The sequence below is a fragment of the Prionailurus bengalensis genome, chromosome A1, assembly GCF_016509475.1.
Source record: "Prionailurus bengalensis isolate Pbe53 chromosome A1, Fcat_Pben_1.1_paternal_pri, whole genome shotgun sequence".
Lineage (NCBI taxonomy): Eukaryota > Metazoa > Chordata > Mammalia > Carnivora > Felidae > Prionailurus > Prionailurus bengalensis.
In genome coordinates, this window is record NC_057343.1 from 234,351,861 (window position 1) to 234,423,949 (window position 72,089).

At 44.4% G+C, this 72,089-nt stretch overlaps 2 long non-coding RNA genes across 2 annotated transcripts; one reads left to right on the plus strand and one right to left on the minus strand.

Annotated features, from left to right (window-relative positions):
* Positions 1-47,632: 47,632 nt before the first annotated feature.
* On the minus strand, positions 47,633-49,355 carry LOC122479966. Its single transcript, XR_006296494.1, has 4 exons — positions 49,017-49,355; positions 48,276-48,403; positions 48,078-48,209; positions 47,633-47,963 (listed from the first exon to the last, which is right to left on the minus strand). It is a non-coding gene; the product is annotated as an uncharacterized LOC122479966 (long non-coding RNA).
* A 919-nt stretch (positions 49,356-50,274) lies between these two features.
* On the plus strand, positions 50,275-50,723 carry LOC122479971. Its single transcript, XR_006296496.1, has 2 exons — positions 50,275-50,379; positions 50,617-50,723. It is a non-coding gene; the product is annotated as an uncharacterized LOC122479971 (long non-coding RNA).
* The last annotated feature ends 21,366 nt before the right edge of the window (positions 50,724-72,089 follow it).

Sequence of the window (72,089 nt, forward strand, 5' to 3'; positions counted from 1 at the left end):
GCCTGGCAACCACTAATCTTTTGTTAAATTTTTTTGTAATGTTTATTTATTTGAGAGAGAGAGAGAGGAGAGAAAGCACATGCACAAGCAGGGGGAGGGGCAGAGAAAGGGGGAGAGAGAGAATCCCAAGCAGGCTCTGTGATGTCAGCACAGAGCCTGACGCGGGGCTTGAACTCACAAACTGTGAGATCATGATCTGAGACCAAATAAAGAGTCCAGATGCATAACCGACTGAGCCACCCAGGCATCCATCCACTAACCTTTTTAATGTCTCTATAGTTTTACCTTTTCTATGCTTTTTAATTAATTTTATTATCCAAGTATAATTGAATACAATATATATAACAATATATAATAACATATGTATGTAATATATAACAATATATAACAGTATAACAATAATATAACACACAGTGTTATATTAGCTTCGGGTATACAATATAATGATTCAATCATTCTATACATTTCCTGGAGCTCATTGAGATAAGTGTGCTCTTAATCCCCCTTTATGTATTTTGCCCCTCCCCCCCACCTCCCCTCTGGCAACCACCATTTTGTCCTTTGTATTGAAGAGTCTGGTTTTTGGTCTCTTTTTCTCCTTTGTTTATTTGTTTTGTTTCTTAAATTCCCCCTTTAAGTGAAATCATATGGTATTTGTCTTTCTCTGACTGATATTTCGTTTAGCCTTATTCCTTCTAGGTCCATCCAGGCTGCAAATGGCAATACAGTTTTGCATTTTCAAGGATGTCATATAGTTGGAATCCTCCGTAAGCAGCCTTCTCAGAGTGCTTTCTTTCACCGAGTCATATGCATTTAAGTTTCCTTTGTGTCTTTTCATGGCTTGGTGGCTCATTTCCTTTTGTGCTGGATAATATTCCATTGCGTGGGCATACCACAATTTATCTGTTCACCTACTAAAGGACATCTCGTTTGCTTCCTAGGTGTGGAAATTAGGAATAAATCTGCTTAAACATTTGTGGGCAGGCTTTTGTGTGGACGTACATTTGCAGTTCGTTTGGGGAAATACTAAGGAATGTGATTGCTGGATCACAGGTACGAGGATGTTTAGGCTTGTAAGAAATCGCCAAACCACGAAAGACATTGCCACGTGACTGTACCATTTTGTATTCCCAAGAGCAATGAATTCCCTGTGGCACTACGTCCTTGCCAGAATTTGGTGCTGTTAATGTTTTGGATTTTAACCATTCTCATAAATCTGTAGCAGTAGCTCCTTATTATAATTTCAATTCCTTAATGACATGTGATCGATCACGTAATATGCTTCTTTGCCATCTGTTCGTCTCCTTTGGCGAAGTGTCTTTCATTCAGGTTTTTTCCCCATTTTTAAACATTGGATTGTTTGTTTTCTCATTGTTGAGATGTAAGAGCTCTTCATACATTTTAGATAAAAGTCCTCTGTCAGCTGTCTTTTGCAAATACTTTTCTCTTTTTCTCATCTTTATTGATGTATCACTGACAAATAAAATCACATATATTTAATGTGTACAACTGGATATGTTTCTATGTGTATACTCTGAATAATTGCCACAACCAGCAAAGGAGTTCGTTCGTATATTCTTATCTCCATCAAACAGGGTTCCATCATATGATTTCTCTACTTCGGAGATCCTTAAATCAGTAACTGCCCACCAGGGGGCTGAGGTTCATGATCAATAATTAATTTAATAAGTTCTGGCCCCTCCAGAAAGATTTTGTGTTTACGGTACAGGAAATTTCACATGATGACCGTGATTATGACTCAGATGATTGAAACCCTTAGGGGAACCCTCATAAGCTCTGGCTTCTGGAGTATGGGGACGAGTGAATGCCGCGGATGGTATCTGCATCATAACAAAAACAGGGGCGTCAATTAATTATAATGACTAGATTTCAGGAAGTGTTCTTGGATGGGTTGTTTCAAGTGCCCTCTCTTCTTTCGGCTGCTTGTACCTTACCATTTTTTCCCCAAAAGACATCATGGTTAACTTTACATCAGACTCAATCATTTTGAAAACATATCTTTCAGGAAAACTGGAGTGTTATAACTACCTATTAATATTTTAACTAAAAATTATTTGGTTAACATTACTGGTATTACATATAAGCTAATAAAATTTATAATTAAAAGCAAATTCGGAAGTGAAAAACTATCATTTGCATTTTATTTTTTTAATTTATTTTTAAATTCAAATGTAATCAGCATAAGGTATTATATTAGTTTCAAGGTGTACAATATAATGATTCAACAATTCAATGATTCAAACACTATTCAATGAATTTTAGACTAAGTATATAATAGATAAATAACTAGCAATTTTTAGTATGTTAAAAGCAAGTCGTTGCTTAAAATATTATTTATTAACATGCTTTACACATAACAGCATGTAATATGAATTACTGGGTATGTTCAGCAAGATATACAGGTATTTTTGAGTTAATAGATGTTTGTTGGTTGGTTATATACCCTTATTTAAAATTGCCTACTTGTTTTTCTTGTTGTTGCAAAGACTGGAACACCTAGATTACTGTTCAAAATTAAATATTTTAAATAAATTATTAATTTTTTAACGGTTTGAAAAAATAAATAAATAAAATAAAATTGCCTCCTTGTAATTATAGTTAAACCATGTATCATGCATTAGAGTCATTCATTAATATTCTAATGTCTTCACTGCCTTTTATTGTGGCAAGCCCAATACATCATATACACTACAGGCAATGTTTACCTTCTTTTTCAAAATGTTCACTTATTTATTTTGACAGAGACAGAGAGAGAGAGAGAGAGGGAGGGAGGGAGAGAATGCCAGGCGGGCTCTATGCTCAGCACGGAGCCCAACTTGGGGCATCATCTCACAACCACGAGATCATGACCCGAGCGGATATCAAGATCCAGACGGTTAAATGACTGATCCACCCAGGCACCCCAATGTTTTTCTTCTTGAGATCCTCTACCCCAACATTTTCCCCCTATCGGACCTCTTTATACCTCCATGTACTGGAGAGGTCCTTCACACAGCTAAACTATCACCTTCATTCAAAAGCCAGCTGAGACCTTCCATTTTCCTGGGACCCTTTCCTATACTCTCTCCTCTGAGCTCCCCTCACCTCCTGCGCAGCTACAGGCTGGGCTTCTCACTTCACACTTAGCCCTTGCCATGCTGTACCATGTAGGAATATTCGTGAATGTGTTCTTACTCCGTCACTAGGCAGCAGGTGCTTTTGTATTCTTCTTTGTGTCTTCAACAGGTGCGATGGGGCCTCAGACATACGGATGGTCAAACAAGAAACATGAGACAGGCAAATTGATAGATTCAGATATGCAACTGAATTGCTTTGCACCACTTAATGGAAAACATCGTGACACCTCACATGCTTTGTCAGATAATGAACCTTTTTGCACATTTACGATTTTCACACTGGCCCATTTAGCATTTTTTGTATAAAATATTTACAAACACGCCTGAAGCGACATAATATGTAGCAATTTTCAATTATGTTGGGGCATAAATCAGAATAGCCATATGCATCCCATCTTTAAAAAAAACTTTGTTCTCGTTTAATTCATAAATATTTAAGCCTCAAAACAGCTCTGTGGGTTGGGAATTACTGTTCCAGTTACAGAAGAGGAAACTGAAGAAAATAAATTCTCCAATTGGATGTGCAAACTTAAATACTTGTGAATAACTTGGGATATGTTCCTCTGCCATAGTGTTGATCTACTGTCTTGAGGCTTTGGATATTGGTTCTAGTAAAACAATGTCAGCAACATCGCTCTTAACTAATTGGAAATGTGTCTTTTGCACAGTATTTGGGAAGCACTTGGAAGTTCGCAAGCATTACTCCTTCGACATGTCTGCAACTTCCAGATCCAGTGCTCTGGTTCTGTTCCCATGGCAATCACCGTAGAGGGAAGAGTACAATTCGGTGGTAATAATAATCACATTTATTCAATAGGTTCACAGCGGGAAAGTGTATCATCACCGTCTCAACGAAACGAAATTGAAGAGTTTTTTTCAATTTTTTTTTTCCCTTGGATGCCTTTGACATTTAAGCTTGCTTTATTTTTTTTTTAATATACGAAATCTTTAAGTATAGTTAAGATAAAATTACATTAGTGAGAAAGTAACATTAAAACAGAAAATCAATTTCTACATGAAGCCAAAAAAATTTTTTTTTAATATTTAAGTACAAAGAAGTTCAAGGAGGAATATAAACAAAAGATGAAGTAAATAGATAAGGATAGAATATATTTAGGGGATGATAAGTTTTTTTTTATTTTTCTTTTTTAAATTTAAAAAAAATTATTTTTTTTTCATTTAAATCCAAGTTAGCTAACATATAGTGTAATAATGACTTAAGGAATAGAATTTAGTGATTCATCACTTACGTATAACACCCAGTGTTCATCCCAACAAGTGCCCTCCTTAATGCCCATCCCTCATCTAGCCCATCCCCCCCACCCACCTCCCCTCTAACAACCCTCAGTTTGTTCTCTGTATTTAAGAGCCTCCTACGGTTTGTCCCTCTCCCTGTTTTTATATTATTGTTGCTTCCCTTACCTTATGTTCATCTGTTTTGTCTCTTAAAGTCTTCATAGGAGCGGTCATATGATTTTTGTCTTTCTCTGACTAATTTCACTTAGCCTAATACCCTCTAGTTCCATCCATGCTGAAAATGGCAAGATTTCATTCTTTTGATCACCAAGTAATATTCCATTGCATATATAAACCACATCTTCTTTATCCATTCACCAGTCGATGGACATCTGGGCTCTCTCCATAATTTGGCTATTGTTGATAGTGCTGCTATAAACATGGGGGAGCATGTGCCCCTTTGAAACAGCACACCTGTATCCTTTGGATAAACACCTAGTAGTGTCATTGTTGGTGGGTAGGGTAGTTCTATTTTCAATTTTTTGATGAACCTTCAAACTATTTTCCATGGTGGCTGCACCAGTTTGCGTTCCAACCAGCAGTGAAGCTTGCTTTAAAATAAAAATTTTTATTATGTTTACACTGGTTGATTTAGCTGGTGCTCAAGTTCTTTCCCATGCGGATGGGCTAATTCGCTTTCCCCCTTGGGTGTAGAAATTGGCATTTCATCCAGACACAGTATGGTAGATAGTACTGGTCCATGACGGGGGGGGGGGGGGTGGACATATAATCTTAATAAAGATGTGTGACCATAGATCATAAGAGCCATAAAGAAGCTTAACATTTAAACTGACTTTGGGAATTTTTCCTAAGAAAATGACTCAATTGAATCAAATGACCCTTTGCATGAAAGTACATATTATTTCGTCTAGGACATGAAATAAGTGAAGATACCTACAGTATCCAAAAGGATGGAAATGCTTAGCAAATTATGTAACCAAATGTAATGATGGGAAACATGAAGAGAAAGATGGAGTTTTTGCATAAACATTTGAAATATGTGTGTGGTTTTTTTTAATGTTTATTTAGTTTTGAGAGAGAGAGAATACAAGCAGGGGAGGGGGAGAGAGAGAGGGACTGAGTATCTGAAGTGGGGTCTGTGCTGACGGCAGAGAGCCTGATGCAGGGCTTGAACTCACGAACCATGAGATCATGACCTGAGCCGAAGTCGGACGCTTAACCGACGGAGCCACCCAGGAGCCCCAGATAAATAAAGTTTAAAAAATTCTTTTAAATAAATAAAACTTTCCGCTCTGTGAGAGACACTGTCAATAAAATGAAAAGATAAGACACACATCGAGAGACACTATTTGCAGAAGACACGTCTGATAACAGACTGTTGCTCACAATATACAAAGAACTCTTAACAATAAGAAAACACACAGCTTGATAAAAGTGAGTTGGTGTTTAATCACCGTGACTGCATTAATTCCTGTAGGGATGCACATCTACCTGTGGGACAGCTATGTTCTGACCTCTGCACATCTGCAATATCACCCAAGGCATTTTCTAGGTGGGCAATATTCTCATCTGTGTTGCATCGTGCTGTTTTTCTGGGGGTGTTTGTTGTTTTTGTTTTCAAGCAGGGTCCATGCCCAGCACAGAGCCCAGAGCGAGGCCTGAACTCATGACCCTGAGATAAAGACCTGAACTGAGACCAAGAGTTGGACGCTTAACAAACTGAGCCACCCAGGAACCCCTGAATCATGCGTTTTTTTAACTTGTTTCCCTTGTGCTGGTTTAACTAATGTGTCTTTTGTGTATCACGTTTATTCTTAGAATGCCCAAACACGGATTCAATACATGTTAGTTTTGTCATACAGCCCAAAGGCCGTATTTTCCAAAAAATCTGGGCCTTTGTAAATGAAAGGTACAGTCAGCATCTTCAGCATTATTTTATAATGACTGTGTTTTCTCACCAAGGGCACTGTTGACATTTGGGTCAGGCAATTCTCAGCTCTGGAGGCTGTGCTGTGTTTGCAAAACGTTTAGCAACAACCCTGGGATCCACCCATGAATTACCAGCCATGTAGAATTAACCCAATAAAAGTCAGTTTGCACTTAGAGAATCTGATAGTTAAGAGGACCATAAAATTCCCAAGGATGCAGTGAAAAATTGTTGTTGTTGTTTTTCAAATTTAAACATTTATTTCTTCATTTTGAGAGACAGCACGAGCAGGGAAAGGGCAGAGAGAGAGAGGGAGAGAGAGAATCCCAAGCAGGCTGTGTGCCGTCAGCACAGAGCCCGACGTGGGGCTCAATCTCACGCACCATGAGATCATGACCTGAGCTGAAACCAAGAGTCAGATGCTCAACCGACTGAGCCACCCAGGTGCCCCAAATGTCGCTTTTTTAAAATTGATATCACCATTTTCTCCGCCATTCAAGTTGATAAAGTATAACTAGATATTTTCAAATAAGAATGAATATTACTGTTTTGTTTATAACACACACACACACACACACACACACACACAGGAGAGGAGAAACGTATCCAAACAAAAAAAACTGTGGCCCTTGACTTCATGAGCCTTATTGTCACAGAATGTCTGTGAATTCCCATAGGTTACTCTAAGGAAGCCATCCTCCCAAAATAACACTTTTTGTTGGGGTATGAAGTAACTGACCACTCTTTCTTAATGTAATTTAGAATAAAGGTTAAAGCAATCAAAGTTTTGCCCACAGCATAAAATATTCTGCACAAGGAAAAAAAATACATATTATATTCTTCTATAGAATTGGATTTTGTCTCTGGATAGAAAAAAAAATACACAGACTTAAAGTTTTGAGCAGAATTTTAAGAACATAAACCACCTTTGACGTTATCCGGAGAAAGAAATATTATTATTGCAGGCAGCTTTTTATTTGAAACAGCTTCAACTTTTTTCATGGAATATCATGCTGTTTTTTAGGGCTGCAGACAACTTTCCAAGAGGAAACCTGGCAAAAATCCAGGGAATTCTGTGTTATACATCTATTGGAGAGGGCAAACTTTAAAAAATAAGCCCACATTACGCATTAGTGAAGGTGTCAGTAAGCACAGCCACATTGTTGATTGGTACAAAATTAATAATAATACCTTGTATTCGTCAGCATTCTTGAGATAAAAGAACTAATAAAAAATATATATATATGATCATATAAATATATATGTATTTATATGTATACATATATGAGCTTATATAAATATATAAAAATATATAAGCTCATATAAATATAAATACAAATATAAATATAAATATAAATATAAATATAAATATAAAAGCTCATGCTTATGGAGGCCAAGAGGTCCCGCAAAGTCTTAACAAGCTGGAGACTCAGGAAAGCTGATGCTGGGACCAAGCTTGAGAACCCTGGTTGCTGATGGATGTACATTCCAGTCCAGATCTGAAGGCCTGAGCATCTAGGAGTGCTGAGGGCAGACGAATATTAGTGCCCGAGCTCAAACAATCTTCCTGCTCTCTCTAGTCCTAAGTAGATTGAATGATGCTCACCCACGCTGGGTCGGCAGCGGGTGGGGTGGGCACGGGGATTTGCACTCTACCAAGTCAAATGCTAATTTCATCTGGAAACACCCTCAGGGACACACTCAAAACTAATGGTTAGCCAAACATCTGGGCGGCCATGATCCTGTCAAGTTGACACATAAAATCAACCATCACAAAATTCTAACGGTCAGCTAAGAATTCCACTTGTCTTACAGTAACTTTTACGAAAACGATGTTCATCGCAACCTGTTTGTAACAAACAAACAAACAAACAAAATGAAAATAGCCTAAATTTCCTTCAACAGGAAATCATCTACATGAACTTAGGCTTATTCTTGTAATGGCATACTCTGCAGCTTTTTTTTTTTAATTTTTTTTTAATGTTTATTTATTTTTGAAAGAGAAAGAAACAGAGCCTGCGCGGGGGAGGGGCAGAGAGTCAGACACAGAATCCGAAACAGGCTCCAGGCTCTGAGCTGTCAGTACAGAGCCTGATGTGGGGCTCAAACTCACTAACCGTGAGATCACGACCTGAGCCGAGGTCGGCGCTTAACTGACTGAGCCACCCAGGAGCCTCCGAAGCTTTTATTCATTTATTTTTTTAATGTTTATTTATTTTTGAGAGAGACAGAGACAATGCAAGTGGGTTAGGGGCAGAGAGAGGGAGACACAGAATCGAAAGCAGGCTCCAGGCTCCGAGCTGGCAGCACAGAGCCCCACACGGGGCTCAAACTCATGAAATGTGAGATCGTGACCCGAGCCGAAGTCGGATGCTCAACCGACTGAGCCACCCAGGAGCCTTCTGGAGCCCCTGAAGTTTTTGTAAAAAGGGAAACAGATTCTTTACTGACTGACATGAAAATGTGTTAACAAGTAAAAAAGGCAGAAGTGAAGCAGTTTGTATAATCCTTGAGCCGCTCCGATGTTATTTCTCAGTTGTGATGAATGTGTTTTGGTTATGATAGATGTCAACATTGGGGGAAGGCAGGGTGAAGCGGATACAGGACTCCTGTGCTCTCTGCAACTCTTCCATAAATCTAAAATTATTCTAGAATAAAAATTCAAGTATACATCCCACAGTACATTTCTACTCTACTGCGAATAATATACTATATAATTAATTATCAACATGGAACTGGTTTATCAAAATAAAAGACAAATATGGGAGGAAACTATGCAGAGGAACTAACAAGCGTCCTATACTACGTCATGTGAGGCTGGTGTGAAGACAGATATTAATTATCTCCTAATCCCTTAGCTCACACAAGAGACCTTTGGAGAAGACGCAAGAGGAAGGTCTGGAAAACAGGGAGAGGTTGAAAGTTGCAAATCTCAAGTGGCGGGGTCTTTAATACTTAATACTTAAAGATCTTTAAATACTTAAAAGATTTGGGTAAGCAGTTAGGGGTCTGGATTATTCTGTCGTCCCAGACTCCGGTCTTTAGGGGAGCACTGAGGTCTCCGTGGGAAATTTATGGAGCGAGCAGGAGTTGTATTTTCACCTGACCAGACAGGGAGGTGACAGAAGCTATGGAAACTGATCTTTGGGGGGGAAATTCCTTTTCTAGGTTCACCCACACCGCAGCGCATCAACTTTGAATGCTTCCAGCCGAAGGTGGAATGCCATTCCCCCCCCTTCTGCCACAGCTTCTTGCAGAAAGAGCCAAGCACAATAGGGAGTTGCCAGCTTCACCCGCCTTGGTGGGTAACAACATGAGAGTACCCATGAGAAAGGAGGAAGGACAGATGCATCCCTGCCGCGGCTGAACCCGGGATGGACCAACCAGCCATGCCAGAAAAAGTGTAGATGTTTAAAGTCTCTGTCTTTCCTGTTGTTTTGGGAGAAATGGAGCAGAACAAGATTTGCCTGTATTTTCATAAACAAAATGGTGTCCACCTCACTTTGGAATGGTGGAGTACAGGTATACTCTGAACCCCAGAAGGAAGAACATGCTTCATCCGTGGAGCTCTCAGGCGAATGCCGAGTCATTTCAAATGTGATGAATGAATAGTTGAGGGCGGGAATCTTAGGCCCAGCGGATGGGGAGGCAGCAGGCACTGGATGGCAGAGGGAAAGCATCCATTACTTTTACGCATGTCTTCATTTGTCAACGGTGAGGGAAATGGCAAAAAGCCAACGGCCCTCTGCTCCTTTCCCCGGGGCCAGCACGCATCACACCGCCAAGGTGAAAGGGCCATCGCAGAGCCAATCAGAGCCACCAAGACGAAATCATTGGGTGTTACCCCCGAATACACCGATGAGAGTGATGCGTACCATCGTTCTAAGCTGTCTTCTATTATTTCTTTAATTAGATGTTTTCTACTGACACCTGCTAGAGACTTGATGCGCTGCTATGTATTATTATTTGAAGACCACAAAAGTGAATCGTACATTCATGTGCCTCATTTGATGGAGGAAAGGGCCATCAAGTGTAGCACTGGGACTTATTCTGTTTCTTGTTTTAGTTGAAATTCCTTTCTCTAACAAAGAGTGTTATACAAGTTAGAATTTTAAGATGAAAAATGAACGTGGCAAACCAGTTGCAGGAATACTTAGGAAACTTCAGTGAAGTATTTCGGACTGGATTTATTATAGAAATTATCCATTTGCTGATGTCTATTGAAACTGTATTATTTCTCTATTATTTCATAGACACAGGCAAACCTATGTCTGCCTCAAAGGAACATCTACAAGTATGTAAACCTAGGGATACGTGAGAAACCCTTCCATTTAAAACTGTGTACATAGATGGGGCGCATGGCTGGCTCAGTCCCTGGAGTGTGCAACTCTCGATCTCAGGATGGTGAGATCGAGCCCCACGTGGGGTATAGAGCTTAAAAAAAATAAAATAGGGGCACCTGGGTGGCTCAGTCGGTTGAGCGTCCGACTTCAGCTCAGGTTATGATCTCACAGCTCATGGGTTCGAGCCCAGCATCGGGCTCTGTGCTGATGGCTCGGAGCCTGGAGCCTGCTTTGGATTCTGTGTCTCCCTCTCTCTCTGCCCCTAATCCACTCGCATTCTGTCTCTGTCTCTCTCAAAAATAAATAAACATTTTAAAAAATCATAAAAGTAAATAAATAAATAAAATCTTTAAAAAAAACTGTGTGCAGAAATTTCCTTGTATATTGTATCTTACTTGTTTTTTATATATAAATAACATATAACCTATAGGACATATATGATAGTGCATATACATGATAACATATAACAATATATGATAGTATATCACATACAAAACATAAATATTTTGTAAACCTACCTCTCTCTATGCTTGTCGCATATATAATAAACAAAATATTTTGTGATTTGGCATGTTGTTAAAAATGTTAAGTGAGGGGCACCTGGGTGGCGCAGTCGGTTAAGCGTCCGACTTCAGCCAGGTCACGATCTCGCGGTCCGTGAGTTCGAGCCCCGTGTCAGGCTCTGGGCTGATGGCTCAGACTGGAGCCTGTTTCCGATTCTGTGTCTCCCTCTCTCTCTGCCCCTCCCCCGTTCATGCTCTGTCTCTCTCTGTCCCAAAAATGAATAAACGTTGAAAAAAAAAAATGTTAAGTGAATTAAATACTCCACACTTGTTTGGAATTTTGGTGGAAAATTTGCAGTGTCCTGTCACATTAGGATCTTGGTCATATGTAGAGATTTCAAAATAAATAAATAAAATCATTTATTTATGTCGGAAACGTTTTGTTCTGTTTTTTGCGTTTTTTTTTTAAATTTTTTTTTCAACGTTTTTTATTTATTTTTGGGACAGAGAGAGACAGAGCATGAACGGGGGAGGGGCAGAGAGAGAGGGAGACACAGAATCGGAAACAGGCTCCAGGCTCTGAGCCATCAGCCCAGAGCCTGACGCGGGGCTCGAACTCACGGACCACGAGATCGTGACCTGGCTGAAGTCGGACGCTAAACCGACTGCGCCACCCAGGCGCCCCTGTTTTTTTGCGTTTTAATGAATGAACTGGATAGCTTTAAAATGGTAACAGCTAGCAGAGCAGAAGAAGCTAGCTAATTAACTTGGTGGGAAATTTGGAATTATCCAGATACATTTTGTGATTATTAGTGTAAATTAGGTGGTAACTGCACTTTATCACGTTATCACGTACAAAATAATTACAATATTTTGTCATAGCTAACTTCCAGAAAAGAAAGTGAATAAATGATATACATACTTAGAAATGTCTGGGAAAAAATTTCGCATGAAATTCTTTTAGTAATTGCATATTTAATTTATTGTTTACATTAGGAGTTTTAACTGTGCAGGTAGAGATTTGCATATATCTGAAAGACTATGTAAACGTAAAAATGGAAATTAATGTCAGTTGATTTATTGTATCAACAAAGATCTGAATCCTGTAAAGGAAGGTGACAGGTAATTATAGAAATGCATATATGATTCATAGGTAGAAGAATAATTTCTGCATGCATTAAGTGGACTGCAGAAAGGTTTGGACTCTTTATAGAACAGATGTTTCAGTGCCTAAAATCCTTAAAATGATCCATATGTTTTTTAATATAAGGATAAGCAGATTTTAATAAAGCATTTCAACTAAAAAAAAGATTTTAAGTCCTAAAATAATCTAATATAAATACTGAAAACAAGAAATACAGTATCAACCAAATTTCAATAGCTGTCACTAACTACTTTATATCAGTATATATTATATATTTTATAAGATCAGTTATATTATGATGTCTATGTATATATCTATATATCCAATTTGAATTCCTTAATTCTATTCTTTGAGTTGTCATGGTTCATTGTTGGTTTCAAATGAAGTCATTTCAGTTTAAATGTCCCTGCATTTTAAAGTTTTATTTAGTCTTTAGGGTTACAACACTGTCTACACAAAAGTGTTCAAGAGAATTGCTGATTTGCACTGACGTTATGGATTTTAGGATTATGATTATATCTACATTTGGATAATTTTTTTTGTTCAAATGTGATTTCGTCTCACATTATAAAAAGTGTGTGCAATTAAGGCAGCATCAGTACAATTTCTGGTGTTTGGGGGAGATTATCTCTAAATATATTTTAATTAAAACAATGTGATTTGCATCTTCAACATATTTTCATGATTCAACTTTCTTAATGGTTTCTAGTGTATTCTTTTGAATTATTAATGATGCATTTTAAAATGTCTTGCTCAATTTTCCATCTTGACTCTAAAATTTGTTTTAATGTTTATTTATTTTTGAGAGACAGAGTGTGAGCAGGGGAGGGGCAGAGAGAGACAGGAAGACACAGGATCTGAAGCAGGCTCCAGGCTCCGAGCTGTGAGCCCAGAGCCCGATGGGGTGGGGCTTGAACTCACTAATGGTGAGATCAAGACCTGAGCTAAGTCTGAGGCTTATCCTGAGCCTAAGTCCTACTCTAACTGACTGAGCCACCCAGGCGCCCCCTATCTTGACTCTGAAACCAACTACTTCAAATAACCACTCAGGAACTGAGATGATGTGGCCTGTTACCATCCAACATTCAGGAACATATGAACTTGGGGTGAGTGCAGAGAGGGGACAGACTGGGAGTCAGTCTGACTGTGCGATCCCATTGTTTCCCCCTCCCGTAGGAAAGGAGGCTCCCCCCCACCAGATCTTGTGATCTTCCTGCTGTCCCACCTGTGGGATGGGTTTTCAGATGCGCCAGGTGGGGGGGGGGGGGAAGAACCCCCAGGAAAGGTACTCAACCTCTCTGCTACAGGCACCGCCGTCCTCAGAGTGGATTGGTTTGCCTGCAGTCAGAGGTTGGGAGCTGGCTTAGCTCACCAGCAGCATCCTTTTGTGTTACAGTGAGTGGCCTTCTCCCTTTCCTGCCACCCCCCTCTCCTAACCTCGAGTGGACAGCCCTTCTGAGCCACAGTGGTGCCTTCTGCTTGCTGGTCTGAGCTCGTCTTCATCGGCCACCTCTGTTCCAGGGCCTCCGTCTCGGGGCCCCCGGGGCATTCCCACGGTGAGTCTGCTGGAAAGCCGAGTGTCCCCCTTAGAATTCAACCCATCGCTCTGAGTAGGACCCAGTGAAGACCAAAGTTTATGATACTGTCAGACGAATAAAGCAACGTGAAATAAGCAAGCACACCACATCTGGGATCATTTTCAGGGTTTTTGGTTCTATTTTATAACCACCTATCACGATCGCTGAAAACACTCTCAGTGCAGCTGCGGTCTAAACGGTTCCGGGAGATTCTTTTCCATGTGTTTCCAGGCTCACCATGACGACATTTCAGCTCGGTCCTGGATTCAACGGTGAGTTGTTTTGCATGGATTTAGGGATCGGCTTCAACCTCACAAAGTTGTGGGTTTGATCTTTCATTCTCTCATGTGCCTTTAAAGTACATTCTAGCTTACAGTTATTATTAATCAATGTAGGTAAATTTCACATCGTTTTTAAAATCCTCGGGGCGCCTGGGTGGCGCAGTCGGTGGAGCGTCCGACTTCAGCCAGGTCACGATCTCGCGGTCCGGGAGTTCGAGCCCCGCGTCAGGCTCTGGGCTGATGGCTCAGAGCCCGGAGCCTGTTTCCGATTCTGTGTCTCCCTCTCTCTCTGCCCCTCCCCCGTTCATGCTCTGTCTCTCTCTGTCCCAAAAATAAATAAACGTTGAAAAAAAAAATTAAAAAAAAAAAAAAAGAATAACATGAGGCCACTCTCTCTCGGGAGCAGAAGTCGTTTGGGGTGGAAGGAAGGCGGTCCGAGAGGACCCCACCATTACAGGGAATCCAGGGTTCAGGGCCGGCAAGGGTCTCGCCTCTCAGCAATCACTCGTAGGTTGGATTCCTGAACGGAAGGCACAGAGCTAATCTAGCCATTTCTATTTTCCTTCTGACCTCCTTGTCAGGATCCTGCAGTTGCGGAGGGTGGCGTTTTAACAGCTCTGTCTGTGGCTTGTCGTGGAGGACTACTGTGGCTCGATGGGTTCCAGGGGGAAAGTCTTAAAGGAGAAAGGTCAAAAAAAAAAAAAAAGAGAGAGAGAGAGAGAAAGAGAAAAAGGAAGACAAGTTTCTGGTAGCAGATGTGGTAAAACTGTTTGAAAACCCCACACTAGCTGTACCTTTCAGTTACTCTGCAGTTTTTGTTTTGTTTCATTTTGTCTTTCTGTTTTCGGCTGTAACACCATGCCTAGTGTTTCAGAGGCATCTTACTGTGGGCGGTAAGAAGGCACCTGAGCACTGTGGTTTGTGTCTGTGGGGAAAATGAGAGCTCAGCTGCCCTATTTTTATTAATAGTCAAGGCTTTGCTGAGAATTGTAAGGAAAGAGCCCCCCCCCCCTTCTTTTATTAAAGCTGAAATTAATGTCATGGCGCCTGGGCATGCAGCATCTTTTAAATGGCAGTAAGTCAAGTGTTTTCCGTTTCCTGTTGGACAGTGAGAGGAGTTACCCAGGGATGTTTGGAATTAAACGCTGAGAGTTCTGATGCTAAATGGCTTTTCTTTTTTTCAAACAGATTTTCAGAATAAATCCCAGTTTCCTCCTGGAATTTCTCCATGCACCAACACATATGTTAATGTTTCCTGACTAGTTGGTGGGTTTCGCTTTTCCTGATTCTGCAGGCATATTTGTCTATGCTTCCTAAGATCACCTTCTTTCGATCGATTGTCTCTTCAATTTTATTTTCCCTCGTTTAAATTTTTGTAATGTTTATTTTTGAGAGAGACAGAGACAGAATGCGAGTCGGTTAGGGACAGAGACAGAGGGAGAGACACAGAATCCGAAGTGGGTTCCAGGCTCCCAGCTGACTGTCCACACAGATCTGACACGGGGCTCAAAGTCACGAGCTGCGAGATCAGGACCTGAGCTGAAGTCAGACACTTAACGAACTGAGCCCCCCAGACACCCCTATTTACCCTCTTTTATAGCTTGGCTTCAAGATACCCAGAAACTACTGTCTCTTAGAAGACCACCCTCTTTCCCTGGTACACAAGGATATATGGGAAAACAAGAATGTCTAAGGTCTGAAGCTTGGAGAGTTGGGGCCATGGGAAACACGTGGGATCTTGAGACAGAAGTCTAAGATTCCTCTTTTACCTTAAAAATAAAAGATAAAGGAACAGAAAGAATAGCTAGGCAGTATACATAGGTTATGCCTTCAAGTGCCCAGAGAAATGTACTCCCATTATGAAATGACTATTTGCCTGATTGATTTCCTGGTTCTCTCGATCCTCAATCATGAGATATTCAACAGTCTTTCTCTGAAAACTAGAAGCGACTCCCTCCTTCAAGATGAGATCTTGGTTTTTGACACCATTGCTGTTTGTGGGTTCGTTTTGCTCGGTGTATTCGCGCACAAGTGACAAATCTTTTTTCTGGTTTTATCAAGCCCCACATACATGCTCTACCTCTCTTTCAAATGGCCACCATCGCATTTTTTTGAATTATTACTTATTTTTTTTTAATTTGCATCCAAGTTAGTTAGCATGCAGTGCGATAATGACTTCAGAAGTAGATTCCAGTGATTCATCCCCTATATATAGCACCCAGCGCTCATCCCAAGTCTCTTCCTTAACGCCCATCACCCATTTAGCCCACCCCCCCACAACCCCTCTAGCCACCCTCAGTTTGTTCTCTATATTTAAGAGGCTCTGATGTTTTATCCCCCTCCTTGTTTGTATATTATTTTTGCTTCCCTTCCCTTATGTTCATCTGTGTTGTATCTTAAATTCCACATATGAGTGAGGTCATATGACATTTGTCTTTCTCTGACTGACTAATTTCGCTTAGCATGATACCCTCCAGTTCCACCCACGTTGTTGCAAATGGCAAGATTCCATTCTTTCTGAGTGCCAAGTAATATTCCATTGTGATTGTTTGTGTATATATATACACATATATCACAGCATGGCCAGCACCACATCTGCCCCCTTTTATCGTGCGACCACTCCACACACAGAAACCCCCCCCCGCCCCACGCGGAGGATGCCCATGTGTCCGACCCCCCGGTGCAGGGACGGACAGCGGAGAGACCTGTGGCTTCAGGTTGCCCTGAACGGTTTCCTTCTCCTCTTGGTTTCCCCCCCACAGATACTGCAATGAGCATCTTCTGTGCCCCCCACACATGTTCTGGACAGGCTGGGGTTCTTGGGAACAGTGCACAGCACGGTGCGGGGGCGGCATTCAAGCTCACCGCAGGACCTGCGAGAACAGACCTGACTGCGCAGGCTGCAATGTGGTGACTTCAGTCTCCCTCATTCGAGCCCCTGACGAAGCGCTGGGAGTCCAGAGCCAGCACCTGCTAGGTGCTCTGCACACACTCGAAGCGCTGCAAACATTAGGTGTTCTGCAAACTACACGCTCTGTACGTGCTTTTACACCAGATGCCGTGACTCATCCAGGTTTCTCTGGTTGATAAGAATGACCAGAGGAAATACTGCAAGGTCAGAGTAGCTTATAGGTTTCCTGAAGTTAAATATTAGCATATGAATGATCTATCTCAGAAATATTTCCGTTCTGATTTCTGTGTGATGACCAAAACTTTAGGCTGCTTAGTTCTGGTCAGTGTATTTGGTTGGGGGAAATGGAGGGAGCTCTCCGTACGAGGCCACACTAAGCTATAGAATGCACAGTGAACTTGACACACTGAGGATAAGAAAACTCTGTGAAGTCAGAGCAAGTTGGTGCCAATTCAGAGGGAATAAATCACAACTTATGGCCTTGTTTTTCTCTGCCTTAGCAAGTCATATTTCTTTTAACACTTTAAACCCTTGAATTTTATTTGTGCCAGCACCTTTCCAAAGGTCCATACTCGCCATTCCTGCACCATCTGCCATCTGTAAGAATGACTGAGTGCTCGGGGCCGCTGGCTTCCTGGGCTTCAGCATCATTCGCACCCCCGCCCCCTCCTGGCTGGTGCTGAAACCACAGAGCTCAAGCGGTGGGTGGGGATGTTCTGGGGGAGGGTTTAACACGAGACGGTCTGGCTCAGCATCCCTGCTGATCTTTCCAGATGTTCCTTGTGTCGCTTTCGTCTCTCGGTCCATGAGGCTGAACAGTGTTTTTGTGCTGCAGTCAAGCTTGTTTTTTGGGAGATTCGAAAGGCTACATTCCCCAGATAGCCTTGGGAAACTGAAAGAGAGGAAGAAGGTTACAAGGTGCTTTGTTAGATAGGTCCACCCCAAGGAGGTTTCCGTTATTAGGATTTGCAGTTAGATTTCTTTTCCTGCAAACTGACCAAGATATTGTAATAGCATTGCTAGTTTCTACTCACGATTACAGAGATGGTCATTTCCGGGTTGGCCTGAACTACTTTTGGAGTCAACAAAATTCTCAGTCTCTATATATGCTGATATATTTATTGACTTGTCAGGTGCTCAAATTTAAAAGTATTTTTATGAAAGTGAAGGTAATTCCTAGTGATTACCAGCAGCATCTCGCATGTTCTTGGAAACTAAATCAAATACGGCAACTATTCTTTGCTGGAGCCTATCACTTCCGGCACTGGGGGCCGAGTGTCCGGGACTGTGGTCATCTGTCTCGTCCCCTGGGAAACCACAGCCCAACTGAGTTGTCCTTGATCTCTCGCCCCTCAGTTTCTAGGGCTTTGTGGGTCTAAGAAACCTGAACATGTGTGGCATCATTCATTCGTTGTTGCTTATTGGCTTCATGATTATATCCATAAAGTGTTTTACTCCGACAAAAATTTATATTAAGGAAAGTGTAACACATCTGCCACACGTAATATGTCTTGTGTATCATAAATGTAAATGATTTAAGTTCTTCGAAATGGTGACGAATTTGTCTTTTAATACGTGTCTATATTTATTGCCTGATAACTTATAAAATGAATGCAGCAGCAGCATCAGAATCTAGGAGAACTTGACGTGAGTCTCGAACAACTCTGGTTGGGGTTTTTTAGTTTTTTCTTTTTTCTCCCCACTACTTTCAACTGGAGTTTACTTTCTCATGGGTGTAATTAGCATAATTAATCAACCTGTTTATTTACCGTCGAAGTACAAAAATATTTTCTTGGTCACACAGCTGTTTTATTTATTCCAGCTCAGTCTCGCCCAAGGCAGGAACGCTGGCTCAGGTAAACTGAGGAGTACAGACAGGTTCGAGCAGAAGCTACGTTTGTTTGAATTGCTTAGAAAATGTATCATCTCAATGAAATGCCCGAGAACGTTATTTAAAAAGGCAAGTCACACAGACTTTGTGACACGGGTGATCCGTACGTCCTAGCTGCGGTCTTCAAATTTTCAGCCAAGAGGGTGATTGGAGGGTGTCTTTTGTAGAAACTAGCCGTAAGTCTAGGTAATAACATTAATTTGATGTCGCGGATGTGATCGTCTGTTTCCCAGCATCTGGCTGGATGACTGGTCAGGTGATAACTTCAAAGTCTCACTCTTCCCTGAAAAGGAGATGATAATCCCTCCCTCCTAGAGTCACTGTAACTATCACAGACTGTGACTTCTGTGAAGTTCTGGCAGACAATGGCACATTCAGAGCACTTCGGAGCAAGCTTTGCTCCAACTCACATCATCTCAGTTGTTAAAACAAAACAAAACAAAACAAACTCATTCCCTTAAATTCTCAGGTTTTATGATGTTATGAGCAGGTGTATTGAAAAATGGTAGGAACATTAGGGAATTATCAATGGCAAGGGAGTAAAGATAAAGGGAGTAAAAATAAAGGTAAATTCATAAGGAACATGACTTTTTGCATTATTGTAAATAACAATACGTTATTATAATAATATCAAGGTGTAATAATATCATTGTAATTATTATTATAAGTTAACTGTTGTAAGAGAATTAAAAACTACAACACAAAAAAGGAAGGAGAATCCAGGACATTTATGCTGAGTAAATAGAATTGCTTCTCAGTATAGTGTACATCAAATTCTCCCTCAAAAGTTTAACAGATGCATTAAAAAAAAAAAAAAAGTTAATAGACACGTTAAAGAACGTAAACGTCGGGCTAGATACATCCGGGGCATTCCAAACACAGACTCAGCGTCAGTGTTTCAAAAGCTGTATCCTTCACTGAAATTTCACACGAAAGACAAAATAGTTGGCCAAAAGGCTCTGATCAAAGATACTGACTTTGAACACAGAATAAACATAAACCTTCCTGATGCAGGAGAAAGAACCACAGGAGACTCATAGAGGTCAAAAAGAAAGACCTTAAAAACCAATACATGCTGGCAAAGGGGTTCTTTGAAGGGTAATCAACATTGATACAAGGTAGAGTGTATTGTTCGTACCAAATAATGCTACTGAGGAAGCATTTAAAACTAAATGTGTCTGGCGAGTGGAAGGTTAACTAGATTTGTGATATGAGTACTAAGGACAATATTACAAAGCGCCTTATTACCAAATGCTTTTGGAAGTATTCTGTCATGTGGTCCTAGATTTCCAGAGAGACCTCGTCATTTATCTGAAAGCCCGCAGCCCACAAAGCTCGGCCTCCATTCAGATCTCATGTCACGGGCTCTCCTCCCCAGGACGCTGGGGTCGATTCGGAAGAAACAGAACAGGCCTTGAGCAATGAGGGGGTCAGTGCAAATATCACACCCAAGCGGGTCTGTTCAAAAAGCCCAAAGACATAGGGACACCTGGGTGGCTCAGTCGGTTAAGCATCCAACTCTTGATTTTTGGCTCAGGTCGTGGTCCCAGGTTCATGGGACTGAACCCTGTGTCGGGCTCCATGCTGAGCCTGAAGGCTGCTTAGGATTCTGTCTCTCTTCCTCTGCCTTACTCTCTCTCTCCAATTAAAAAAGGAAGGCACAGAACGAACACTGTAATTAAACAGTTGTTGTTAAGTGCATTCACTTGTATTTGCAAATATTCCTCTGCCAAGGGTGATCCCTGATTATAGCACATGAAACGTGATAACCCATCTCCATAAGAAAGGAAATGAGGATTTGCCTTCAGCTTTTTGAAACATCTTGGTGAAGAGCTGGCAGATATGAAGGATTGTCATGGTGAAGATGTCAGGTTTTGTTAAAAGAAGTTGGAGTGTCTTGAGAAAGAAGTGATATCAGTGGGTGTGATCATGGGCTGCAGCAGATGGCCACAACACTATACATTTTCTAGAATTCAGCATCTCAGAAGTTCCGCAATCAAGTGCAAAAATGATGCACGACACAGATGGGGAGAAAAGAAAAATGATGGATTATAGGAATTAATCCATCAAAAGTCTGCCTCGAGGACATATAAATAATCATCTGCAATCTCTAGAAATTACAAATGGAAGCTGAGAACTAGAGAATTTTACCAAAAAAAAAAAATGTTTATAGTATTGGGAGACTGTGGTATAAGTTTCACTCACATAAAAAAAAAAAAAAAAACCAACGGGGATCTATTCTATTTTTTAAATATCTGCCTGTAATCGTTCAATACCATGATTGCAAAGTTAATTGCAAAGACTTTCGAATATAGCAGAGGCTTCCTGTCGTAAACTTAAAGCGCGTATGTGCGTATTTAATAAGTTCCGTGAGAAAACATTCCCTGATGACCAAGTCCCCCAAGTGTACTTAAGCAAATACACAAGTAGTGGCTTCTGTCAAGAGCTTCAGCTAAATGACCACGAGTTTGCAATTTTGTTTTACAAGCTGATGTGAGATGACGCAGCATAACAAACAGTCCCTGGTTTTAAAGATTTGTAACCATTGGAGCATGAGTAATCAAATGCACTTTCTAAAATTAAAGCCTCGAGTGGAATTAAACGGATCGGAGAATGCTTTTTCCCAAACTCACCTATGCGTCAACTTCTGTGCTTTACTGTAACATTTCTGAGAGTTCTGAGCTAATCATGGACTTCCCAGGGAACGTTCCATGTGCCATTTTGCTGATTCCGTGTCCCCCCCCCCCCCAATTGGGCACTTCTTTTTGGACAATTTCTGGAGCTCCCCTTGTTCACATCTGAATGAATCAGGTGCTTGCCACTAATTAAAGAGCAGAGTCTCGGGGCGCCTGGGTGGCTCAGTCGGTTAAGCATCTGACTTTGGCTCAGGTCATGACCTCACGGCTCGTGGGTTCGAGCCCCGCGTTGGGCTCTGTGCTGACAGCTCGGAGCCTGAAGCCTGCTTCAGATTCTGTGTCTCCCTCTCTCTCTGCCCTCCCCCGCCCCCCCACTCTCACTCTGCCTCTCTCTCTCTCTCTCTCTCTCTCTTTCTCAAGAATAAATAAACATTAAAAATAGAAGAAGAGCAGATTCTCTTGGAGTGGTGTTGCTAGCTCCTATGTTTTAAAAAGCATTAATTGATTTATTCTGTTTTTATTATTGCCTTTCTCTGCTTGCTTTTGTATTAGTTCAGTCTTCCTCACTCTTAAAGCAGGAAATCTTAAATCATCCACTTGGAACCTTTCTTTCTTTCTAATGTAAGAATTTTATGCAATGAATTTTACCGTGTGTTAGCTACATTACACAGCTTTTAATGTGTTATGATTTCATCTTTGTCCCAAGAATTACTGATAAGCATTCTGTTCAATGTCTAAATATTTGGACATTTGTCCAGATATCTTTCTGTTATTGAATTCTATTTTAATTGCTTAATTAAAAAGTCCTCAACATTTTAATTAATATGAGCAATTACTTTACTTAATTGGAGCAGATAGGCAACTTGGTATGATTTTTATTCTCTTAAAATTATTCAGATATGCTTGATAGCCCAGAATATGGCTTATGGCATGTGAGAAAAAAAATGTGTCTTCTGGGGCGCCTGGCTGGCTCAGTCGGTTGAACGTCTGACTTCGGCTTAGGTCACGATCTCGCGGTTCGTGAGTTTGAGTTGTCGGGCTCTGTGCTGACAGCTCGGAGCCTGGAGCCTGCTTCTCATTCTGTGTCTCCCCCTCTCTCTGCCCCTCCCCTGCTCATGCTCTGTCTCTCTCTGTCTCTCAATAACAAATAAACGTTAAAAAAAATGTTTTAATGTGTCTTCTGCTGTTGTTGGTTGGAATCTTCTATAAATGTCACTGTGATCGAATTGCTTGATTGCACTGTTCACATTTTTTATGTCCTTATAGGTTTTCAACTTGTTCTGTCAGTTACTGTCTGTTATGAAGTATGCACACATTCATTTTGTTACTATATCCTCTTACCCACTTAACTCCCGGAGCCTAGAGGTGTCTTTTCATCCTCGGTAATGGAATTCTTGTTCTAAAAGATACATTGATGGTAACATAGCCTCTGATGCCCTGTTCCTTTTTTTTTATTCTCATTTACTCTCTGTGTTTCCTTTTGGTTGACTTCTATCGCAACGTCCTTAAATTCACTAATCTTTTCTTTGATAATGTCTAATCTGTTATTAATTTTATCCAGTTTGTTTTTCATTTCAAACATTGTATTTTTTCAACTCTGAAAGTTCCTTTTGATTCTTTCGTTTGTTTTCCAGTTCTCTCCTCTTTGCCTTTATGTCTTCCTCTACTTGTCTTAAATACACAGAGGACACAGATGATGGATCTTCTAATGATATTCATCTTCTCCATCACTTCTGTGGGCATTTTTACTATTAATTGGTTTTTTCCTGGTTGTTCATCTTATTTCCTTCTCTCTATATAAGGACAACTGCATGCCTGTCACTGTGAGTTTTACTTTTTTGGGTGCTAGATTTTTTTGTGTGTGTTCTATGAAATATTATTGTCTTATTCTGAAGATGATCAAATATCAGTTTACGATTCCCTAGGGAACAGTGGTTTATTAGCTGAAATAAGATGCTTTTTATAATTGACAATGAAATACAGATATAATACTAATAAATAGCAATATATAATTCTCCTTATTCCCCCATGTGGATTTGATTTATTTTGATAGTTAATCCTTAGTATGGCTTAAATATTTGTGTCCCCTTCCCCCCAGAATTCATATGTTGAAAACCTAACCCTCCAGGTGATGGTATTTGGAGGTGGGAACTTGGGGGGCTGAGATTAGCTCTCTGCTCTCTACCACAGCATGGGGCAACAGGTGCCCACAAGCCCCAGAACAGGCCTTCACCAGCCACCAACCTGCTGGTGCCTTCATCTTGGACTTCTCGGCCTCCAGAACTGTAACAAATAGATACTTGTGGTCTAAGCGACCCCATCTATGACCGTTTTGTCATAGCAGCCCAAGCAGACTAAGACAGATCTCACAGATGCTTATAGACCCTTTTTGGCAGGAAACAGACACTCAGCAAGCAAACACTCCCCACCGTTGCACAGCATCTTAATCTGTTTGGGCGGGTGTAACAGAACCACACACTGGGTGGCTTATAAAAGAACGGAAATTTCTCACGGCGCCTGGGTGGCTCAGCATGTTGAGCGTTGACTCTTGGTTTCAGCTCAGATCATGATCTGTTGATCTCGTGAGTTCCAGCTGCACTTCGGGTTCCGTGCTCGCAGCTGGATCTGCTTGGGATTCTCTGTCTCTCCCCCCCTCTCTCTGCCCCTTCCCCACTTGTGCAGACTCTGTTTCTCTCAAAATAAACGAATAAACTTCAAAATATATAAAAAGAACACAAGTTGCTCAGTTGGAGGCTGAAAGTCTGAGATCGGGGTGCCGGCATCGGCCGACATACAGCGAGAGCCCTCTTCCAGACTGTGGTCCCACAGGGTAGAGAACAATAGGAGAAGCAGGCCCTCTTGGGACCCCTCTAAGGGCACTAATCCCATCACGGGGCTCTACCCTCATGACGTCACCTGATCCTAACCACCTCCCCGAGCTCCCCCCCGCCCCGCCTCCTGACACCATCACCCGGGGGAGAGGGTTCCCACACGTGAAGCTGGGGGGGGGGGGGGACACAAACGAATGTCGGTTCACAGCACACAGAGGGTAAGAGAAGCTGGGGGATTGGTCTCCGTGGCCTTTCTACTCACTCACCTCCCCACCTCAGGCTACGCAAAGCACATATATTCAGGCCTTCAAACACCAGAAGCAAGCAGGATACAGAAGTGAGGTCTGTGAGGTTCCTGCCCTGTGATGCTTAGCGAGCCTGGCAGTGAAACACCACATCCTTTCGTCTGTCCTAGAGGATGGCCCGGCAACGCGGGTCTTCTGTGCGGAGTCGACACCCGGAAGACCTTGGATGCAGAGAGGAATATCGCAGACCACACACACCGAAGAGGCATGAGGACGGGCTGCTCGTTTGATGTGAGCCAGAGGTGACAAACTTGCTCTTCGGATTCCAAAAGAGGTTTCCCCCCCTTCTTTTAAAAGCAGCAATTCAGGTCGGAGTCCAAAGTGCACCTTCATTTTCTCTGAGCATCTCCATCTTGGTACAGGCCCCGGATGGCACGGCTACTGCTCCCGGTTTAATAATGCATCAAACAGGGGCGCCTGGGTGGCTCAGTCGGTTAAGCGTCCGACTTCAGCTCAGGTGACGATCTCGCGGACCGTGAGTTCAAGCCCCGCGGCGGGCTCTGGGCTTGGGATTCTGTGTCTCCCTCTCTCTCTGCCCCTCCCCCATTCATGCTCTGTCTCTCTCTGTCTCAAAAATAAATAAACGTTAAAAAAAAAAAATAATGCATCAAACAGATCAGGCTCGTGGAATGAGCCCTCATGAGCCGGTGTTGTGTTTTTCTGGCTCATTCTATTACTCCCGGGTGACAGGCACTGCATCACAGCGAGTGCTAGACCATGATGCTCAGCCGTGGCCACAGAGTGGAGCCAGCAGAGGGGACTTTCTACTCCTGGCACGCTGGGCTTTTGAGAATCTCCCGGTGACTTCTAGTCCAGGTTGGGCACTGTATAATCTAAGCAGCATCAAAACTCAGGAAACTTTTACTATAAATTATGAATCAATGATCTAGTTTTGACAACAGAGTTGTCTTAAATAATAGGCCTGCAGTTTATAGAATTCCAAGTCTCCTGGGATGGTAGTTAATCACTTACTAATATACGCCTTTTCCTTTTTTTTTTCTGAACTGCCTCCACATTCAGTATTTTAAATCAGTTTTGAATTGCACCATTATGAGTGCTGGATCACATGCAAATTAGTTAGAACCAAGTAAGGAACTTCGTTTCAGGCACACACATTAGTGTTCTTCTGTTATTGCCTGTGAGAGACATAGAGGGTATTGTGGGTCTTAAAAATCTGGCATGTGAGGAGACAACTGAAGTAAAATTGTGCTTCAAAGTTTTGTTTTTTTTTTAAGAACAACTTTCTGAGTGCAGACGTGTAGCAGCAAATTCAAGAGATCATTTAGCAAATGTTACTTGAAGCTGTTCAATGTGTTAGTTCTGGTGGATGGAATTAACCTAATTTCGCAAAAACTGACGTGGATTTTTTTTTTTTTAATGATCTGGTTATGCCAACACCTAAAAGAAACTTTTAAAACCACAGTAGCGAAAATCTTAATGTCTTGACCTGTAAGACAAGGTATTGATGGAATTCAAGGTAAATTCATTTCACACTCTAGATGCACACCCATGTGTGTTGCATGAGGTTCATCCATCCCCAATGCCTTGTTTAACATTTTTTAGTGATTTAATCCCTTGTTACAAACTGCTTGCAAATGATGTGGGCTGAAACAATTCACAAGAATATACCAACATAAGGGATCCTGGGTGACTCAGTAGGTTAAGCATCCGACTTCAGCTCAGGTCTTGATCTCACAGTTTGATGGGATCCAGTCCTGCATCAGGCTCTGTACTGATGGCTCAGAGCCTACTTGAGATTCTCTCTCTCTTTCCACCTCTCTCTCTGCCTCTCCCTGACTTGCACTTTCTCTCTCTCAAAATAAATAATATATATATATAAAAAGAATATAGCAACATAGAGACTTGTGGAAATTAAAAATTTGATCTTTTCAAAACATAATTGTAATCAGTATACCTAATTGCTTAACATCAGAACATCTTTATCATGTCAGCCCCAAGTAACTTCAGGAATAAAGACAAAAAAACAAAAAATGAGAAGAACATACCAGTCTCTGAAGCAGAAGGCTTGCCATACATTATGGAGATGGGAAACTTTTTGGTCAATAAATAACCTGTCATTGAAATGTACATCATCAAGAAGTTCGTGTTTGTTTTATGAAAATAGAGATATTGTGTCCTGTCTGGAAATTGGGGAGAGAGAATGGATAATTTCAGTTGAGATGTTAAAAATAATTATTTATTATTATAATTATTCATCAGTTCTGTAGACGGGCCTCTTTTTTTTTTCCAGGAGAAAGGGGTGCAGAAAGACCCAGTCAATAATACCCCATCACTGCCTGTGTATAGTGTACTCACTAGACAGCTAGGACCAGCTTACATCCAGGTACCATTGGGCCAGCCCCTTTACTTGGGCTGTATCATTCCAGGAGATGTTCAACTGCAGGAAATAGAAAGCCCAACCAGCAGCTGCTTAAACCATAGGAACATTCTCTGTTTATTTATTTAGCAAGAAGACAAGTGGTTCAAAGCCCTAATTCCAAGATGGCGGGACTTCCTCAGAGTCTCTAGAGTTCTCCTGCCATTTCTCTTAGGTTTGCAGAGAGGCTTCCATAATTGCAGGTGCCGCATGCTCACATAACAACATCCCGAGGCAGAAAGCGGGGCTGCCGGAATGGTGAGAGTTTCTCTATTTGACAAAGAAAGAAGTGCGTTTCCCACAAGCCCCCAGCAGCCTGCCCCTCACCTCCCGTGGGGCCACTTGCAGCCACAGGGCAAGGGGACAGAGGGTGCCTGGCTCTCCAGCTCTGGGGCTGGAAGCAGGTACTAGAAAAAGGGATTGGACTGGCTGGTGGGTAGCCATTCCCACAGAGATATCGTCAGGCCACGGGGACTTCTAAGAGGAAGCCATTTCCAGAGAGTAGCAAGGCCCAGCCCTGTGCTTGGATGCAGCCGGTGACTGGGTTTCCAGAACTGTTCAATTTAACATGCATAACCGATTTCCTCTTCCTGCCTCTGCCCAGCCTCCTGTCTGGGGCGCGAGATCCATCCTCCTCCGAGTGTAAAATCCTTATTATTTTATTTGTCCCTTGTTTGCTGGTCCCTCCTTGCTGTCTCCAATATTTTTTGTTTCCATTCCTTGCTTGGCTGGGACTTTTTGATTTATCCCATCGCTGGAGGTCTGTCTGAGAAGGCAGTGGAGATTTATCCCCCTCCGTATTTCAGACGCTCGGAGCAGGGGCCGCCTTGTCCCCTGACTTTAGGGGAGCCATCCATTACGGGGTGCCCCGCTCAGCCTGCCCGACCGGAGGAGGCAGACCGGATTCAGGCCACAGAGGAGTGGCTTCGTTGAGAAGACACAATTTTAAGTTCCTCTTCCGAAAAGAGATTTATCTGCAGCATCGGCTCCCATTTGCCACTGCCTTGTCTCAAGTCTTTATTACATGTCCCTTGAACGTTGCAGCGGCCTCCTGATTGATGTTCCCATCACCGATCCTTCCTCCCTGCAAAGATATTTCAAGATACCCAGAACCACTGCTCCTCGTGTACTTAAGTGGCTTCCCACTGTAAACAAAATAACACGCAAATGTACTCGTGTGGCACTCGGGCTGGTTTTTGGCAGGGTTCTGGCACAATCACTACTCCAGCCTCATAGCCCCCTGGCTCCGGCCACGCTGGTCCACTCACCACCGCCTTCCTGTCACCTGTGATCTCTCACCCCGGCTTCTCTACTCACCCACTCTTGCTGCGGGAACAGTGTTCTGTCCACCTGTCGGTGGAAATTCTTCCCATCTTTAGCGGATGGAGGGCGTGTCCCCCTTGGCCGGCGTGCACACTTGACTCTTGGGGAAGCAGCACCCCTACTTTGCAGACGGTTGTGTGCAGTGGGGGGGGGGGGGTCACAGCGAGCTGTCCTTCCTTGGCAAGGGTGAGACCCCAGCCAGGCCAGCCCTTGGTGACAGCCGTGCCCTCAGTGCGGCCTGTCGTTCTTTATCGTCTTCGTGGGCCTCTCCCGGCTGGGCTGTGACCCCGCTCCTCTCTGGGTCCCAGCACCTGCCGCAGGAGGCCCAGAGGGAACGGGACTTGAACGCCCTGCTCCTCCCTCTGCCCCACTGGTCCCCCCCTGGGCTCTGACCCAGGGTGCCCTGCTGTGTTGCAATTCCTCTCACATACCCCCGGCCGCCCTCGCCCCTCCACACACTGGCACACACACTGGAAGTTTGGGCTCCGGGCCCAGGGGCACTGGGGTGAAGTGTGGCCAAGTGCTGAGGCACCGGTGGGGAGGGTGCTACTAGCAGAGAAGCCGTGAGGGGCGGTGGGCCAGGCACAGGCTCCGGGACATCGCACGTCGTTGGGAACCTCAACACGGCCGCGCTGCGCGTTATCCGTCAAGGGGGCTGATGACAGGACGCAGTTTCCGCCGAAGCTGTGGAAGTGGACGAATGCACGCGCCCTTCTCAGGTCGGTGGCGGCATCCGGCAGGTGTTAACTAAAGAGAGGAAATGAGCTGACGCGTCACGAGGGATCGATTGGCATTTTCTTCTCAGGCCGAGAAGGAGGAGAAGAAAATTCCAGAAAGAAAAGAAAGGGTGCTGACACACACGGGGTGCACGAAGGGTGTGGACTTTTGGGGGGATGGTAAGAAGTTCACTGTGGTTGAAGGTTCATGGGTGCGGCCAAAATTGCTTGTGGCTGAAGTTTCTGGAAACGTTCTTAAAAGACAACTGTCTGGGATCCTTTACCCCTCCTTCATCCCTTCCTCCATCCTCCTGCCTGGAACGCAGACGCAAAGGCTGGAGCTGTAGCCACCACCTGGGACCATGAGGTCTTGCAGCGCAGTGAGCTCGAAGGAGCCCGGGTCTCCAAGCATTTCATGGAACAGAGCCCTGGATTACCTGTCTGTGGGTTTTCTTACGAGGTGAAAATAAGCTCCCTCATTTGAGTCACTATTATTGTGGATTTCTGTTCTTGCAGAAGAATCTAATCATGGAGGTGATGGGATAGGGTAGTAGGCCATTGGAAACAAACTGTGAGGGGAAAGGTATTTACAGGCCAACAACGGAGTTTAGGCCTCAGTGGACCAGCAACCAGAGTTCTCCAGCAGAGGAGCACAGTGTGATTTTGAAGGAAGGTGGCTTTGCCACAGGGAGGGCGGGCGCCCCAAGGGAGACACGAGTGGCAGCAGACCAAGGAGGCTGTGTAGGGGAGAGGTGAGACCCGAAGCCCGGCCGCATTCCAGAGTGAGCCCAGATGCTTGCCGGGCTTTCTTGAAGTAAAGAGAAAAGGGGTAAAGTCCAAAAGCAATGGTCCTGCTGAGACCGTTACTGGCTGTGGGAGCTGCAGGGAAGGTCGGGGGGGGGGGGGGGGAGCAGGCATGGGGGCAAGAGGAGCCTCTTCTGTCTCTCTCTCTAGCCCCACCTGCCTCTGCCGAGACAGTGACTACTCCCACCCTCCACGCCGCTGCCCATCATGATGCAGCTGCCTTGACTCTTTTAGGGGCCTTCTTAGGGCCTTGCTTTTAGTGACTGGGTCCAATGGCCTGACCTGTGTGGGCTTCCTCTGAGGATGCAGGGACCCAGCAGCGTGAGCTGGCAGAGAAGGGGGATCTGGGAAAGGGGCGTTTCCGGGCCAACAGGTTCCTGATGAGAAAAGGCAGGAATGAAATCAGCCAGCTGCAGAGTGTCTCGGGACACGTGGCCACGTGGCCAGCTCCAGGGGCGGGTGGGTTCCGGAATCTGGATCTGGAGCCCTGGGGGCAGGGACACCAAGAGCTGAGCAGGACAATGAGTGGGTGCTGCTCAGCATGGGCTGCTTCACATACGGGTTGGGTGGGGGTGTAACGTGCTCATCAGGACGTCACAGCATAACCTTCATTGACCGAGTGGGTGAACTGGAAACTGTTTCCAGGATAAGAGAGGGAAGGTGCAGCTTCGTGGCTCCAGGGGACCCAGCGCTCTCTTCTGGGCCATGCTGAGCCATATGCTTAGGGCACCATGGCAATTTCCAGAGCCCTCCCCATGTGGGTAGCAGAGTCTTTGACTCAGGAACTGGCCAGACCTCAGCCCACCAGTTAGTCTTCTGGTTCTGCGGGTCTTGAGAAAGGTGTGGCCTGATGACTAGTAAGTCGTAGGAGAGCTTGATCTGTCTGCTTTGGGGGATATTCAGAGAGCATTTAATAATGTGCCAATGTCCACGGTGCAATGCTCAGCAAAAATAAAACACAGTATGGGCCACATGCTCAGAATTTTGAGACAAAGATTTATGCATGTAGACATACGAAGCTGGTTTCAAAGGGCTTCACAGAGTCTCCTCCAAGTGTACCTGGGGCTCGTCTGGAAACTCTCACTGTGTTTCCATACCAATCCTCTGCAGGAACCACTGGGGTCTGAGGTTTACAAAAGGATTTTAATAGACCATATTTTTTAAAAATTAGTGTAGGTAGCTGTGAAAGTATTAAGAAGGAAGCATTGCAGGGCGACAGAAAAGCCACATCAATAGGAAAAAAATAGAGTTTTCTATGTTCTGACTCCTACCTCTTCACGGCTTCCATAAAGTGAGACCTGACTCCTGGACTTTTTCTCATCAGTTTTTTTATTTGTGCCTCATATATCATCCTCTGTTCCTTTCATGAGTTCGTAAGAAAGCGTATAAAACCATGCTTCCTTAGGCACAATTTCTTCCAACAAGGTGGTTGGGGACAGTTTTAATAAAACATTCATTCAGGTCAGTGAGTTGCTCCTGGAACAGTCAGCACATCCAGGGACGCATGTTAAAGACCTTAAGTAAGGTCTCATCTTTGTGCTGTAATCTGGAAAATTCTCGGAAGACTTCTCAGGCTCAGTTCTACAATCATGCAGGAAAATAAATACCCATTTTCTTCTTGCGAGTGTTAACCAACAGGAAAGAGGCAGTCTGCCCCAGTCCCCAGGAAGTCCTTCCTGAAATAAGACCTTAATTACACCTCAAGTCCTCTTACCTGGACCGGACCTCAATCTTGGCTTAAGTCACGTGGACAGAGAACCCCTCGATCTGATGCTGTTTTCATCCTCCCTCTGCTCTGTTGGTTGAAGGCTCACCGGGCACTAAAGTGATGGGGAACATTGCTCTCACGAGCACTGGCAGCTATAACGTATTGAGTCACTCACATATTTCAGGAACATGCAGTACAAGTCGCAAATGGCTTATTTTCACAATAGTTCTGAAAAGTAGATATTGCTTGACCCATTTTCAAGAACAGGAACGGGATGTTGAGAGAGTCAACTCGCCAAAAAGATGCAGCCCGTGCTGACTGAGCCAGGTTACCTGGCGGGGTCTCTTGGCTTCTTCTCTTGGGTCCCCACTGCGTGGTTCCATCTACAACCTCTGTGTGTCCTCTGGAGGAACATGACGACATGTTGGGTCAGGAAGTCCGTGGCCGTTTCATGAGGACATATTGTGTCCTTGTAATTTTTGAATCATTTATAACTAAATATTCTATGAACTGCCTCTCGTGAAGGCAGGGATTATGTGTGCCTTCATACCATTGTATTCCTGACGTATAGCAGAGTACCTGGCATATAATAGCTGCTCAATAAATGGTGATGTCTCTTTTGAATGTAACCTCAATCAAAGAAAACACCTAGTTAGGTGGCTTCTCTGTCCTGCATTGGCCTGTCCTTACTTCGGGCAATCAATCCATCCTTGCTTCCAGAAACACACCGAGCACAGATAGTCCTGCTGGGTTCTTTGCCCCAAAGCCCTTCCCTCCCATCTCTGCCTGGATCATGCTCATCTCCTTGTGAGGTATTGTCCTTGTCCCCTGAAGGACCCCTCCATCCGTGGTCTCTGTCTCCCAGCTGCGTTCAAACTATTCACATTGTCTTGCTTCTTTAGTTGTCTGTTCTGCATCCCATCCAAGCCCCCCTTTGGTGAGAAGCCACCAGCATCTCCCTGATGCACGAGGAGGTGCAGACATGCAGCCAGCTGTTGTGAAGTGGCTTTCCAGAAAAAAAAGTAACATAATAATAATAATAATAATAAAAGAAAGAAAGAAAGAAAGCAAAAGGAAGAAAGAAAGCAAAAAGAAAGAAAGCAAAAGAAAGAGAAAGAAAGAAAGCAAAAGAAAAAAGAAAGCAAAAGAGAGAAAGAAAGAAAGAAAAAGAAAGAAAGAAAAAGAAAGCAAGAGAAAGAAAGAAAGCGAAAGAAAGAAAGAAAAAGAAAGAAATAAAAAGAAAAAGAGAAAGAAAGAAAGCAAAAGAAAGAAAGAAAGAAAGAAAGAAAGAAAGAAAGGAAGGGAGAGGCAGACAGGGGTGATTTTCAGTGTTTGCCTATATCTTTTTTTTTTTTTTTTAAGTTTATTCATTTGATAGAGACGAAGGGAGCGAGCAAGGGAGGGGCAGAGAGAGAGAGAGAGAGAGGGAGAAAGAAAGAACCCAAAACAGGCCCCGTGCTGTCGCCACAGAGGGGCTCAGACTCACCAACCGTGAGATCATGGCCTGAGTGGAAACCGAGTCCCACGCTCCGGGGCCGGAGCCTCCCGGGGGCCCCACGCCGATCTCGGTGCGTAAATCCCCGCCCTGGACTCAGCCTCAAGCTGTGGGAGTGACGCCTCTGAGCCCAGAGCTGCACGCAAAGGAACGGGCACACGAGATTAGCCCCCGGTGCCCAGCGGTGCCCTTCGTCGCACCACCGCCTGCGAACCGAAGGGCCCGCCGCCCTCGTTGGGATCCTGAAACTCCCAACGTGGCTTCCGTGGAGGAGGCTGCCGGGAACGCGGCCACACCACACGTGGCGGCTCAGCCTGATCTCCTTGGGAAGAGAGGGGTAAATTGCCACAAAGGAAGGAAGAAATCCCCGTCTGTTTGCTAAAGAGGTTCCCCGCCCCCAAAACCTCTCACAGGGGGCCCCTCGTGGGTGCCCTGAGGCTCCTGGCGGTGCACCCCCACGCCTTTCTGTCCCGGGGTTCAAGGTGGTATTTTTTAAGCTCCTCGGAGGCAACCCCCCCAACTTCCAGGAGGTGGCGCCAGCCACAGGATGCTGTCCTGCTGCCCCCCCCCCCCCCCCCCCCCCCCGCCTCCAGATGCCAGCCCCTCATCAGGGGGGCTCCCTGGTCTGGAATAACGGTCTGTGGGCTACGGCGGGACCGTCCAAGCCACCCTGACAGTCCCGGGAGGGCACACACCAGGCTCCCCTGAGCTCTCCCAGCCCGCCGAGGGGCAGACACACCTCTCCGTTCTGCTCCCTGTCCGGAGGTCACTGTGGGGTAAGCCACGCAGGGCATCCAGGGCGGCAGACTCAGGAGCCCGGCGAGAGAGCGGACTGTGGCCCACAAGCCTCTCCCCCAGGGGTCCCCAGATGGGCTAGGTGGCCCAGGCGGAAAGGGCCGGGATTACTCAGAAGAGCACAAGGGTATTCTCTGATTCATTCTCCAATTCCAGGTCCTGCGGCGTGGACCCTCCCCACCTCCCCAGGAAAACCACAGCCTCTGAAAACTAGTGTCTTCACCTGCCTGTCACCACAAAGCACCAACTTCAGAGTCTAAAATCAAGGTGATATTAATTCGGGATTTAGAGTTAAGCTTGCTTCGTGCAGTTCCCATATTAAGTTGTGTTTAAAATTATGTCTCTGTCGGTATCACCAGAAAATATGGGAATCGCTTTCTCCAGGAGAGGAAATCGGGCCAAAAGGCGAGGAGAAGTTTTGTTGTATTCCCCAAAGCAACCTGTAGCCGTGATTCGGTTGCCAGTTGTGGACTCCTTTGTCTACGGGTTGCTGTCATTTGTCAGTAAATGAATTGTAGCCCCTCGCAAAGCACTTGTCTGCAAAAGACTTCATATTTCAGACAGGGTTGTTTGGAGAGTTGGTTACGCAGTTACACCGCCGGAAGCCCTAAGCGGTTCCATTGCATAATCGTAGCAATGTCGGTAGTCATTTGACTCTGTTTTCACGGGAAGATAACACACTTGTTTCCATTTTTCTCTTTCCCTTCAATATGTTTATTAGGCAATGAAATTTGTTCCTTAAGAGTTGGGCTTCCTTAGAATCCCTCACCTGCCCTCAACTGCAGCCTACGAAGGAGATTGACTGTGTATCCTTCCCTGTGGCCTCCTTAGGTTGCAGGTGCTCATAGTTATTGTTATTTAATCTCTTAATAATGTGCCCTTATACGTCCCCCTTCTTAAGTGCTGTGTGGTTTGCTCCCCGTAATTAGAAGGTCGACGAGCTACTTTGCCCTGGGAGCTTCTCCTCATTGTAAGAAACAACAGCCAAATTATGGGAGGAGCCGAAGTGTCCATCGACTGATGAGCGGATAAAGAAATCGTGGTTTACGTACACCGTGGAATACTACGTGGCAATGAGAAAGAATGAGATCTGGCCTTTGGTAGCCACGTGGATGGAACTGGAGCGTGTGATGCTAAGTGAAATAAGTCATCCAGAGAAAGACAGGTACCATATGCGTTCAACTCTTATGTGGATCCTGAGAAACTTAACAGAAGACTGTGGGGGAGGGGAAGGAAAAAAAAAAAGAGAGGGAGGGAGCCAAATCACGAGAGACTCTTAAAAACTGAGAACAATCTGAGGGTTGATGGGGGGGTGGGAGGGAGGGGAGGGTGGACGATGGGCATGGAGGAGGGCACCTGTTGGGAGGAGCACTGGGTGTCGTATGGAAACCAATTGGACAATACAGTTCATATTGGAAAAAAAAAAAGAAGCAATTCTCTCGCCTTGGGGGGTTAACCTGAGTCAGCTGTCACATTAGGGTGGGAGGCAGAGCCCTCTCTGTGGGAGGCTCTGTGACGTCCTCCTGGATGCTCCGAGGGCGTTAGACCAGCTGGCTTGGTGTTTTCCCTCTGAGCTCCTCCCTTAGCTTGACCTCTGGGTCAGCAGCCCCGTCCTCAGAGTCACAGCCGTGGCAATGGTGCGACTCTGGTCCTGATCACCCCTTCACCTCCGATTTCCGCAGCTGCCCCCTGAGGTCTCGGGCGACTCGGTCGCGGAGGGTGGCCTCTTACCCCTTCCACAGCACTGAGCCAATGGAACTTAAAACCGACGAACTCATCTCAGGGAATGAGCTCCCTGGTTATTGTGTTCTCCCTCTGACTCCCCAGATCTCAGACCATAACTGGTGATAAATTCTGAGACTCCAGGAGGAGGGTGAATCGGGAGATTTTGTTCGTTTTTCACAAAGAAAAAAATGAGCAACTGTCATGGTGACAGCCACCCAGCCCCACAGGCAAACGTGGCTCATCTCTGTCGTTCATTCTGGAAGTCCTTCTTTCTCCCCACCCCTTTCATCCCCAGGCTTCGCTCCCAACCCAACATATATTTGGGGAGCCGCTGGATGACGTGAAGAACAGTAAAATAACAAAGCCTGGGGTCAGCGCATTTAGCAGTGCGGACAAGGAGCTCAAAGCAGGTGTATCTTGAAACCCTGTGCCATCAAGTTTCGTTCCCACTCAGGGGCTTTCCTGTTCTGTTCTCTACCCCTCCCTCATTTCCTTCTTTCCTTCCTCATTTCTCTCAGCCTCTTTCTTTCTGCGGGTTGCCTCTGGGTCCACTTGGGCAACAAGCTATCTTTTTTCATATTTAGCAGGAGGAGAAAGAAACCTCGTGTCTGTCTTCATCTATTAGCAAAACGTCTGACCCCCTTACCTTGGAGCTTTCATCTGCTTTGGGGACATCGTTTTAAATGTGCCTCGTAAGGGGTGCCTGGGTGGCGCAGTCGGTTAAGCGGCCGACTTCAGCCAGGTCACGATCTTGACCTGGGGTGAGTTCCAGCCCCGCATCGGGCTCTGGGCTGATGGCTCAGAGCCTGGAGCCTGTTTCCGGTTCTGTGTCTCCCTCTCTCTCTGACCCTCCCCCGTTCATGCTCTGTCTCTCTCTGTCCCAAAAATAAATAAAAAACGTTGAAAAAAAATTAATTAAATGTGCCTCGTAAGGGGCACCTGGGTGGCTCAGTTGGTCAAGTGTCTGACTTCAGCTCAGGACGGGATCTCACGGCTCGTGAGTTCGAGTCCCCTGTCGGGCTCTGTGCTGACAGCTCAGAGCCTGGAGCCTGCTTTAGATTCTGTGTCTCTTTCTCTGTCTCTGTCTCTCTCTCTCTCTCTCTCCCTGCCCCTCCCTCACTCATACTCTCTCTCTCTCTCTCAAAAATAAATAAACATTAAAAATAATTTAACTGTGCCTCATCAAATGTGAATGTGGCTGTGGCATCTCGGCCAAGAAATGATTCCATTGTAGCACAAACCTTGAGACATGCCTTACGTTTTAACTGGATTGGGGTAGTAACCACCCATTTATGTCAACAGTGGAGGAGAGAGCCTCCAATCCAGATTATGATGTAGTTTACTAACAGATTTTTGAATCGAATAATCTGCATCTTCGCAGTTTCTTATGAAAACGCTCACAGTGCAGAGGAATACCCCTATGTTCTCCCAGTTTAAAGGAAAAAAGGAAAAAAACAAACAAAACATGTCTCCCTAAGAAACTCATGTTCTTTCGTTGAAGTCGGCCGACTGCGTAAAGTCATCTAACAAATGTTTTCTCTCTGACTAAAGAGTAACCTCAGCTTCCGGAATGAGTCCTTTAGTTCTCTTGCCTTAGTTTTCTGTTGTGTAAAAAAATCAGCATAAATGTGATGGCTGCAAATCACGCCAGTTTGCTAGCTCTCTGTTCTACAGATCAGAAAAAGTCCAGCTTGGAGGGCGATGAAGACAAATAATGGGAACCGTAGTGTGATTGACGCATTGTAATCTCCCGCGGCAAATGGGGGGCCCAAACCTCAACAGACATTGCAAGTAACATCAGAATTGCCTGTGGCCGGAAGCCCTCGTTGTCGTTATTTTCAGTGCCAAACTGGCTTCGCCCCTTGGAACTCTGAATCATTTACTTCTCGAGCCAACGGGCCAAATACCAACTACTTCAAGTCTGTTAGAATCCGGTGAAGTAGATAACGAGGCACTTGAAATATATCAAATGGTAAACGATTTGGTAGCAGGCACTCTGGTTTACTCTGCTTTCAACAGGGTACCCTCTCTGGGGCTGGCATGGTGTTCTTTTTGAAGCTCCCTCTCCTCTCCGCCTTTAGTCAAAAACCGTGGCAGGTGCCTGGGTGGCTCGGTCGGGTAAGCCTCCGGCTTCAGCTCAGGTCAAGATCTGACCGTTCAAGCCTCACGCTGGGCTCTATGCTGTCAGCTCAGAGCTTGCTTGGGATCCTCTGTCTCCTTCTCTCTCCGCCCCTCCCCTGCTCGTGCACGTGCGCTCGTGCTCTCAAAAAAAAATAAACATAAAACACACACACACACACACACACACACACACACACAACAGTGACGATTAGGGCTCTGGGGCTACTCATCCTCACCTGGGACTCGTTAGAAATGCAAATTCTCCAGCCCCATCTGCTGACTCGGGAATCTTGGGGTGGGAACCCACAATCCATGGTTTGACCAGTCATTCTGATGCTGACATAAGTTTGGGTGTGCAAGGACTCTCGGTCCTTCTAAAACTAACACGCTGCATAAAGTTTTGCCTCCTTTAATGTGTAACGTCCGTAATGAGTCCTAGTCATGCACGTCAAATATGGGACCTCCCTGAGGTCGGTGCGCACGCACTGAATGCAGTGTTCGTGGTGGGTGCAGACACTCTCTGGGTAAACATCTGATGTCACACAATCCTGACATCTAACGTGATGGAATGCGTGGGACCTGTCTTTCCACAAACTGCGCCTGAAAATTGATGGCAATAGGCAACACAAGGCAATGCTCTTGTGTTTGTTTTGTTTTGTGTTGTTTTTTTTAGTGATCATGTATACGCCTCTTCTAGGCTTTGGTCCTGTTAACTAAAACTTCATCTCCCCATCCTGTAGATAAGAAAGCTCTAATTGTATGAGCCAAAGATGGCTTCAATTTCTGCCACTTTCTAGCCACGTGTGGTTCTTAGGGACTCAAACTACTGAAATCCCCTGGCCCTCCCAGTTCAGGCACCCATCAACTTTATTTCTACTTGGCTTTAATTAGCCTCTTTTATCTATCTTTTCCTGGGTATTCCTCTTGGGGGAAGCTGTTCAAGGACTCCCTGTAAGAGCTTTAAAATCTGCATTTTTCAGGTATTTTATTTGTGTTGTTTATCAGGTTGATGGGGCACCTGGGTGGCTCAGTTGGTTAAGCGTCAGACTTCAGCTCAGGCCATGATCTCAAGGTTTGGGCTCTGTGCTGACAGCTCAGAGCCTGGAGCCTGCTTCGGATTCTGTCTCCCTCTCTCTCTCTGCCCCTCCCCTGCTCTCTCTCTCTCTCTCTCTCTCTCTCAAAAATAAATAAACATAAAAAAAAGATATGTATCAAGTTGAGGAAGTTCCCAACTATTCCTGGTTTTCTGAGGGTTTTTAGTATGATTAGATGTTGTATTTAGTCAAATGCTTTTCCTGTATCAATTTATATGATCAGATGATATTTTTAAGGTTTATGTATGAGACAGAGGGGCGGGCAGCAGAGAGAGAGGGGGCGGAGGATCTGAAGTGGGCTCTCTGCTGAGAGCAAACAGCCCAATGCAGGGCTCGAACTCACGAACCCCGAGATCACGACCTGAGCCGAAATCAGACACTTAACCAACTGAGCCACCCAGGTGCCCTATGATCTGATGATTTTTATTCTTTATCCTGTTTATGTGGTTGGTTACACTGATTGATTTTTTTAATGTTTAGCCAGCCTTTCATACCTGGAATAAATCCCACTCTCTGCCCCTCCCCTGCTTATTCTCTGTCTCTCTGTCTCTCTCTGTCTCTCTTTCTCTCCAAAGTAAATAAACATTAAAAAAATTAAAAAAAAACATTTAAAAAAATGTGGGGTTCAAATGGGTAGTGTTGTGTTGAGGATTTTTGCATCTGTGTTCAGAAAAGGTATCGGTTTCCTTTCCTAGTTTCCTTTCTGTCATGTCTTTATCTGGTTTTGGGGACTAGGAAAATCTATAAGAAATTGTGGAGAATTGGTATCATTTTTTTCTTAAATGTTTGGTAGGATCCACCAGTTAGGCCATTTGAGCCCAGAGGTCTCTGTTTTAAAATGTTATTAATTATGGGTTCAATGTCTTTAATAAGTATGGGCTACTCAGGTTATCTATTTTTTGTTGTTTACGTTTGGGGAGTTTATGCTTTTCAAGAATTTGGTTCATTTAGTCTAAAATATCAAATTTGTTGGGGCGCCTGGGTGGCTCAGTCGGTTGGGCGTCCGACTTCTGCTCAGGTCGTGATCTCGAGGTCCGTGGGTTCTAGCCCCGCGTAGGGCTCTGTGCTGACAGCTCAGAGCCTGGAGCCTGTTTCGGATTCTGTGTCTCCCTCTCTCTCTGACCTTCCCCCATTCATGCTCTGTCTCTCTCTGTCTCAAAAATGAATAAACGTTTAAAAAAAATTAAAAAGAATATCAAATTTGTTGGCATACAGTTATTCATAGTACTCTTTTATTATTCTTTAATCCATGAGATCAGTATTAATGACCTCTGTCTCATTTCAGAAACTGGTCATTCGTGTCTTGCCTTAATTCACCATTGGACTGGCTAGAGGTTTATTCATTTAATTGACCTTTTCCAAAACTAACTTTTGGGGTTTTTTGGTGTCTTCATGGTTTTCCTGTTTTCAATTGCATGTGAGTTTCTACTCTTTTTTTTTTTTTTTAATAATTTCTTTTCTGATTCTTTTGGTCTCTTTTCTCTAGTTTCCTAAAGTGCAAGCTTAGCTCTTTCTTCTTTTGTAACATGTGCACGTAGTGCTGTATATTGCCCTCTTGCGAACCGCTTTCCCTGCATCCCACAAATTTTAATGCTATCTTTTCCTTCTCATTAAATCCAAAATATTTAAAAAATTTCTCCTGCCCCTTCTTCTTCTTCGACTTTGGCTTACTTGGAAGTGTGCTGTTGAATTTCCAAACGTTTGAAGGGTTACCCAGCTATCTTTCTGTTACTGGTTATTTTCCTTTAGTTTAATTCTGCTGTGGCCTGAGAGCAGACTGTGTATGTACTCTGCTCCTTTCGTTTTGTCCTTGGGTGTGGCGTGGCCCAGAATGTGGTCTATCTTGGGGAATATTCCCTGGCGGCATGAAAACCTGTTCGTGTGGAGCGAAGGCGTGGGGGAGGGGAGGGCGTGCTATGATCTGTGATTAAGCATCAGCTTCCGTCGGCCTGTGTCTCAGGGCTGTGACCTTCACAAGTGTCTCTCTACAGTTCAGCTGTCCCGACTCCCTTCACTGACTGAAGTGTTCTGCATTTCCTTCCTTGAAGCCCTGATCCCAGCTGACTCTTTTCCCCACCCTTTATTCGGGGCAAAAAGTCTTCAGGAGGCTGGAAGGGGATAGATATCCTTCCCCAGTTGGAATGCAGCTTTGGAAAAATAGTTTCCTCTGGAGACTAATATGTGGATTTGGCTTTCGGATGCGCCTCCCGTAGGAATAACATAAGAAGAACCAGAAGGGCTTGTGCCTTAAGTCTCCAGCAGTTGTTGACGTGAAAGCTGTTTGTCTGTGTAGCACATCAACAGACTCTTACACGAAACGATTGTCAATCCCCTTAAAATGCCGTGGATGAGGTGATTGTAGGAGGCTGGAGGCTTGGATTAAACAGACGAGAGAGGAGGCCAGAAACCAACTATGCGGACTGGCCAGTGAGCTTGCCAGGGTTGAACATGATTAAAATGGTGGAGGGGCGCCTGGGGGGGCTCAGTCGGTCAAGCACCTGACTTCAGCTCAGGTCATGATCTCGAAGTTGGTGAGTTCGAGCCCCGAGTCGGGCTCTGTGCTGACAGCTCGGAGCCTGGAGCCTGCTTTGGATTCTGTGTCTCCTTCTCTCTGCCCCTCACTCCACTCATGCTCTGTTTCTGTCTCTCTCTCTCAAAAATAAATAAATATTTAAAAAAACTTTTAATGGTGGGTAAAGCAAGAAGTCCACGTGTCCTTGTCTAGCCAGCCGAAGGGTGTGGTGTCTGACTTCTCTCCAGTGACTTCAGCTCAGGTTAGAGCTGTTTTAAGCCAGCATTTCAAGAAGGATCTCTTCCTTTTGGGGCTCAAACTGAGAATAACTGTTTCTATTAATGAAAAAACCCAGAAACCAGGATCCTTCCTGGGCATCATCTAAATCTTCCAGGAGTGGCTGTTTAATCATTTTGTGCCCAATAATGTCAGGGTGGCATAAAAATTGATTGATTAAAAAAAGAATAGGCTTTTTTTTTAATTTAAATTTTAGTTAACATACAGTGCAGTATTGGTTTCAGGAATAGAATTCAGTGATTCATCACTTACAGAAAACACCTAGGGCTCATCCCAACAAGACACCTCCTTAATGCCCATCCCCCATCTAACCCATCCCCCACCCACCTCCCTCCATCAACCCTCAGTTTGTTCTCCATCATTAAGGGTCTCTCATCGTTTGTTTTCCTCTCTTCCCTTTTTCCCCCTCTTCCTATGTGTTCATCTGTTTTGTTTCCTGTTATGGGAAAAGCCATTGGCTTAACTGCTTGAAATTTCACTGTGCATTAAATGTCTTTCTAGTAACTTCTTTCTTTTATTAAGACAAGAGTGTGTTTAGCTGTAACTGTCGGAGTATAAGAAAAAAGCATGGCTGAAACACCTTGAAAAAAAAAAAAGAATGTACTAAATAAAGGTGATTTTTTTGTTATGCCCCATAGCATGGTATAAGTGGGCAGGAGACAGAAGAGAACAGGTTTTGATTTAGGTAGCAGCTTGGCATTACACACGGCATTGTCATACCATGAAACCATTAATCTTAGAAGTAAAAATTAGCTACTATTGGGTGGGTTTGTGATGGGACAACATTTTGAAGAATCTCCTTTGCCTTCCTTCCAAAGGAGAAGAGTCTGATTCCATTCCAGTGGATGTTTTATAGAAGGAAGAGTGGGGGCAGCTGTAAACAAAGTTTTGGTGGTCCATATATCTGTCGTTGTCACTGTTGTAACCTGACCTAGGAGATTAGTCATGCATAACTATTTGGGTGTTCTTTTTTTTCTAATTTTTGTTTTAAGCTTATTTATTTATTTTGAGAAATACAGAGACAACAGGAGTCAGGGAGGGGAAGAGAGAGAGAGAGAGAGAGAGAGAGAGAGAGAGAGAGAGAGAATTCCAAGCAGGCTCTGTGCTGTCAGCAAAGAACCTGACACGAGGCTCAAACTCACCAACCACGAGATCATGACCTGAGCCAAAACCAAGAGTCAGACGCTTAACCAACTGAGCCACCCAGGCACCCTGGATATTCTTAATAAATACGTAGCCACTCATAGTTAGAGATTGGCAAAGTCTACCAATCTTCCACGTGACCTTGATATCGGGGGGCGAAAGCAGGTGACAGGCTGAGTTGTACTACACGTAGGAACATGTGCAAGATGTTTATTTTAGGAAGCATGTCCGCAATAGTCATGTATCCTATTCTGCAAGCTCCATAAGCAGCCAGTTCGCTGAAAGGTTAGGTATTCCTAAACATAAAGTCTTGTCTTGGGGCAGACACGACATTCTAGAGGTGGACCCGGTTATGTATCTCATCAGCTTCAAGCAACCGGTATTCTCCAAGTTGGTGGGTGAACACAGGATGGTTTCAGAAGCAGGCTTTGGGGGACTTTCTGAAGGATATGTGGGGATGTGTTCACAGGACTCTAAGATCCCGTTCTTGTAAGGATAGGGATTGTGTCTCAACAATATCAAGCCCATCATCGTATCTCTAACACCATTAATTTCTCCAAGGAAAACCCAGTCCAACCTTTTCAGCACTAACAAAACACAGCTGGTGTTGACTAGACAGGCAAACAGCCAAAGTGCTCATGGCTACCTCCATGGATTTTAGTCTTTTGATCAACTATTACTTAATGACATGGATCATGCAATGGTAATAACAGCAACAGGCAAACCCTTGGGAAAGGAACAGAATCACCATGCCCATTCTCGTTTTGTCAATACAATTTATTTCTATTAGCTCAATGTTTTGAAAAACACTAAAAATGAATATTTAAGATATTCCACCATGAACCCACACTCACTTTCACTTTTTTTGCCCTCCTTCCAAACTTGATTAATATAAATATACATGATTTAGATAGTGCTTACTCATAGGCTACATACTGTTTAAGATTCTGATTTTTCCAGACATGCTTCTGCCTCCTTCACCTGTGGTTTCTCTTTCCCCATTTTTTTTTGTATCTTCTCTTTATATTCTCTTCCATAAAATTGTCTACTTGGTGATGGAATTAGACACTAAGAAAACAGAAACTTTGCAAGGCATCCATCCCAGACTTAAACCCATAGACGTCATCATGCATAATCATTGCTGACATATAACCTGTGTGTGTGTGTGTGTGTGTGTGCGCGCGCGCGTGTGTGTGTATGTGGACGTGTGCATTGAGATTATCACTTATGGGAGACCTATCATATAGGATTTTGTTTGCTGGTTGCATAGACAAAAAATAAAAACAACTTATGTAGTGTCATGTAAAAAGCAATTATAGGGGTGCCTGGTGGCTCAGTTGGCTACGTGTCCAACTTTGGCTCAGGTCATGATCTCACGGTTCATGATTCAAGCCCCACGCCGGGCTCTGTGCTGACAGCTCGGAGCCTGGAGCCTGTTTCAGATTCTGTGTCTCCCTCTCTCTCTGCCCCTCCCCAACTTGCACTCCTTCTGTCTGTCTCTCTCTCAAAAAAAAAAAAATAAATAAATAAATAAACACTTAAAAAATTATAAAAGTAGAAAGTCCAAAACTGTTTTGCTAACTTCTAGGCTAAAGGGAACCAAACTCTGTCCATCTTTCTGTTTGGCATTCTAAGCCAGAGGCTGACATTCTCAAGTTCACCTCGGGGTCCGACGTGGCTGTTGGAGCTCCAGCCATCTCACTGCGTTCCAAGCAGAGAGGAAGAGAGGAAGTACAAAAAGGCTTTAAACATATGTGCCCATTTTTAGTGTATTTTCATATTTTCCCAAAATAAATCACTGGCTAGAAATTAAAATCAAGGAAGGCTAGATTCTTTGGAATCTTTTAGCTGAGTATACCATTGCCCCAAACAAATTCAGGGCCCTGTGACCGTGGGAAAAGTGTAGAAAGACACTGGCTAGGCAGCTAGTTGTGTCTCTACAGTGGCCTTCCCAGCACCCATCAAATCAACCGGGAGCAAAGCTGGCCTTGTCTCTAGGTGTCTTGTCCAGCCTGAAATCATGTGGTTTTGGGGGTGACTTAGGGAAGCCTGCTTGTCTTTGTGACCAATTGTGGGGGTGGGGGGGTAGGGGTGGAGTGTGTATATCCTTTATTCTGTCCTTGTAAAATTACTAACTTTGGAACTGTCTAGTCTGACCTGCGTCCTGGAAAGCTGAGATTTCCCATGCCTTTCTGTTACCCCCAGGCTGCTCCCTCCTGGGGCAGGACCAGTCCTTTGGAGATTCATTCCTATGGACGAAGCAGGATGTGTTTTGAGCCTGGAAAATTGCCAGAGTGCAAAGCCTCCTGAGCAGAAGTCAGGTCAATAAACCAGGCAAATAAGGCTGTGTTGAAGGGGCGCTTTTTCCTATGAAAGGTAAAATACTGTTGTGTAAGGCAGAGTGTGCTGGGGCATGATGGTAATGAAGTTCTCAGAACAGGGGAACCGGAGACGGGCAGGTCTGAATTGCAACAAGCCACGTGTCAAACCGTGATTAAAATTAGTGGCTGCCATTTGTAGACAGAGAGACCCATACCAATGCTGTAAGACTTGCCTTCCAGGAGAGAAACAAAGGTTCGGGCAGGGCAGTAGATGGCCCCCAGAGGAACGTGCTGAGCTGTAAGTGTGTGCGTCTGCTGTTTTCCCATAGAGAAAACCCCCAGAACTTTTTGGAAATTTTTGCCCCAGAAATTACTGGAAATTAGGTCAGTCTGGGAACCCCTGAAGAACGGTAGGGTTGGACAAATCTTTAGAGCTGAGGGCATTGTTTGTTTGTAATAGTTAATGTTTCCATTCACTTTCTTCTTATTATTATTTGTTTAACGTTTATTCATTTTTGAGAGACAGAGAGAGACACAGCATGAGTGAGGGAGGGGCAGAGAGAGAGGGAGACACAGAATCCGAAGCAGGCTCCAGGCTCTAAACGACTAAGCCACCCAGGCGCCCCTCCATTCACTTTCATTTGAAACAGAAATCCAGGGGCGCCTGGGTGGCGCAGTCGGTTAAGCGTCCGACTTCAGCCAGGTCACGATCTCGCGGTCCGTGAGTTCGAGCCCCGCGTCGGGCTCTGGGCTGATGGCTCAGAGCCTGGAGCCTGCTTCCGATTCTGTGTCTCCCTCTCTCTCTGCCCCTCCCCCGTTCATGCTCTGTCTCTCTCTGTCCCCAAAATAAATAAACATTGAAACAGAAATCCATATATCTCTACTCGAGTAAGCAAGCACTTTTTAAACAATATGGTGACAACATTCTTTTCTGGAAAAAAAAATGATTGAGTGAAGGTTTTTTGTTCTTTATGCAATAATAATAGTAGTAGTAATAATAATAATAATAATAAGGTATTAGGGAGTATGTTAGCACGTTCTTGGAGCCCGAGAGGGAGGCAACAAATCATACCTTTTAGTAACACACCCCAGAGGTCTTCAGGTATTACACATCACATTTTTTTAGATTTTTTTTTTTTTTTTAGTTTATTTATTTGAGAGGGACAGTGACAGTGCAAATGAGGGTTGGACAGAGAGGGAGACAGAGAGAGACAGAGAGAACCAAGCAGGCTCCGCAATGCCAGTGCAAAGCCCGATGCGGGGCTGAAACCCACGAAACCCTGAGATCACGACCTGAGTCGAAACCAAGAGTCAGACGCTCAACTGACTGAGCTACCAGGCTCCCCTTTTTAGATTGGTTTTAAGTTAAAAACTCTACTTTTTATTTTAAAAGGCAAAGTGCTTACTTAATCTCTGTGTCCAGAAGTCAAAGGTCATCCATCTGTCTTTATTTTTTTTAATTTTTTTTTTGAACGTTTATTTATTTTTGAGACAGAGAGAGACAGAGCATGAACAGGGGAGGAGCAGAGAGAGAGGGAGACACAGAATGTGAAACAGGCTCCAGGCTCTGAGCCGTCAGCACAGAGCCCGACTCGGGGCTCGAACTCACGGACCGCGAGATCATGACCTGAGCCGAAGTCGGACGCTCAACCGACCGAGCCACCCAGGCGCCCCATCCATCTGTCTTTAGAGAAGCAGTAACAATAGCAACTCCTCTTTATTCTTCAGGGTGAATATTCACAGGGCTTGAACGTGCTGACACTGCTTCTCAACGCTTTCCCTTGGGGCTGTCTGGACACGGTGACCTTGGGAGGAAGGCCTGAGCTCTCCGTGGTCCCATTCCTTGCCCCCTCCACTCCTCTGGCGGCTGAGCGAGGCCACCGCGTGCTGGCGTGCCCCGGGAACGCGGTGTCCCCGTGTCAGACACACATCGCGCAGGAGCCCCGTGGGGGCGACCCCGGGGGCAACAATCAGGCGGGAGGCTCGACGCCCACCCGAGTTTCCGCACGGGCCCAGTGGGTAGAGTTGGTTTGATTTTCACTCCCAACAGGAGGGAGATGGCTGCCGGGAGCGCTCATCCACGGGGTCACCGAGGGCTGAGGCGTCTACACTCTGAAAGTAACACTGAGAGGTAGCAGGGAAAACCTCCTGGGCCGCCGCTCTTGGACAAAGCCACCGTTTCTGGGATCTAAGTCGTTCGTCTGTTCCAAGGCGGGGCAGCGCCCCCTCTGCTCGGCTCTTTGGGTGTGGGGGGCCTCCACCCACTGGCTTTTGGGCTTGAGTCTCTGTCTCTCTCTCTCTCGCCTTACCTTCTAGCTCAATTCCATTCGGCCCAAAGTATTTCATAAAGCTCCTGATGAATAATTCACGCGAATGTACTAACGGTGTATACATTTTAAAGGAGGAGCCTCCTGGAGCGAGTTGGGCTTTAATAATGTAACAATGTAATGATTCGATGTTGCCAGAAAAGCAGAATTTAATCACACATCTCTCCTCTCCCTCCTGACCCACCTGTCACAGACGGTTGGCTAATAAATGGGAAGGAAGACTTACTCGTGGAGAATTCTATCAGGAAGGAATCATCATTTGCTCTGTGTCCGCCTCCTCCTTCCTCGGGAGGCTCGATGCCAGAACTTCCTCCCCAATCAGGATGTTATTGATCATCCACGGCACAGCTTTTGTGTGGGAAGCAGGCCAGCAACGTGGCCTTTCAGCATGTTGGTGGCCCGGGCACCCCCACTGTCTCACTTCGGTCCCGCCGTGCCTGATGAATGTCACCTGGCGGCTGACTAAATTAAATTAAAAGCAAAACAAAACAACCATCACCACTACGCAGTGACAGAAAAAAAAAAAAAAAAAAAGACAGACAAAAACCCCAAACCGACAGCCCAAGCATATCACACCTAATATTTCAAACTTCATAAAGCTTTCCAGGAGACTAACATGCCGTTTTTCATAGGAGACAGAGAGAGGACAGTCTCACTGCTGTCCCCTCTCCTCACCTGCCTGCGAAACAAAACAAGCAAGAACACAACCTGAGGGAAATATGCAAACTGTTGTTATAGGATGTAAATGGCTACTTTCAAATTGCTGCTACTCACCTGACAGCATAGAGCAGGGATCGCCCTCCTCTTAACGGTAAAACACGGGTCTGTGGACCACAGCCTTACGCGCCTGCAAAGAGCCAACTGTGAAAGCCTTCACTAGCTACCACGTAAAGCGTTTGGCCCTAAGGGAAAGATAAAGCCCTGTGCGTGGATAGAGAGGGTTAAAGGAAGGGGGGGAACAGGGTGTGGCTGATGCGGGAAAGAACATTCTGGGCACAGATGGCAGCCAGGCCGGGATTGCAAGCTGGGAGTCCGGAGGGTGCTGTGGACAGCAGAGGAGGTGAGTGGAACTATCAGGAGGGAGGGCAGCAGGAGGAGAGGTCCCCAAGATTCAGGCCTCCCCCGGGGACAGGGCTTTGGAGCCCTTTTTAAGGACTTTGTCTTTACCCTGACTGAGATAGAAACCAATGTAGGAGGCTGGTCAGAGGAGAGACATTTCCTTAAATGTAAAGGCTCCTGGTTTTGTGGAGCATCGACTCTAGGAAGGTAGGCCTAAGGCACAGACCCCAGCAATTCCTAAAAGGCCATTGCAATAATCCAGGCAAGAGATGCTGGTGCCTCGGACCAGACTAGTTGGGACGTGGGAGCGTTGATCGGGGGGCTGGGAATGAGAAGGGGTCAGTTCAGGATATATCTGGGACGTGATGTGGACAGGATTGGGTAACAGGTTGCACACAGGGTCTGAGAAAATTAAGAATGTAAAGAATGACTCCACGGGGTTGAGGTCTGGGCTACCTCAGGGCGTCACGGTCGAGGGCAGGTCCCGAAGCCAGTATCGTGGAAGCTGGAACGGGACCAAGGCAGAAGCAGCATGGCGTGAGGGGCGTGACAGGCCGCCGCTTAACGTAAACGAACTGATCGTCGTATTCCATCTCCAACGAACTGATCGCTGTTCGTTTCTTTCTCCCACCAAGGCTCCTGGGCCTTCTGTGGTTGGCTTTCAGTCCCTGACCTTCTGGGGTTAGGTGTGCAGCCCGCAGAGGGTGGAAACGCCGCCCCCCCCCCCCCCCCAGAAATCCCTGGAGCCACAGGCCCCCTGCACCTGACGCGTTTCTCCGCGGAGCTGCCCAGCCCCTTCTGCGCCCGCCTGGGGACAGGGGGCGGGGCGGTGGGCGGGTCTCTTCCCAAGCCAAGAACACGTGCTCACAGGGTAGCAGGGATGTCAGCGTTGATGCTTCTCTAAGAACGTCCTGTGGGTGTCATTTAATGAAGGGGAATTACCTGTATACATGAATTGTAATAACAGATCGAAATCATAAAAGCTTGACGCTTTAATTTACTCCCGGAAGAACTCCAGAAAAACAGAGATGTTTCCGAAATCATTTTTTTTTTTCTGAATTTGTTTTCTGATTCCGTCTTCAGAAGCTGTGCCATGTGACATTCACAAAAGCAATCTATGTGCATCCGGGATAGAAATACGCTTCTCTGATGCAGGTGCGCCCTGTGAATCGGAAACTGGGTGACTCCCTATCATTTGGGCCACAATTCGTTTCTTGTTAGTAGTGAATTTATGAATCCCAGCTTTCTGCTTTCAACCCTCGCCTTCAGATTCCCCTTTTATTGCTCAGGATGCAGCAGGATAAAAGGAGAAAATGGAGTTGTGATTGCAGAGAGTCCATTGTTTCTTGATTATGACCAAAAATAAGATCAAAAAACACATGTTTAGAGCTTCAAGTGTCCTGCGAGGCTAGACGTAATTCCAGAAAGCTGGGATGACCTCCCACCTGGATTCCCAATCTCTCCCCTGGGAATCTTCTCCTGTCTGCTCAGTGAGGCTTCGAGTCATTTAATGGCGCATCCAACAGTGTAAACCGAAGAGTTAGGATTCAAATGCAAATCTGTTAGGTAAGGTTATGTTAGTATTACAATAGATAACCCCCAAATTCCCAAGCTGAGCACAACAAAGCTCTAGTTCAGCTCCTGTAACAGTCCCACACGGGGGTGATTAATTGCTGATGGGACAAGAGGGTTGAGGGACCAGGCTGATGGAAGCAGCTGATCAGTCTGTTTCCTACAACCCCACTGGACATTGCCATCTAGCCAGGCTGGGATGAGAGAACTTGGAGAAAACAAGCCTGTTTTTAACCGTTTCAGTCTGGTAAGGATATGCTTCCTGGGTGGAAACTACTCCAATATTTATCCTAAATCCATGGGAGCATCCAAAGATGGGGGGAATCTCAGGGACATGGGAGAGAAGTCAAAATGGCATTGCTTATGTCAGCGAGATAAAGCAAACCGGCCAGAGGAGGACCTTGTAGTTACAATTTTGCCTGCTGATTTATTTACTCCCGTTGTCCTTACTCTTAATGAATTCTCATTAATTCTTTCATTCCAGATCTATTTGCAGGTGAGAAGATTATGTTACCTGTATTTCAGGGCTTGGGAGGAAAAAGGTGTCAATGTTGCAACGTAATGAAATAAAGTCACGGCCCTAAATTCTAAGCCTGGTTGGGAGAGAGCTGTAAATCTCAATGTGGTTTTTCCTCAAAATTTTTCCACCTGTGTTCTGAGTGTGAATGCCCATTCTCAGGGAAGAATGTGTCCTAGATCTTCGTCCACTGATGGAACTACAAAATTTCTCCTTAATTTTTTCTTTTTTCTTTCTTTCTTTTTTTTTTTTTAATAGCTAGAGAGCTATGCAGAAGAGGGGCAGAGGGAGGGAGAGAGAATCCCAAGCAGGTTCCATGCTCGGTGCAGAACCTGACCCAGGGCTTGATCCCATGACCCTGGGACCATGACCTGAGCCGAAACCGAGAGTCTGACACTTAACCGGCTGAGCCACCCAGGTGCTCCCAAGATTTATCTTTTACCTGATTTATAAAGCAATCGGGTGCAGGTTTGAAGAAAGAAAGACTAGAGTGGGCATCTATTAAGAACAATTTTGAGCCTGGAGAGAATTGATAAAAAGAACAATCAAAGGTGAGTTTAGAGAGTACGCTAGTAAGTGAAGCCTCTCTGTCGGAGCCTGTCTCTCTGAGCTGTCAGCACAGAGCCCAAACGTGGGGCTCGAACTTACGAACCATGAGATCGTGACCTGAGTCAAAGCCGGATGCTCAACCGACGGAGCCACCCAGGCGCCCCTCAGTGTTATGGCTTTTCTCTCCTCTGTCTTGACAGCCCTTTTATCACAGCTGAAGACTGATTCATCCTGAATGAGCATGTCTTTACTTTTTCCCTCTCCAGCTTTGTTGAGAGTTTTGGGTGAAGAAAGACAATGAGTTGTAAGAATTTGCCTGAGGTAAAGAAATTCCTTCGGACGTATCTAACAATCCAGGTGGAAGTGGAATCCGACTTTGGTTTTGTCTGTGGAAGATGCATCATTTTTGTGCCCCACGTACTAGGTTAAACTTGGAGGTTCACTTTTCACCCCACATGACCGCTTTTACACGGAACTCATTTACATAAACGCAACTCAAAAAATTATACATTTCATGGTTTTCAAAAAGCAGTCTGTATAGAAGATGCTTCCCTGTTAGCTCCCTGACACTTCACGCCCCAAACCGGCCAGTCTTGATTTTATGTGTGAGTCTGTCCCTGTGTCAACCGGACCGGGATGGTATGCTTCTGGAGGTCTACTTTTTGCTTTCCACAGGTTTCCATCTCTGCCGTTTCTGTTGGGGCCTTGAGTAGCAATGGGTTTCCCCAAATGGTGTCTTTCTTACTTTCCCTTTTCTTGCAGCCGCAGTGACCTTGTACATCACAGAATCAAGAGGATTAGGGTCAGAGCCGAATTAAAGCCCAAGGTTAATGCACAACATTCTTGGGTTCAATGGAAGGTTTTAACGACTTCTGATTGACAAGTGAGAGGCCTTTTTTGCTTTTTTTTTTTTTCTTGCTGAGTTTCAGTTACATAGTTTTACCATAAGACATGATATAAATGACTTATTTATGTACTGCCAAAGTTCTTTAAGTTTTGCAGTGTTTACAGAGACTCTAACTTCTTATAAGAAAGTATTCGCGACTAAAAAATAAACCCAACCACCAATTTATATGGTGCGAAGCAAAACTATCTACTGACGGTTTTATTATTTATTTACTTATTCATTTATGTTTTAAATATAATCTGTTTTCAAGTTAGCTAACATACAGTGTATACAACGTGCTCTTGGCTTCAGGGGTGGCTTCCCCTGATTCATTGCTTACCTACCACACCCAGTGCTCATCCCAACAAGTGCCACTGGTGGTATTAAACAAAGTTCTTGTGAAATTAGCCTCAAAGAGAAAAAGAAAAAACAAAACAAAAAAAAACCTAACCATTGATACAGATTAGAATCCTATCTTCAGTAGATCCTGATAGAGAAGCAGACATTTTTTTTAGACAGGGGGGTGTCTAACAACTGGTTTTCTGAATGTAGAAACCCCCAGGTGGACCTAGGAACTCATGAGATAGGGTAAGAAGTTTCTGGAACAAATCAGAATCTAAAACCATATCTCTAGGAGGGATACAATTGGCTAACGGTTCCTTTAAGCCTGTGCTCCAAGCCAGGGCCTCCCCGGAAGGTAGACTGGAGTCGTTTCTATACCCCAGCTGCAACATACATCTTGACCTTTGGGCATTCAGTCCCCTGCCTTATTGAAACATGAAGTCAACAGACATAAGACTCTTCCAGGTTTGATTACTTCTACAGTATTTCCTTTTATAAAGTATTTCTGTTTTTCCAGCAGACATGACTTACTTGATTATGGTAGGGAATTGGCTAAAGAAGTTACTTAAATATTTAAAAGGGAAATGTTGATTCCTGTTGCTAAAGCACATTAACAATTAGCAGAACTACTAAGATAATGTCTCTTAGGTAATACCAAATTAATAATTGATGGAGGTGAACCCTCAGAAGAGTACAAGACAAAGTGAGCAGAGAATCTGGGGTGGATCCAACTATCTCTCAGCAAATTCAGACCTTTGTAGGGACCAGCCAGTTCGGGCCAGTGGGAAGCTTTATCTCAGAGCATGACTTTTTTCAAAGAATTCTACCATGGTTTGAGGTTAATGGAGTCGCACTGGATGGGGACTGGATGGGGAATGACATTGCTCAGGTGAAGGAAGTAACAGTACTCCATATATCACTCTACCTTCATAGCAAATGTGGGTAAATTTTGAATTATAAAGACGTAAGCCAATACCATCGGAGTCTTTTTAATTACTGGCTGAAGCTACATAAAATCTTAGCGATTGAAGAATTAAATACTTTTGTACGCCTATTGAAAATGAGCTGCTTCATTTAAAACAAAATAGGGATACAATACCATGAACTAATCTCCAGACCTTCTTATTCAATTATGATAGTCGTCTCACTAGTGCCCATTTTCTGGGCCAGGACCCTGTCTAAGATCAGCACTGCATTTCATTAACATGTCTTCTTAGTCCACTCAGGCAATCTGAGATAGATCCTCAGTCTTTGGACACATTTAAAGAGTAATTTGGTTTTATTTCTTCTAGGAGATGCAGAATTAAGAACTCAGGTCTGTCACGTCAGGAAATCTGGGGCTCTGGTCACAGGTCTCTCCCTGTAGGGTATTCTGAATCTAAGCCATTTTATCTGTATGAACCCAAGTTTATATCACTTATCAAATAAGGGAGTTGGACAATATTAAAGGTTTTCCAACTTCTTACCACCAAGGACGTTTTTTAAAAATTATTTTTATCTTCCATATCATGAAAAGATTTGGCCTGCGACCCAAACTGAGCTCCTTCGATCATTTTTGGCAGTCAAAATATAATAAGTCTCATAAAATAAGTAGGTTCTTTATCAGACATGCAAATAACAAACGAGCGTTGGGTAGGTATCGTAGGTGTTCAGGGAAAGAGAAATTGGTAACCAAAGGGAATGTGCCACAGTTTCATAACTTTCTAAAATGTGAACTCAAAACTTGGTAAGTACTCAATTGGCCTATCCGTTGTTGGAGAGTTTTGAAGGGGGAGAAAGTGAATCATTTCTTTTTCTGACTGTTGTCTCTGGGCTTACGCAGCAGGCATATGTTGGGCTCCAGGTAGTTACAAATACATCAGGATTATGGGCTTTTCAGTGTCACAGTTTTCTTCTGCTCCCAGTGGATTTCTATGCCTAATGCGCTCCTAAGAACATGGCTTTGACAATCGGTAACAAAATGCGACTTCGACAATATCCTGTGTAAGCTACATTAACGGTTTGATTACATTTCATCTTAAAAGCTACATTTTGACTGTGTAAGATACACTTTCAGATAACTTTAAGTTTCCTTGCTTTTTAAAGGAATTATGTAAGTGTAACAGAGAAACTGTGATGACCCCTACTGATGTAGTCCAGCTTGAACATACCCAAACTCAAAATGCCTACTAAATATTAAATTAAATTAGTTAAATTAAATTAAATTAGATTAGATTAAATGTGATAGAGTCCAGGAAGCTTCTGGTTACAGTCCATGAATGGTAGGCCTGAAGCACATAAGGTAAATGTGGATTCACTTAAAATCTAGGTTGGCATTTTTTTTCCCTGAAGTAGATTTTTGAGTCTTAGAAAGAAGCGTATTAAAACTTAAACTTAATAATTTTTAATATACAAGTTCCAGAAATAAGAACAATTTCAATATAACTTACTTTAAGTCAAATGGCCCTGGGGTGCCTGGGTGGCTCCGTCCTTTGAGCAGCCAGCTCTTGATTTTGGCTCAGGTCATGATCCCAGGATAGTGGGATCGAGTCCCACATCAGGCTCGGGGCTGAGCACTCTCTCTCTCTCTCTCTCTCTCTCTCTCTCTCTCTCTCCCACTCTCATTTTTTCTCCCTCTCTCACAAAATAAATAAATAAATAAATAAACCTTAAGTTAAATGGTTCTTAAGGTTATGTTATTGTATAACCTAGAGCTATTGTAAATTATAATGTATCCATTTATATAATTCATTATATTTATTTGTAATCACTCTAAATGTTACACGATAGACTTTTAAGAGATTGGGAGTCCCTACACAGTCACCCCGTCACACCTAATTTTTCAAGCGGGGACCTGAATGAGTCCAGAGAGACGCAATGGTGCGCTAACCATGGCAAAGTGGGCGTCACCCCTCAGGGGTTCTGCTGTCCCAGTCGGCATAACTGGGGCTCTTCTGTACCACACCTAACACCGCCTTCTTCATGGGAAAGAACCCACGGGTATGGTTTTTCCCTTATTGCCTTAAACAAACACCATAGGCAGAATGTATTAATAAGTGGGAGGCTTTTACAGAGAACTGAATGCTGTGCTCGTGGATGTGATGGAAAAGTGTATTACAGGGACCAGACTAGTCTCTGGACCAACAAAAGGGAAAAACACAACGCATAAGTTGATTGCAGAAAAAAAAAAAAATAAAATAAAATAAAATAAAATAAAATAAAATAAATGAAGGAAAGAAAGACAAGTCCTTGACGTCTTCGTCTCTCTGGGAACATATGGTAAGAACAGCTCGACCTCCTTGTGATGATTCAGTGGTTTTAGCACAAACTGATATCAAGCCGTTCTGAGAGGCGTGAGAAGGAGATCCCTACCCACTCTCGTCTTGCCAGCTGGGGTCCAGGACGAGCAAGAGAATGGTTGGCAGGGGAAAGACAGCCTCTCGTGAGGGTTGGTTCCATAATTTCTGTAAACTCTTACGTACTCTTGTAACTCGTGATTCTGAAAGGAAGAGTTCTGAAGGGACAAGCAGAATACTGCTCCTCACGTAATGGAGAGAATACTGTCTTCTTTTGTGTCTCGTGAAAGGAGTGGCCGGTAACTTAATGCCTGTTATTCCCTAAATCAGCGGTTCCAGTGTGTGAAGCCCAGAGAAGCAGCCCTACCATCATCTGGGAACTTGCTAGAATTCTTGCCACCCTCCCCCCAGGACTACGGGATCAGAAATTCAGGGGACAGTCCCAGCAACCCACGTTTTAACAAGCCCTCCGGGTGAGAGGGCCTGCTGAACTTTGAGAGCTACGGCCCTCAATCATGCCCATATGTCCATTTAAGCTTTCCTGAAGGCTGTAGCAGACGAACATAATACCATGCAGCTGGATTTCATGCATTTAGAATCCGCATTTTCTGCTTTCCTAATGTATATGGAACCGTAAAGAGAAAGTCACGCTGATAGCTCCCTCATCGCGGGGATGGTGGTGTTTCTGCAATGCTTCCCTGAGAAAATGCACAGGGCGCAAAGAAAATGGGGGCACGACACTAAAGGGGTTGTGCCATTGGAAAGCGACCCACTGTCTAGAACCAAGAAGATTTTCTGGGGCAATTCTGAGAGTGTCGTCCTTTCCACCGGGAAGCGGTACCTGAGGGAGATCAGTTCAATCCAACACAGACTTAGGTGATTTGATTTCAGAGATGATTGTAGCCCGATTGATAACAGACCTGGGATTTACGTAAAAAGAAGAACAGCTCGTGCACTAGCGTTTGTCTTGCGGTCCGAGAGTTTCAGCCACCTATCCCTTGTTTAGGATTTGTAACAATTTTCCACTTGATCTCCTGGCTGCTGGGAGTTCATGCTCCCTGGAATTTTCCCTCTCCTTCCCTCCTGGGAAGCACGTTGGTTCACCTTAGCTTCCCTGAGATGGAGAGAGAAGCCAGTGCAGGTGCATCTTGGTGGGACCTCACATAGACACTCCCAGGATAGAGTGAATCAGCCTACAAAGAGAAATCCCAAGTAAAAAAAAATGAGTTATAGTTTGTCTCCTGATTCTTAAGGGAACATGAAGGTACAAATTCCAATCCACTTGCACAAAAATCTGCCCAAATACTGCATCCTTTTTGGTATAGATTCTCAAAATTTGGGGGGAAAATGGGATAGACTGCTCAGGTCCTTGACAGAACTAAGACAGAATGAATAGAAAGGCACCTAAACTTTCCTTCTTCTTTTGAATCTTAGTTGGCCAAATTCCCCATTGGGGAATAATTGGTCATAATTAATGGATTATGAGCCAGACTAACCAAGGTGATGGAATAAATTTAAAGGAATCTTAGTTGGCCAAATTCCCCATTGGGCAATAGTTGGTCATAATTAATGGATTATGAGCCAGACTAACCAAGGTGATGGAATAAATTTAAAGGAAAAAGCAACAAAACTCAAAGTATATGTCAGCACCTATTAATGCTGCCAGTAAGAAGGGCAAGGCTGGAGATGGGCTAGAGATGCTACCAGAGCACATGTCAAAATAAAGACCACTGGTGGTCAGGTGAGAAGGCCACCGGGAAGCAAGGCACTTTGGGGAAAAAACCTCCTGGAGACCCAGAGTTGAGTCTGTAGAATAAGGAAGGGAGGTGAGCTGTCTCTCTCTTCTCCCTGCGTTCTGCACAGCTACATCCTTCTGGAAAGCAATTCTATGAATATAGACTTCCATTTCTTTGGATTCAGATCTGTGATTCCCACCTCCACCCACAGCCCAAAGGCTCATGCAGCCAAGTTACTGGCAGTTTTCAGTCTTGCATCAGTAATTTGTGACCAAAAGAAAAGCACTTCTCTGAGTTCGGATGGGGAGAATCACGGAAAGGGATCCTGGAAAAAGCAAAGTGTAAGTCTAAGCTCTCCAGAGAAACCAAACCAAGAGGAGATGATAGATGAGAAAGAGAGAGACAGAGAGACAGAGGGAGACAGAGAGAGAGAGAGATACATAGAGAGATACATAGGTAAATAGGTAGGTAAGTAAGTAGATAGATAGATGATAGATAGATGATAGATAGATAGATAGATAGATAGATGATAGATGATAGATAATAGATGATAGATAGATAGATAATAGATAGATAGAAGATAGATAGGTAGGTAGTAGATTATTGATAGATAGATGATAGATAGATAATTGATAGATAGATAGGTAGATAGATAGATGATAGATAATAGATCCATAGATAGATGACACAGACACACATACATACATACATAGGCAGATACATAGATGATGATGATGATAGATAGATAGATAGATAGATCATTGATTTGAAGGAAAAGGCTCACGTGATGGAACCAGCAGTCTGGGAACTAAGGCAAGAGCTGATGTTGCAGTCTTATGTCTGAAATCCACAGGGCAGGCTTGCACACTGGAAACACAGGTAGGATTTCCATGTTGCAGCTTTGAAGGTGAATCTTTCTTCAAGCTTTGCTCTTAAGGCCTTCAACTGATTGAGGAGGACCACCACATCATCAAGAATAATCTATCAAGAGTAATCATATCTACAAAATACCTTCAGAGCAACATCGGGACTAGTCTTTGACCAAACAACTGGGCACCATGGCCTGGCCAAGCTGACACATGAAGCTAACCATCAGACACAGTCAAATCTTCTGGCACTTTCCCCATCCTTCTGGAAGACATGCTGCAAAATTCTAATACATTCCCTGGTGTGGCTTCAGTAGAGAGGAGCCTCACCGTGTAAATACAGAGCACGACAGGGTTTGCGACAACACTTACGCACACAGAGAGTCGGGCCTCGGTATCCTTCATCTGAAGGGCGGGTAATCAACTAATCAATTCAAGAATTTCGAATACATCAGCAGCTGCTAAAAATGATGCCACGTTCCATACAGTTGTGTGCCTTCATTTTGACACATTTGGTTTTTTTTTTTTTAATTTTTTTTAATGTTTATTTAGTTTTGAGACAGAGAGAGACAGAGCATGAACGGGGGAGGGGCAGAGAGAGAGGAAGACACAGAATGTGAAACAGGCTCCAGGCTCCGAGCGGTCAGCACAGAGCCTGACGTGGGGCTCGAACTCACATACCGGGAGATCGTGACCTGAGCCGAAGTCGGACGCTCAACTGACTGAGCCACCCAGGCGCCCCTTGACACATTTGGTTTTTACTGAAGTGACTGGTTACCATCATGTTTTTTTCTTTTGACAGAAAAATTGGCCTCAGCAAATCCCTTATATCTTCCAATTTCTTATACTTTTAATCCCATGTTTGGAATTATTTTATTTTTTTAATGTTTATTTATTTTGAGAGAGAGAGAGAGAGAGAGAGAGAGAAGTAAGTAGGGGAGGGGCAGAGAGAAAGGGAGAGAGAGAATCCCAAGCAGGCTCTGCACTGTCAGCACAGAGCCCAGTACAGGGCTTGACCTGACCAACCAGGAGATCATGACGTGAGCTGAAATCAAGAGTTGGATGCTTAACCAACTGAGCCACCCAGGCGCCCCTGTTTTGGTTTTCTTTGTAAAGTTTGTATTGTAGACGGGACTAGTTTATTTGTGTTGGAAATACAGGTTTCTTGAAGATATTTATGTTTTTCCATTGTTTGTAATTTGTTTTCTCTTACAATGCAGTATTTGTCTTTACCATAAATTCATGGCTTCTCAAGATTTTATTTTTTTTTTAATTTTTTAATGTTTATTTATTGTTGAGACAGAGAGAGAGAGAGAGAGCAGGGAGGTGGGGGCAGAGAGAGGGAGACACAGAATCCGAAGCAGGCTTCAGGCTCCAAGCTGTCAGCACACAGCCGGATGTGGGGCTTGAACTCACAAACCACGAGACCATGACCTGAGCCAAAGTCGGACACTCAACCGACTGAGCCACCCAGGTGCCTCGGCTTCTCAACATTTTAATGGAACTGTCTTTACTAGTGGGCATCTCTCCTAGTTCTCATCCTCCCCCCAGGTTCTTGCCTTCAGTCTCCTGAGGGGTAAGAAATGGACTCTCATTGGTTGATTACTTTCTAGGCCAACTTCCCTTCTTTCATATTGCAATGTTCCTTCGCTTCTATTTTTATCAAATCCAGCCTTTCCTGATTTTCCTTTATTTTTCTTTCAGGGATTACTCCCTTATTTTGTTGAGGTATAGCCTTACATAGCTTTGTAGGAAAAGAAACAGTTATTTCATATTTTAAAATGTTTCCATTCTTGGGGCGCCTGGGTGGCTCAGTCGGTTAAGCTTCCGACTTCGGCTCAGGTCATGATCTCGCACCCCGTGAGTTCGAGCCCCCCATCGGGCTCTGTGCTGACAGCTCAGAGCCTGGAGCCTGCTTCTGATTCTGTGTCTCCTTCTCTCTCTGGCCCTCCCCCCGTGCATGCTCTGTCTCTCTCTGTCTCAAAAATAAATAAACGTTAAAAAAAATTTTTTTTAATGTTTCTATTCTTGCCTCGTGTGGTAGTTCACCTACATTTAGAACTTTCAGATTAAAAACCTTGCCCCTCAGAACTTTGAGGGTGTTGATGACCTCTTGTCTTTTGACAGTGTTCCTGTAAGGAGATATGGTGAACAGTTTTTAAACATAGTTTTAATAAGCATGGAACTTTCAAGGCACGTATCTATCCTGAAATCCAGGGAAGATGATTCCATTCTGCTTGAAATTTTATCATTGTAGAAAATTCCAAAATCAAAGGCAAAGTTGTTAGAGTGTGTACATAGCAAAAACAATATACCTCTCCCAATGCTGCATTGACAGACGATGGATTCACACTGTTTTGCATAGACGTGAGCCTCTGACTACTTCAGCTTTTTTTTACATGTTTATTTATTTTTGAGAGAGAGAGAGAGAGAGAGAGACAGAATCCGAAGCAAGCTGCAGGCTCCAGGCTCTGAGCTGTCAGCACAGAGCCCAACACAGGACTCGAACTCACGAACCGTGAGATCATGACCTGAGCCGAAGTCGGACGCTTCACCGACTGAGCCACCCAGGCGCCCCATACGTGTATTTTCTGCACAATAAAAGGAATACCACCAAATGTTTGTTATGGTAAGAAATTGTTAGGTCTGAGACGGTTGTACGTCATTTGTTGGACATGGACATACAGCCTCTACCACTTGTCATTCTGCAGCTTTCCTTGGCCTTGGCACTTGTCCCATTCTTTTCTCTGTTCCAGTCTCCCATCCAGAATTCTTCGTTATTTTGGATTTTTTAGAAGTGCCTTTACTACCACTTTAATGGAATCTTCAGAAGAAGGGCCAAACAGGTGGGCTCAGTCTCACATTTTGGACGGGAAGCAATGTGATACGATTGTTGTTTATTTCCCCGGGAACTGCCTCCCCAAAATACTGTATATGTGACCTCTCTCTCTTTTCTTGTTTTGAGCCATTTAAATTACTTGAATTGTGATCATTTTTAGACTCCTACCAATAATTAAATGGGGGGAATTAGGAGAGAATCGGGAAACTCATCTGATAAGTCAATAGTTTGAAGGTACATATGTTTTTCACTTTGAAATGTTAACTTCGGTGAAGTGTTCAAATCCTAAGCGTAATAATGGGATTAACTTGGCGGTTAACGTGATGAACACAAAGGAAGAAACCCCATCTCCTTAGTGGTGGGGATTCTGTTTGTTATTCTCCCCGTTCCCTTGGGAAGCCCTCTCGCGGGAATGGATTTCTAGGGAGGCATAGACATCTGGAGAGACTTCCCTAAGAAACTGAGGACACCAAGTTCAGAGTCAGCATTCACATGAGATGTGTTGGCAAGAAAGATACTTACCTGACGCTGAGGATGTGCGTATTTAAAATGCAAGGCATGCAGGTGCTTGCAAAGTAGAGTGAACACGTCCACGCACTGAATGTCACAAAAGACTCAGAATGGCACATACAGGTCCCCAGAGTTTAGTTTCTGTTTGTGTGACCCACGTAGTCAAAAGAAGATTGTCGTTGGCCATTATAGGCTTGATTAAAATTGTGGTCTTGGCACGTGTATGTAGCTAGACTAAATATCAGACAAAACTCAAGATCTGTGCAGGGAGACGGGGGATCAGCCCAGCGCGCGTTCGTGTGAGAGCCATGGCCGGATGTTACAAAACTTGGCCACGGTGAGCTTTTTTTTACAGGAGGACATGAACGCTGACTTCGAGGTGGCGCGCTAGACTTACTTCTCTTCTTGGAATTTTGCCATTTACCCAATCCCAGGATGCATGGTTGCTTCAGGGAGTATCGCAATTCATAAAGCAGATTTTCTGCGCTCACCAGTTCCAGCAGGGGTAAAGAGACAACGAAATAGTGGCAAACACAAACTTTCCACAAGTGAATGTTCACTTGCCTTCTTAGAATCCCTTGCAGCCCTATTAGTGGTGTTTAATCTTGAATTTTCCTTACTCTTCCGGATAGGACTAGTGATGAGAATCCCATGATAGCACAACAACCAATGAAAATCAGAAATAGAGCTGCCTTCCTGGGATCCCACAGGTGACTTCAAAACGGAAGGATTCTAAGTTGCTGATGGAAAAGCAGAACCGCTTGGCTCTTACTACAAGGATCGATTCGGTATTCCACAACTCATCTGTTTTCCACGGGTGTGAAAATTAGAGAATCAGAAAATGCTACCATCACAAAATGTGATAATTTTAAGGGAAAATTTGCAAGAGATAGTAGCATGATATCACATCAAATACTGAGGAGATCCGGGGCTCCTGGGTGGCTCAGTTGGTTAAGCTTCCGACCCCGGCTTACGTCATGATCTCACAGTTGGTGAGTTTGAGCCCCACGTCGAGCTCTGTGCTGACAGCTCGGAGCTTGGAGCCTGCTTTGGATTCTACGTCTCCTTCTCTCTCTGCCCCTAACCCCCTCGCATTCTGTCTCTGTCCCTCTCAAAAATAAATAAACATTAAAAAAAATAAGTAAACATTAAAAAAAAGTTTAAAGGAAGACATTCTGCGTATCAAACTACTCACAACTACATTTGAGAGACTAGATTGTTTGAATATTGAAAAAAATGTTCATAGCTTCCTGCTGCAAGACACCCCTTGTTAAGAGCCATCGAGCGAGAATCCTGCACATTCTAGTGAAGTGTACCTTCCTCTCGCCCAAGGGCCAGGAGCAATGCAAACCAGAAAGCTGACTTCACTGTGTCCCCGGCATTTCCAACCTATTCGGGGAATATTGCTTTTTCTTTCTTTCTGTATTGTTCCTGGCCAGAACGGTCTTACCAACTTTTATGGCTCCATAAATCTACTCATCCATTAAATCAGGCGCCCATCTACGATTTGAACACTGGTTGAGTTACCAATGAAGACAGCTATCCTGAGGATTCCCACATCTTTGCCTTATTCTTAAATGCTCTACTTACATCAAGACAGGTGTTCATGCAGCCTGCCTAGAACATTCCATTTCGGACCTGTCAGACATCTGATCCAGCACGCCCCAGGCCGAAGGTGCCTTCCCAGCCAGCCCCGCTGTGTCCCCTGCCTTGGAGGGAGGCTTTAGGGGACATGACCAGGCCAGGAACTTCAGAGCCCTCCGGCTACATCCCAACGTGTCAGTTAAATTTGTCATCTCAATTGGCTTTTCCCTGGTGTTTCTGTCTCCCTGCTCTCCTCTCCCCTCCGTCTCCCCCGCTCCTCGCTTTCCCTCTCCCTGCTTCTCCTCCTCTTCTCTATTTTTGATCCAGGATCCGGCCAGCTCTGTTAGGGCTTACTTCAGTCACGGCTCTGATGATGTGCCTGCCCCGGACTGGTCAGAAGCCCTGTGGAGAAAGGCACCTGTTACAGACAAGGATCTTGATCCTCTGTTTCCTCCACCTTTGCCACATGTCACATGTCCCCTGCCCTCTCTCGCCTCCTGCCCTCCTCTGGCCTCACCCTTCCCAACTCTTACCCCTGTGCCGTGTGCTTCAGTCACGCTGGATTATGCTACTAATTCTGAATATTCTTTATAGTTTCCTCCTTCGGTGTGTTTGTGAATTCTCTCTCTCTCTCTCTCTCCCTCTCTCCCCGCCCCCCCCCGGCCACCCCGACCCCAAAAATCACTTCCCAAGCTTCTCTGCCTGGCAAACGGGTCACTTTCTGTCCTGCCTGAGCTACCCCTTCCTCTTGCCACGGCAAATTCGGGTCTCTTCTCAATGCAGCTTTCACACATTGCACACACTGAGGTTGTAAATCATCCCCAGGGCTTTGGAAGGTCTGTATCTGGATTCAAACCCAGTTCCTATCTTTACAGCTGTGAGACAGGTTCTGGAGCTCTTACTGGCTAGACGAGGAGGATGATGCCCAAGTAGGATGGGGCCGTGGGCGTCACAGTCCTTGCATGTGGAATGGATGACTTTGGGAGGACTTCACTGGAAAATGACACATTTTAACAAGTTTGTCCTGATTTGGTTCTTCAAAGAAAACCAAACATTGGATTGCTAGGTTTCACTCTGGGCCCGTTTTAAATGTGCAAACAGAAGTAAAATTTGTATTCTAATATTTACATCAGTTTATCATTTATTTAGTTAGTTAGTTAGTTAGTGAGAGAGAGAGATTGACAGAAAATGTGAGTGAAGGCGGGGCAGAGGGATACACACACAGAGAGAGAATTTTTTTAATATTTATTTTGAGAGAGAGAGAAAGAGAGAGATTATGAATGAGGAAGGGGCAGAGACAAAGAAAGGGAGAGAGAGAGAGAGAGAGAGAGAGAGAGAGAGAGAATCCCAAGCAGGTTCCACACTCTCAGCACAGAGTCCAATGTGGTGCTCAAACCCACAAACGATGAGATCATGATCTGATCCAAAATCAAGAGTCAGAGGCTTCACCAACTGAGCCGCCCAGGTGCCGTGAGACAGAGAGAGAATCCCAAGTAGGCTCCTCACTCAGTGTGGATCCCCACGCGGGGCTCGATCTCAGGAACTATGATATCGTGACTGAGCTGAAGTCAAGAGTTGGGAAGCTCGACTGACTGAGCTACCCAGGCGCCCCGTCAGTTTACCTTTTAACGTAATTCTGTGAAGAATTTTAAAGTCAGACAAGTGGTTATGGGAATGAAATTTCTATTTATCTGGAATGAATACATGACCCTTCACATTAATAATGTTTATGTTAAGCCATAATTTCACCAGTATGAATGGCACATCATTTGGGTATAAGTATATAATATTTACCATAACGGACATCCAGCAAATGAGAAAAGAAACAATTTTGAAAGCCTGATGGTCACAACTTTCTTCAGTATTTTCATTTCCAATCAAGTGATACGGAATTTTATAGTTTGTCACCATCAGACTCGCTCCTGGATTTCCTTTGTCTTATAAATCAGTATTCTACCTCGTATGGACATTGGCCGGGTACCATTTCTATCTCTTCCGTAACGTGGTCACTAAATATATCTGACTTCTGCTCTGAAGGCTGATTTGAATCTACAGCAATTGTTCATGGTTAGGAATATGTAGACAAAATATAAGAAACATCCCTGCCATTATCATATCCTTCATCTAAGGCCACACGAACAATCTAAACACCTTCTTGTGTCCCCTTGCTTTTCAATATCTAATACTCTCCAAATACTTTTTGAGTACCATGGACTAACTAGTTGTCTGAGTTGGTTAGAAAATGGCATGAATGAAATGTTGAGGCATAATAGAAGGGTCTCGCCCGTGTCTTATATTTGTTACAATGTCAGGCATGGATAGCTTGGCTCCTTCCCTGTGCAGTTTCTGTGAATGCCATTGTGGATGTGTGCTGATACCTCTCTCTCTCTCTCTCTCTCTCTCTCTGCAGTCTGAAGGACCTCACTCTGCCCAAATATTTCCACTGTACTGTTATCGTAAAACTGTTCTGTTCTCTCTCTTCTTGCCTGAATTGTCTTCCTCCTTTTCTTTCTAGTGTCTTCTTTGTGGTGGAATCACTGCTTGCTATTGGTGAGGAAAGCCAGTGATCGTGTTCCGCAAAATATTCTCATTTATTCGTTCATTTGACAAATACGTGGTTAATACCTACCACACGCTATTTTTGAGATCTATGCTGGGAGAAAAAGAAAGTGATGATCACGAGTAAACACGGAAACACCCCTCCCCCACCACGCAGGCTCTGCAGTCAGGCAGAGAGACATCAGTATATGGTCACAAAAATGCATGCTAAATTATTAGCAACAATGAGAGGAAGAACTGGCATATGATGGCTTCAGAAATTGTAATATGAAGGTTGATAGGGTCAGAGGTCTGGGAAGTCTTTCCAAGGAAGCCATGATTAGGATGAAGATAGGACAATGGGAGACAACGGAAATGTTTCGGACGAGGTGTTTGGAGAACATGGCGGAGAGACGAAGAGCAAGAACTTTGTGGTACAAATACACCTGGGCAGGTAGCTGATCAGGTATGACCTTCAGCAGAGCATTTCACGGCCTTCAGCCTCTGTTTTCCCATTTATTTGTGTAATGACACCAATGGCACCCGATTCTTGTAGTTGGTCGTCAATGAAATAATCTGCGTGTAGTTCGAAAATAATGCTGATCACATGATAAACACTTGACAAACACTTAGCAACTGATCATTTCCAAAAAAAAAAGGGGGGGGGCATCACTAAATGCAGTGCTCACGTGGCGTGGACTTCAGGCTGCTTCCTGCATAGACCCCCAAAAAGTTAAGAATCATTTCAATTCTCCCGCCAGTAGCTGGTGTAGAAATAGTTGTTGGCGGACTACCTACCCTACCCACCCCCATGTTCTTCCTTGTAGATCAGAATTACAGTAGGTTTGTCACGTTGTGGTTAAGTAACCAACCTTATTCCTTGGGTTCACTGTAGCTGGCCGATTTTAAATCTTCAGGACAGAATCAAAACAAACACCAAGCAAAAACCCTTGTTCTGGGTGAGCTGCCTACACTTGAAGCAACATGTCAAGGTCCGCCTTGCAAAGTCACTGGTGCCTGAGAAAAGTCCTGTCACAGCCTGGGAACTGTGAGCTCTGTAACTGGCAAAGATAAGCTGGTGTTTTATTTATTTATTTGTTTATATTTTTTAGTTTTGTCACTTGAAAAACAATGCATGTGATATTTCAAGTATATAGGTATTTTAAGCATTAGCGGGCTATACAAATGTAGCCTAATTTTGGTGACCTGGAGGAATTCGAATTTGAGCAAAATTACTACAGTATTTCTAAACCAATAGCAAGTGAGTCACTCCATTTTCCAACTTCTGCCTTGGGTAATAACCCAAGGCACACTCAACCATTCACGATTCGTTACATACATACCGAGTCGAAGTTTTAGGTTTTTAAAACACCGACCGATCGCTGAAAATGTTCCCCGTTTTAAAGAGGGAACATTGCTGTTCTGTCTCTGCTCCACACTTTCCACTTGAATTCTGAGTTCGTTTCACTCTTTTAGGCCACTCTCCCCTGGCCTGAGTTATAAAAAATGGGTGTGATGCTTGTCTGTCATAGCGGGGCGTGTTTTTGTTTGTTTGTTTGTTTGTTTGTTTGTTTTTAAGGGCAAGTATAAAAAACAATAATAAACCTTTCTGTCCTGGGGTTTACTTGCAAAACAATCCTTAGGATAACCCCCTTGTATTTTAAGTACAGAGTGTCCTGTCTTTGTCTTAAGTCTTTCCGTTGAGGATGGGATTCCGTTAAAATTAACAAGTCGGCAGAGGGATCTGTGGCTTTTATTCTAGAGGCATCTGCCTTGGACTTTCCTAATTGCTCTTTTTACACAAGGCCACAGTCTGTCATCCTGGCAAAGTCACAAACGGCTTCAGTCAAGGGCAAGGAATCTGCGTGGCCTGAGAAAGAACCAAAAAAATTCGAGTCTGGCCAACGGATCCTTTCAATGCCATCCAATAACAACTCTGAGCTAGAATCTACCTTTATTTTTAAAAGCTCCCTCCAGCAAATCTTTGTGGAAAGTAACCACAATGCGTGGGTCTATGGCATGAGCACAGGGCAGAAGGTCCTTAGGGGTTTGATGACCTAGAGGAATGGAGGGGCGGGGTGATGGAGCCCCACAGCAGGGAGGGAGGGGGAGAGGAGGAAGCAGCCAGGAGAGCGGCATTCTGGGTTCTGTAAGCAGAGCTGGGCGCAGGGATTTTCACAAAGCAAGGGGAATGCGGGGAACAGCATCCCTCCATCTCTCACTCATTCATTAGTAATGGGCCCATTGATCCATTCCTCAAGCGCATGAAGGACGTGGCTACGGTGTCCTAGACACTGGGCTTGCGTTGGGGCAACCAAATGGATGTGCAGTGACTTCAGCCCTCGAGTTGCAAATTCACTGGCTCAGGTGTTGCACAGTCATTCCACTAATTACCCTGACTGTACCTGGCCCACACCTGTGCTGTGATTTGGCTGCTGGGCAGCGGAGGGAACAGGAGCGTCTTGCAGCAGGAAGAGGCAGGGAGTGGGCCGGCGTGTGTTCATGGCCCTGGTTCCCCCATCAGCCTGATGCCGTGTGCTTTCAAACCTCACTGAAAAAATGGATCAAAACTGCCCCACACCCGACAGCTTCATTTCTTGTTTCACCCAGTGTGGTTATGAAACGCACACACACACACACACACACACACACACGCCTCTCCTCATTTCAGTGGGATTTTGTGTAGGGGGAGGAAGAGCCTTGAACGATTGATTTTGCCATGTGTTTTCAAGCCATACATCTTACTCAATTCGCTTCTTGTCTGCTACAGCGTTTCACTAAAGCCTCGAATATTCTAGATTAGCAAAATATCATCTGGGCACCCTGATGGTTTCACTGCGTTCCTTCCAAGATAATACTTCCTAACTCATTTCTTAGCTAGTCATGTTGGCTAACATTTCCACGATAACATATTGGTGATGTTGCTTTGAGAAATTTGAAATCATAGGAAGGAGTTCTTATTCTATTTTACTTGGAAATAAACCAACAAACTGGGGCCCCTGGGTGGCTCTGTTCGTTAATCACCCAACTCTTGATTTTGGCTCAGGTCATGATCTCGCAGTTTGTGGGTTCAAGCCTTGCATTGGACTCTGTGCTGACAGCTCGGATCCTGGAGCCTCCTTCAGATTCTGTGTCTCCCTCCCTCTCTGCCCCTCCATTCTCTCTCTCTCTCTCTCTCTCTCTCTCAAAAACAAATGAATAAACCTAAGAAATGAAGTTGTTCATGTTTTTATTATTTTTGTGCTATCTTTAATTTTGTTTAACTTTTCAACATGTTTATTGCATTTATTGTAGCTAAAAGAATTTACTTCTGTTACCGTTTGTGTTATAATGCCAGATACCTCCTTGCACATGAAACCCCAGTGATGTAGGCAGGCTGGGTCCGAGGACGCAGAGGGGAGTGTCCCAGAAGGCCAGCCTAACAGGTTCTTGACTTCACACATGGTGGAAATCAAACACAAGCAGAGAAAGTGAAAACAGTTTATAGAATAGTGTGAGAGGCAGAGAAGAGTAGCTGGAGAGCTTGAAAGATTTAGAAAGGACGCAATGCATTATCATCATTGCTTGGGGCAAGAGGTTTATATAGGAAAGGGGTCCAGGGTCCGTGTCCCTTCAGAAATCCAGGATAGGGTCCAATCAAAGGCAAGTGTCAGGTGAAGAGTAAGTATTGGTCCATAAATCACCGAAGGTAGGGGGTGTGGAGGCCAGAATCAGCAGGCATTTGTGGGAAGCTAATGTCCAGGAACATGTTTGGAATCTGACTCTTAAACGTTGTCAGGTGTTTTCCGCCTGGGACAGAGCTCGGCGAGGGGTTAACGTTCTTGCTTTCCCCTTGAAGTGGGATCACAGCTTCTTTTGGCTCATTCAGAGACGAGCCCTAACAGAAACACAGAGACGGAGCTGTTCTAAAATGGGGTCCCTTACGCTTCCCTGTCTCACCGGGAAGGATGGATAGGAAATCCACTCGTAAGAGTCTCCATGAACTTCACTCGTGGAGGCAATACCATGAACAGACTCATCAGACCACACTTGTAATCACACACCCTTTGTAGAGAGAGGATTATTCAGGAAGCAGAACCAGGAACATAAAAGGTGCTGCTCAGAATCACAGAGAATTAGTCCGGGGCCTTGAAACCTAATCAAGAAACCCGACGCTCGCTTGGCTGGATTTCAGAACTGCTGTAGGCTAGTGGTTCCCTTCTACCATCTAGCTCCCCTTGTTTGGTCCCACCTTAGGGTAGGACCGTCACCCTATACCCATCCACCCACCCAGTATCTCCCTGGCTGCTCCGGTCCCCAGGAGAGGAATTTTGCCCCAGGAACTATATTTAACAAATTGTAGGTTAATGAACATACACTATTTATTTTGAGAGAGAGAGACAGGCAGAGAGAAAGGAGGAGAGAGAATCCCAAGCAGGCTCCCGGAGCCTTCATCCACACCTTGACTTCGTTTTGGTGAGATTTTGGACTCTAGCTGATGCCTGAACGTTGCATTTGGGAGAGACTGGAATCACTGGGGTCCTGAGGCTGATTGCCATCACGCAGAAGATAAAGTCCTGTAGAAGCCCACCCTCTGGTGTTCAGACATTGTACACCCCTCCCCTTGAAAGTCAGTGGGACCTAACAGTTGCTTCTAGACCACAGACTATGTCAGAAGTGAGGGCGGGGAGGAGCCCACCTAAAAAGCGGCACACCTCCATTTTATTCTTCAATTTTAACATATTCCCTGGGGCACCTAAGTGGCTCAGTCAATTAAGCATCTGACTCTGGATCTCGGCTCAGGTCATGATCTCACTGTTCGTAAGTTCGAGCCCCATGTCAGCTGACAGCAACGGAGCCTGCCTGGGATTCTCTCTCTTCCTCTCTCTGCCCCTCCCCCGCTCTCTGTCTCTGTCTCAAAATAAATAAACTTAAAAAAAATTTGTTTTTTAAAGAACTTGAGTAAGGTGCTTGCTGTAAACACTGGTCTGGTTTTCTTTAACCTGAACTGGAAATTCAAAAAGCTTATTAAAATAGCAGGTGACTCGTGGCCCCAAAGCGAATGCCCCTTGCCTAGATTTCAGCAAAACGGCACTAGGCATCTTCTAAGTGAATTTGTGCTTTAAGAAAAAGGGAAAGGGGTAGCTCTGAGGGCTCCTACTCAGTCCAGGAGGCTAGTGAAGGCACATGTTACAAAACAAAGCTCAACCAAGTAAATTTCTAGATGCCACTGATTTTATCAGAGGATTTATAGAGAGGAGCTCTGAGGAGCTGTACAAAATGGAAGGTGTTTACAGGAAAGAAGGCACAGCATGGGAGTTACCAGCAAAAGTAAAGACTGGTTCCATCCAGATCACCTTGCCTTGTAGGGGAAGGGTGGGTAGGGGAAGAAGGGTGGGGCGTCTTCTTAGGGGGATCATCTCACCTTCCTTGGTGGGGTAGAGAGGGCCCGCCTGACAGATCACCTCCAGGTGCTTATCAGAAAGTTCCTGATTGACAGGTTAAGACACATTTCGGGGAGGGGGGGGGGAGGAGGTTGAGACTACATTAGGGTAGGTGTTAAGCTGGTCTGGTGACTTGGCCTGGCCCAAAGGAAGCCATTTTGGGTCTGTGAGGTTGTTTGTTTCTTTGTTTGTTTGTATTTTAACAGATGTCAATTCCACCTCTGCAAGTTATCCCTTTGATTCAGTAGTTTCTCAGAACGTTTGCTGTCTGACTGCTTTTTTGTGGTCAGTACATCAGGGAATCCAGATGTGATTAGTTAAATAGTTGCATAGCATAGAAAACTCCCCTCAGTGCCTTTATTCCCAAAGGTCTCCTTCAAATGGACTGCGGATCCTTGAGAATCCTTGTTCCCCAAGTATGGCTAGCCTGGTGGTGGACGTGTCAGCCTCATGCCTCCTCACCCGACCACGTGCCTCACCCCTGCATGGCCCGTGTTCTGACTCTGCGGAGGTGAGAAGCATCATCCCTGCCCTGCTGGAGAGCAGGGGAGTAGGGGTCTAGGAAATAAAGCTCTGTTTTTATTCATACTATAGCTCCATGAAGCCACGCACACACAACTATTTCCCCTTAATGCCAGTCTCATCCAGGGAAAGAGGTTCATGGGAGTTTTTTCTCATGGAAGTTCAGTTCCACACGAATGTTAAAATGCACTCGTCTAAAACTGTCATCTTTACAGTTGAAAGGCAGGTATTCTCACTGTGATCTGTATAACTAAGATGCAGAGAAGGCAAATGATTTAGCCAGAGTCACACAGGCACACGCTTCTAAGAAGCAGTCTAGGAAGTTTGAATATGAAAGAAATGGTGCCACTTTGGGGGTTTAGCTTTTAGA